At 37.9% G+C, this 70,827-nt stretch overlaps 7 protein-coding genes and 1 long non-coding RNA gene across 10 annotated transcripts in view; 3 read left to right on the plus strand and 5 right to left on the minus strand.

The window, feature by feature from the left end:
• Positions 1 to 31,910: 31,910 nt before the first annotated feature.
• LOC122043434 (pentatricopeptide repeat-containing protein At5g39980, chloroplastic-like) lies at positions 31,911 to 34,197 on the minus strand. The gene has a single exon (XM_042604034.1). The coding sequence runs from the start codon at positions 34,185 to 34,187 to the stop codon at positions 32,190 to 32,192; it is 1,998 nt and encodes a 665-aa protein (XP_042459968.1). The 5' UTR covers positions 34,188 to 34,197; the 3' UTR covers positions 31,911 to 32,189.
• A 332-nt stretch (positions 34,198 to 34,529) lies between these two features.
• On the minus strand, positions 34,530 to 34,898 carry LOC122044303 (auxin-responsive protein SAUR78-like). The gene has a single exon (XM_042604810.1). It carries the CDS (start codon positions 34,896 to 34,898, stop codon positions 34,530 to 34,532), a length of 369 nt encoding a protein of 122 aa, XP_042460744.1.
• Positions 34,899 to 36,067: 1,169 nt separating this feature from the next.
• LOC122043435 (thiamine transporter 2-like) lies at positions 36,068 to 44,643 on the plus strand. The gene is made up of 10 exons (XM_042604035.1): positions 36,068 to 36,399; positions 36,516 to 36,621; positions 37,266 to 37,339; positions 38,743 to 38,829; positions 40,340 to 40,394; positions 41,194 to 41,255; positions 41,399 to 41,491; positions 42,481 to 42,542; positions 43,517 to 43,931; positions 44,244 to 44,643. Exons 1-10 carry the CDS (start codon positions 36,235 to 36,237, stop codon positions 44,412 to 44,414), a joined length of 1,290 nt encoding a protein of 429 aa, XP_042459969.1. The 5' UTR covers positions 36,068 to 36,234; the 3' UTR covers positions 44,415 to 44,643.
• Positions 44,563 to 48,177, minus strand: LOC122043436 (probable ribose-5-phosphate isomerase 4, chloroplastic). Of its 2 annotated transcripts, none has more exons than XM_042604036.1 (10): positions 47,948 to 48,177; positions 47,701 to 47,828; positions 46,540 to 46,609; positions 46,246 to 46,350; positions 46,055 to 46,150; positions 45,915 to 45,971; positions 45,454 to 45,607; positions 45,178 to 45,244; positions 44,877 to 44,962; positions 44,563 to 44,782 (listed from the first exon to the last, which is right to left on the minus strand). In XM_042604036.1, exons 1-9 carry the CDS (start codon positions 48,095 to 48,097, stop codon positions 44,881 to 44,883), a joined length of 909 nt encoding a protein of 302 aa, XP_042459970.1. In that variant the 5' UTR covers positions 48,098 to 48,177; the 3' UTR covers positions 44,563 to 44,782; positions 44,877 to 44,880. The 2 variants fall into 2 exon arrangements, with proteins under 2 accessions (XP_042459970.1, XP_042459971.1); XM_042604037.1 differs by having other exon boundaries at positions 45,454 to 45,571; positions 47,948 to 48,176.
• Positions 48,178 to 48,746: 569 nt separating this feature from the next.
• Positions 48,747 to 51,594, minus strand: LOC122043437. The gene is made up of 2 exons (XR_006129502.1): positions 51,485 to 51,594; positions 48,747 to 49,038 (listed from the first exon to the last, which is right to left on the minus strand). It is a non-coding gene; the product is annotated as an uncharacterized LOC122043437 (long non-coding RNA).
• Positions 51,595 to 52,517: 923 nt separating this feature from the next.
• Positions 52,518 to 55,655, minus strand: LOC122043438 (zinc transport protein ZntB-like). Of its 2 annotated transcripts, none has more exons than XM_042604039.1 (5): positions 55,496 to 55,655; positions 54,593 to 55,353; positions 53,730 to 53,809; positions 53,294 to 53,558; positions 52,518 to 53,213 (listed from the first exon to the last, which is right to left on the minus strand). In XM_042604039.1, exons 2-5 carry the CDS (start codon positions 55,335 to 55,337, stop codon positions 52,948 to 52,950), a joined length of 1,356 nt encoding a protein of 451 aa, XP_042459973.1. In that variant the 5' UTR covers positions 55,338 to 55,353; positions 55,496 to 55,655; the 3' UTR covers positions 52,518 to 52,947. The 2 variants fall into 2 exon arrangements, with proteins under 2 accessions (XP_042459973.1, XP_042459972.1); XM_042604038.1 differs by having other exon boundaries at positions 54,593 to 55,376; positions 55,496 to 55,654.
• A 2,869-nt stretch (positions 55,656 to 58,524) lies between these two features.
• On the plus strand, positions 58,525 to 60,618 carry LOC122043440 (reticulon-like protein B8). The gene is made up of 6 exons (XM_042604040.1): positions 58,525 to 58,732; positions 59,383 to 59,568; positions 59,666 to 59,846; positions 59,930 to 60,071; positions 60,143 to 60,212; positions 60,293 to 60,618. The coding sequence occupies exons 2-6, from the start codon at positions 59,391 to 59,393 to the stop codon at positions 60,460 to 60,462; spliced, it is 741 nt and encodes a 246-aa protein (XP_042459974.1). The 5' UTR covers positions 58,525 to 58,732; positions 59,383 to 59,390; the 3' UTR covers positions 60,463 to 60,618.
• Positions 60,619 to 66,474: 5,856 nt separating this feature from the next.
• LOC122044304 (187-kDa microtubule-associated protein AIR9-like) overlaps positions 66,475 to 70,827 on the plus strand; it is a 12,382-nt gene continuing 8,029 nt past the window's right edge. Inside the window, exons 1-3 of the mRNA XM_042604811.1 lie at positions 66,475 to 66,508; positions 66,701 to 66,879; positions 68,451 to 68,559. Coding sequence (XP_042460745.1) covers positions 66,475 to 66,508; positions 66,701 to 66,879; positions 68,451 to 68,559 — 322 coding nt within the window. The remainder of the gene's footprint in view (positions 66,509 to 66,700; positions 66,880 to 68,450; positions 68,560 to 70,827) is intronic.

Raw genomic sequence — 70,827 nt, forward strand, 5'->3', positions numbered from 1 at the left:
AGCCTGGTAACTCTTCAGGGAAGACTGCTGGGTAGTCACATACGACTCGGACTTCTGTTAACTGTCGGTCATTGCCCTGACTGGTACTGACTACGTGTGCTAAAAATCCTGTACATCCTGAATCCATTAATCTCTGTGCCTTCATAACTGAGAGAAACTTCTTGGCCTTTCTCTTGGGTTCTCCGATGAACTCAAACTGTGCTTCTGCTTCAGGTTGGAATACGACTTTCTGTTTATGGCACTCTATAGAGGCACCGTATCTGATCAGAAAGTCCATTCCAAAGATGACATCATAATCAGTCATATCTAGCACTATCAGATCACAAAAGAGTTCTCTGTCTGCTATAATGACTGGCACTGCTCTGAGCCAGTGCGTGGATGCCATAATTTCTCCTGAAGATAATGTCGTCAGAAACTGACTACGGAGTACCTCTAGAGGTATTGCTAACTTCTCGGCAAATGTCCTGGATATATAAGAATGGGTTGCCCCAGTATCGAACAAGACAGTTGTACTTTGCTGTAATATACTAATCTGACCTGAAACAACTGTCGAGGCATTCGCTACGTCCTCTCTGGTGAGTGAGTAGATCCTTGCATTGGTCGTAGCTGGAGGGGCTTCTAATCTGCCATGGCTGATGTGTGGACCATTTAGAACGGCCTGCATCTGATGTAGCTGTGCTAGCTCATACTGTATCGGCTGTGGTTGAGGAAGACTTGTCTTGTTCGAGCATTGCTTAGCCATATGCCCTTCCTGTCTACATTCAAAGCATCCTCGTGTGCCCTTGCGACAAACTCCTGGGTGAAATTTCCCACAAGTAGCACATTTGGGATAACTAGGTTGTTTGCTAGCTGGTCCTCCTTTCGGGTAGCTCCCTGGTTTGCGCTTGTTGCTGGAGTTCCCTTTCTAGTTAGAGCTGTGGCCCTGTTGTTTCTGAGTACCTGAACCTCCTTATCCTTTGGACTCTGAGAGGACTTGCTTCTGCTGCTTGATATTGGTCTGGTAGTGCTCGGTGGTTAGAGCACTGCTGACTAGTTCTTCGGTGGTTTGCGGCCTATGAACGCCGCCGGCCACGTTCATTGCTATTTCCGGCCTCAGCATCTTGAGCATCAACCGGACTCGTTCTTTTTCTGTGCTGACTAGTTCAGGGCATAGACGAGCCAATCTATTGAATTTCTTCACGGCTTCCTCAACTGATAGGTTGCCCTGACGAAACTCCGTGAACTCGTTGTAGTGGCGGTTTGTGACCCGCATGTGAAAGAACTCCTCGAAGAATTCTTTCTCGAAGTCAGCTCATGTCATCTGGTTTACTGGGCGCTTCGCTCTAATTCTCTCCCACCACATACGTGCATCTCCTGTCAAGCAGAAGGAGGCGCACTTCACCTTTTCATGCTCTGGCCAGTCCAGAAGCTCTATCGTGCTCTCCAGTGTTTTGAACCAGGCTTGAGCATCCCATGGTTCACTGGTGCCTGAGAAGTTCTCGGGCTTGACTCTTTGCCACTGGATCAGATAGGCTCCTCTCTTTGCCTCTACTGCTGGGGCTGCTGGTGCTGTAGACTGGACTGGTGGAACCTCTATAACCACTGGGGTTGCTACGTTGGGTTCCGGGGTGACAGTGGGAGTATCCTGCTGATTAGCCTTTAAGGTGGCTGTCTCCTGTTGCTGTTCAGCTAGCTGCTGCTGTAACTGAGCCACTAATGTTGTAAGGTCTGGAGGAGGCACTGAACTGCCTGCCTCATGCTGGGGCTCAGTAGCTGGTGTCCTTCTAGCTGGGCGTCCTCTTGCCATTTCTAAAGGAACAAGGGACATACATAACTGAAGCATCATGTTTACATAGCTAATACTATCATGTTAAGTACTATCACAGATAAGCATACTTTAGTTATCTACAAATAGGAAAGCAATAACATAACAAAGTGAGAGGTATTCTTACTTGGAAACTGCAGGTTCAATGCTGATGTGTGTGTAGGAAGTATGGAAACTGCTCTGATACCACTTTGTAACGACCCGCCTTCTACTAACTAAACTGTAAGGCCGGACCGTCACATTATGTTGTGCTAAACTATTCCATGACCATCATTAAACTAGGCGCGGAAGCTGTACTAATCAAAATTTTGCTAAACTATTATCATTTCTTTATTCCATATGTGCTAAGGGATGTAATCTAAAGTATACTTAGCATATACTACATCCCCTATGGTCAAGGAACTGAATTAAACATTTCTCAACTGCTATCAGACCTCCCAATCGATTCACAAATCGATTGGAATGGTCGAATCGATCCAGTGATCGATCCAGCATGCTACTGTATGCGGAACTTGGGTTGGATCGATCCAGTGATCGATTCAGCACGCTACTGTGCTCGGGCAATATTCTGGATCGATCGGCTGATCGATCCAGACTGGCCAATCCATCCAGTGATCGATCCCAGGGCTTTCTGTTCGCGACGGAAGGCATCCGGATCGGTCGGCTGATCAATCCAGGAGCTTACTATTCACGGTACGAACTTCTCAATCGATCGGCCGATCGATTGAGAAGCCTCCAATCGATCGGCCGATCGATTGAGGTTTCTGATTTCGTACCAGAAGTCTGATTTCAGCACTGTTTCGTGCCTCAATCACACATACAAGTTCTAAAACAACTGGAAACATACTAATAACACATAACTAGGATTATAAGCATAAGTTCTAACAATCTAAGCAAGTTTTCTATAATTCCATGCATCTAGATAACTAAATAAGCAAAGAATAACATGATATAAAACTAAAGTCTTAATTTGCTAGTTTCTCCAAGATCTTTATTCCAGGTTCCATCCACACACATCTTCATCATTGCATTGACCTACAGCCTCCGCTAATCCATCTTTCCTTTACCTTTATCTGCAGTATAAGGAAAGAAGTATCTGTAAGCTTTACGCTTAGTAAGAAACCATCTACCTCACAAAACATGCATTCGATGCAATATGCTTTGGAAAACATGCTATTTGAAATACATACTGAATATGCTAAGCATGGCATGGCATACAACACATAGAAAATAAAAGCTAGTCATGGCATACTATCATCTAAACATGCGTAACAAAAGCTGAGCATAGAGCTATCATATATAATCATAGGAAAGAACTGAGCTGAAGCATGAACTGAGCTAAACTAAACTAAGCTAGTACTGAAGTTAAGTTGTATACACAACTGATTTGTGAGTTTTGAAAACTAATTATCATAATAGGTAAAAATACATAATCATGCTGCTAATGGGTCCGACAACTGTACGTGCTATGTGTTGGTTGCTACTCGGAAAACCTAGAGGTTCCACTGTACAAAAATTTTGTACAAAGGTCTGAACCTTTTCCTAGCTATCATGTGTTCTTTTAAATTAAATTTTGGATCGCCTGCGGAACTTAACACGTTTGATCCAAAACTTAATCTATTTGTTCTTTTAGGTTTTGACTTGGATCTCCTGCGGAACTTAACACGTTCGACCCAAGTCTCCTTAAGTTATTAATTCCATTAAATATTAATTTCCATAAAAGGTTCCCAGTACTGACGTGGCGAGGCACATGGCCTTCTTGGATATGGGAGCAACCACCACCGACTAGACAAAACCTTTAATAGAAAGCTAATATTTAATTTCCTAAAATAACTTTAGGTTAACCAAAGAGAACAATCAAATCACAAGGAAAAGAAAGAAAACAAAAGAACACAACTTCGAAAAACATATTCGAAATACTAGAACGTAAGCCTCTTGTATTTGGTATTATTTCCAAAAATAACTAGTATGATGCGGAAAGAAAAATACTAGTTATACCTTCTAGAAAGATCTCTTGATCTTCACCGTATTCCTCTTCTAACCTCGGACGTTGTGTGGGCAACGATCTTCCGAGATGAGAACCACCAAGCACCTTCTTCTTCCTTCTAGGTTTCGCCACCAAAATTCTCCAAGAGAAGTAGAGGTCCGCCATCACCACCAAGCTCCAAGGGATGCAAGAAACAAAACGTCCTTTCTCTCTTTCTTCTTCTAGCTAGAACCGGCCACCATCAAGAGCTCCAAGAGGGATTGCCACCGGCCACAAGAAGAAGAGAAGAGAAAGAAGCTAGGGCCGGCCACCAAGGAGGAAAAGAGAGGAAGAATAAAATAGAGTTGATCACCCATGAAGGCACCTCTACCCCCTCTTTTATAATCCTTGGTCTTGGCAAATAAGGAAATTTAATTAAAAACTTCCTTAATTCTTTTGCCATTAAAAAGGAAATTTTATTTAATTAAAAATAAATTTTCTTTTCTATTTGTAATGGCCGACCACCATAATCCCTTTAATCAAGGAAATTTTAATTCACACAAGAATTAAAACTTCCTTATTTGCTTTCGAAAATTTATAAAAATTTCTCAAATAATTTTTCCCTTCATGGTGGTTAATAAAAAGGAAATTTAATAAATTAAAATCTTTCTTTTAAACATGTGGATAAAAAGAAAGTTATCTCTAAAAAATTAAAATCTCTCTTAATCTACAAATAAGGAAAGATATCAAATCTTTTCTTAATCTTTTGTAGAAACTAATAAAAGAGAATATTTAATTTTTAAACTTCTCTTTTAAATTATTATCATGGTTAAAAAGGAAAGTTTTTCTTAAAAATAAAATCTCCTTTCAATCTACAAATAAGGAAAGATTTCAAATCTTTTCTTAATCTTTTGTAGAAAGCTTTAAAAGGAAAGATTTAATTTTTAAACTCTCTTTTAAAACTATGATATCCACATAAGAAATAATTTTAATAAAAAATCATTTTTAATATGATGTGGCCAGCCACCTAAGCTTGGGCTCCAAGCTATTGGCCGGCCACCTTAAGGCCAACCTTTAGGCTTGGCCGGCCCTAAGCTTGAGCTTCAAGCTTAGCTTGGCCGGCCCTATTGGTTGGGTAAGAAGGTGGGTATGTGGTGGGTATAAATCTCTATATACAAGAGGCTACGATAGGGACCGAGAGGAGGAATTGGTTTTGGTCTCCCGATAAAATTAAGCATCCCGTGCTCGCCCCGAACACACAACTTAATTTTATCAATAATAATTCATTCCACTAGAGAACTATTATTGAACTACCGCACCAATCCCAAATTACATTTTGGGCTCCTTCTTATCATGAGTGTGTTAGTCTCCCTGTGTTTAAGATATCGAATGTCCACTAATTAAGTGAGTTACTGACAACTCATTTAATTAATATCTTAGTCCAAGAGCAGTACCACTCAACCTTATCATCATGTCGGACTAGGTCCACCTGCAGGTTTAACATGACAATCCTTATGAGCTCCTCTTGAGGACATTATCAACCTAGTATCTCTAGGACACTTTCTTCTATAATCAACAACACACACTATAAGTGATACCATTTCCCAACTTATCGGGCTTATTGATTCATCGAACTAAATCTCACCCATTGATAAATTAAAGAAATAAATATCAAATATATGTGCTTGTTATTATATTAGGATTAAGAGCACACACTTCCATAATAACCGAGGTCTTTGTTTCTTTATAAAATCAGTATAAAAGAAACGACCTCAAATGGTCCTACTCAATACACTCTAAGTGTACTAGTGTAATTATACAGTCAAAATAAACTGATACCTAATTACACTACGACCTTCTAATGGTTTGTTCCTTTCCATTTTGGTCGTGAGCTACTGTTTATAATTTATAAGGTACTGATAACATGATCCTCTGTGTGTGACACCACACACCATGTTATCTACAATATAAATTAATTGAACAACTACATTTATCATAAATGTAGACATTTGACCAATGTGATTCTTATTACTAAATAAATGTTTATACCAAAAGCTAGGCATTTAGTATACACCCTAACAATCTCCCACTTATACTAAAAGACTAAGCTGCCATATCTGCTGCCATACATCTGATTCTCATCCCTTCAACATGCCCATCAAAAGCTCTTGCCTTAAGGACCTTAGTGAAAGGATCTATAGGTCATCACCTGATGCAATCTAGGCGGCAACAACTTCTCCTCGTTTATACGATTCCTCGTATTGGGTGGTACTTGCGCTCTATTGTGTTTACTTGCCTTATAGACTTATGGTTTCTTCGAGTTTGCTACTGCACCAACATTATTACAATAAATTGTAATAATTTTTGGATAAACCAGAAATCATATCTAAATCTATCTTGAGGTTATTGAGTCATTCAGCTTTTATGGCTACCTCAGAGGCTTGCAATATACTAAGCTTCTATGGTGGAGTTCAGAAAAACACCTATGCTTATCACTCTTCCATAGTTATGACTTTACCTCCTAAAGTAAACACAAAACCCCGAGGTTGACTTATTATTGTCCCTATCCGATTGGAAGTCAAAATCCATGCAACCCACAAGGACTAAATTAACTGCCTTGTAAGCTAGCATATAATCTCTAGTGCCTCTAAGGTACTACAATATATGCTTTACTACAATCCATTGTCCTTGTCCAGGGTTACTTTGATATCTGCTAACTATGCCCTTGGCAAAACAGATTCTCGTGCATAGCATACATTAGGCTTCCAACAGCCGTAGCATAAAGAACTGCCTTTATTTCCTTTATCTCCTTTGATGTCTACAGAGACATATCTTTAGATAAAGTTACTCCATCCTGAAAAGGTAAGAAACCCTTCTTGGAGTTTTGTATGCTTAAAACGAGCAAGGATTTTTCCGATGTATGAAGCTTGGGATAAGTAAAATATTATTTTCTTGCGATCCCTTATTACTTTGATCTCAAGAATATATACATTCTCCCAAGTCCTTTATATCGAATTGTTTGGACAACCATACCCTTACTTCTGACAACATTTTGATATTGTTTCTAACTACCAAAAATGTTATCTAAGTATAGTACAAGAAATACCACCACGTTTCCATCACATCTTTTGTATACACAAGACTTATCCGGTTACTAAATCCATAGATCTGGATTACTTTGATAAACCGGATGTTTCAAGACCTTGAAGCTTTGCCTCAGTCCATAGACTGATTGAGCTTGCACACAAGATGCTCTTAGCCCTTTGCAATGAACCCTTCTGGTTGCTTTATATGGATGTTTTCTTCAAGACTTCCATTAAGGAATGCTATCTTGACATCCACTTAACAAATAGATAAAAGAATCCGGATAGACTTAAGCATGGCTACCAGTGAAAAAGTTTCCTTTTTCATCTAGCCTTGCTTTGAAAGTTTCTACCTTCCTGTCTATCCCTCTTTTCCTAATATAGACTTTTTTACACCCAAAGGCTTTTATACCATTTGGTGGTTCTATAAGCTTCCAGATTTTATTAGAATACATATATTCTAATTCTGTTATTCATTACTCTTTGCCAAGATATTGCATCTTTATCTTGGAGTGTTTCGTCATATGTCCGGAGATCAGGTTCATGTCCTCCAGGGATCGAGTCCAAAAACTCTCCCAAAACATGAATCTTTTTAGGTTGCCTAACAACCCTCCCACTACGACAAGACACTTTCTGCAATTGTGTATCATTTGTGATACGTGTTGCAGTTTCCTTGTGGTATCTCATCTTGTACAGTTGGTACTAGATTAGACATGCCTTTTATTATTTCCTTAAGAACAAATTTTCTTATGGGCACATGGTTTATTACATAGTCCTTTTCTAGAAATCGGTCATTGATGCTAACAATGACCTTCTGATTTTTAAGACTATAAACCTACTTTCATTTCACTAGGATAACCCACAAACAAGTGAATTCCTGTCCAACTTATCATTGTCTCTCTTCTGCATATGTGCTGGACTACCCGAATCCGAATATGCTTCGAAATAGGCTTACGCCTATTCAGCAATTCTATATGAGTAGAGAGTTCTGACTTTAGAAGGTATTATATTCACTCCCGTTTCCAGAGTATATCCTTAAAATGATTTTGATAATATTCTTAATAACTCATCAATCTACTTATTTCCATAAGAGTCCTATACCTTCCTTTTCCTACACCATTCTGTTGGGGTGTACCAAGGTGCAGTTAGTTGGGATTGAATCCCTACTTCTGATAAATGACTCCTAAATTCTCCCAAGAGGTACTTGCCACTACGATCTTACCGTAGTGTCTTGATATTTTTACTTTGTCGTTTCTCCACATCAGCTTCGTACTCTTTGAACTAATCAAAGCACTTAGACTTGCGGCACATTAAGTAAATATATCCGTATCTCAAATAGTTGTCTATAAAATAGATGAAATATTTGAAACAACCTCTTGCCTGGATGCTCATAGGATCACACAAATCAGAATGAACCAATTCCAACATATCTTTGACTCCATACCCCTTGGACTTAAAAGCTTCTTGGTTATTTTCCTTCCAAGTAAGACTCGCAGGTTGGAAAGATTTCCACTACTAATGAACCCAAAAGTTCATCAGCTACCAATGAATCCTACTTAAGTTAATATAACCTAGCCTTAGATGTCAAAGATATAATTGGTTCCTTTTCGAAGGTTGCTTTCTCTAAAGTTAGAAGATGTGTTATTAATTTCCATTTGTTGCATCATGGGAGTTATTGGATTATAAATTGTCAACCAACATACCAGAATAGATAACTTGCCTATTTTTCTTGATAACAACTTTGTTATCAAAATAGACACAATATCTATTCTATAATAGTTTAGAAACCTGAAATCAGGTTCTTTCTAAACTTAGTATGTAAAGACAATTCCTAATAATCCAAATTTTATTCCTATTAGAGAATAAACCTCTCCCATCGCAACACTGCTACTTTTGCAGAAGTGCCCATGTGGACGGTGTTTTTATTTTCATTTAGTTGTCGGGTTTCCTGGAACCCTGTAATGAATTAAGTGGCTCCCATATCTACACACCAGTACGGTAGATAACTCCACTAAACATGTATCAACTAATGAATAAAATACACCTATATTGTTCTTAGTTCTAAGAGGACACCTTAATGTCCAAATTCTATTTCCAATCAATTATAATTGGGACCACTAAGTCTATCCTAAAGTATATCAGCTAGGGATTGACCATCTTCCTAAGAATCACAAAATATTTGGTTAAGACCAACTCCTTAAAAATCCCCATGAATTTTGTATGCCACGTTAGTGTGGACGTATACAAATTCAAAGAGGAAATTTTATCATTTAATTTTATTATCTCGCCAACCTTACTTTATGACGAATAAAATTAATAGTTGGTCTATCTTTAATCAAATATTTGGTCAAGACTCTAAATTTAAAATAATATTGATTCCTCTAACAATACTATTTAAATTTACCAACACCTCAAAACACCGTGAATTTTGCATGCCACGTTAGTGTGGACGTATACAAAATCAACATTTGTAAGAGGAGGGTTTTACCCATTAACTATCTTGTCAACGTAACTTTATGACAAATAAAATTATCTCAAACACCGTTAATTTTGTATGCCACGTTAGTGTGGACGTATACAAAATCAATCATTTGTAAGAGGAGTTTTAACCCTTTAATTTTATTATCTTGTCAACCTAGTTTTATGACAAATTAATAGTTGGTTTCATTTGGTCACACAAATAATAGCAGTGACTCCGATGGGGAGGATACTATTAGATGTGTCTAAGTGTATACCATTACTTGACACTAAGTCCATTAATAAGATTATGCCCCTTCCGTTGGGGAAGATCACACGCTCTTAATTAACTTCCTATAGTCATCCAAAAATGGAAGTCTGTTCTAGTGATCCACAAACAAGCTCATCCGTTATGGAGGAAGGCACTCAGAGCCAACGCGCAAGCTTGTTTGCATCACTTACAAACCAGTAATGGAGACCATGGGATTTACTTAAAATCCTCTCCCACTTAGTTATTTATTAATGAGGAATTTTAACTATGCTAGCCTACTAAACTTGTAAACTAACATGCACACACAACACAATATAAAAGCAATAAATAGAAAATCTAATTTTCAACTATTATGGCTTTTATCTCTAGTTGTCCTCCGTGTGTTGTCATCCCAAGCTGCTGCCATATTTGGCCACCGCCACCGGGTCTAGTCGCATCCATCTTGCTCCTTGTTCCACTGCGCTCGGTCCTTAGAAGGTTCCACGCTTTGCAAGATTCGATCCATGACATAAATAGAATTTTACAATTTTGATCCTATATTCCATAAAAGGAATGTACATGTATCTAGATCAAAATAAAATCCTAATAAAACTAAATACAGCCTCCTGCCGTATTTTATAATACAATCATGCACACACATATAAATGCCCTTGACATGTCCAAGGGTCCAATCACACATAAAACTATAAGTCATAATAGTTGGATCCTGCATCCACAAAGTTAGCACATCCTACTATTATCCCGCCTAAATTATGTATGACATGTGCATAATTAAACTAATACCAAATACATGAGGCAAAACCCTAGCTCGATACCAATTGTTGGTTGCTACTCTGGAAAACCTAGAGGTTCCACTGCATAAAAATTTTGTAAAAGGTCCGAACCTTTTCCTAGCTATCATGTGTTCTTTTAAATTAAATTTTGGATCGCTCATGGAACTTAACACGCTTGATCCAAAACTTAATCTATTTGTTCTTTAGGTTTTGACTTGGATCTCCTGCGGAACTTAACACGTTCGACCCAAGTCTCCTTAAGTTATTAATTCCATTAAATATTAATTTCCATAAAAGGTTCCCAGTATTGACGTGGCGAGGCACATGGCCTTCTTGGATATGGGAGCAACCACCACCGACTAGACAAAACCTTTAATAGAAAGCTAATATTTAATTTCCTAAAATAACTTTAGGTTAACCAAAGAGAACAATCAAATCACAAGGAAAAGAAAGAAAACAAAAGAACACAACTTCGAAAAACATATTCGAAATACTAGAACGTAAGCCTCTTGTATTTGGTATTATTTCCAAAAATAACTAGTATGATGCGGAAAGAAAAAATACTAGTTATACCTTCTAGAAAGATCTCTTGATCTTCTACCGTATTCCTCTTCTAACCTCGGACGTTGTGTGGGCAACGATCTTCCGAGATGAGAACCACCAAGCACCTTCTTCTTCCTTCTAGGTTTCGGCCACCAAAATTCTCCAAGAGAAGTAGAGGTCCGGCCATCACCACCAAGCTCCAAGGGATGCAAGAAACAAAACGTCCTTTCTCTCTTTCTTCTTCTAGCTAGAACCGGCCACCATCAAGAGCTCCAAGAGGGATTGCCACCGGCCACAAGAAGAAGAGAAGAGAAAGAAGCTAGGGCCGGCCACCAAGGAGGAAAAGAGAGGAAGAATAAAATAGAGTTAATCATCCATGAAGGCACCTCTACCCCCTCTTTTATAATCCTTGGTCTTGGCAAATAAGGAAATTTAATTAAAAACTTCCTTAATTCTTTTGCCATTAAAAAGGAAATTTTATTTAATTAAAAATAAATTTTCTTTTCTATTTGTAATGGCCGGCCACCTTAATCCCTTTAATCAAGGAAATTTTAATTCACACAAGAATTAAAACTTCCTTATTTGCTTTCGGAAATTTATAAAAATTTCTCAAATAATTTTTCCCTTCATGGTGGTTAATAAAAAGGAAATTTAATAAATTAAAATCTTTCTTTTAAACATGTGGATAAAAAGAAAGTTATCTCTAAAAAATTAAAATCTCTCTTAATCTACAAATAAGGAAAGATATCAAATCTTTTCTTAATCTTTTGTAGAAACTAATAAAAGAGAATATTTAATTTTTAAACTTCTCTTTTAAATTATTATCATGGTTAAAAAGGAAAGTTTTTCTTAAAAATAAAATCTCCTTTCAATCTACAAATAAGGAAAGATTTCAAATCTTTTCTTAATCTTTTGTAGAAAGCTTTAAAAGGAAAGATTTAATTTTTAAACTCTCTTTTAAAACTATGATATCCACATAAGAAATAATTTTAATAAAAAATTCTTTTTAATATGATGTGGCCGGCCACCTAAGCTTGGGCTCCAAGCTATTGGCCGGCCACCTTAAGGCCAACCTTTAGGCTTGGCCGGCCCTAAGCTTGAGCTTCAAGCTTAGCTTGGCCGGCCCCTATTGGTTGGGTAAGAAGGTGGGTATGTGGTGGGTATAAATCTCTATATACAAGAGGCTACGATAGGGACCGAGAGGAGGAATTGGTTTTGGTCTCCCGATAAAATTAAGCATCCCGTGCTCGCCCCGAACACACAACTTAATTTTATCAATAATAATTCATTCCACTAGAGAACTATTATTGAACTACCGCACCAATCCCAAATTACATTTTGGGCTCCTTCTTATCATGAGTGTGTTAGTCTCCCTGTGTTTAAGATATCGAATGTCCACTAATTAAGTGAGTTACTGACAACTCATTTAATTAATATCTTAGTCCAAGAGCAGTACCACTCAACCTTATCATCATGTCGGACTAGGTCCACCTGCAGGGTTTAACATGACAATCCTTATGAGCTCCTCTTGAGGACATTATCAACCTAGTATCTCTAGGACACAGTTTCCTTCTATAATCAACAACACACACTATAAGTGATACCATTTCCCAACTTATCGGGCTTATTGATTCATCGAACTAAATCTCACCCATTGATAAATTAAAGAAAAAATATCAAATATATGTGCTTGTTATTATATTAGGATTAAGAGCACACACTTCCATAATAACCGAGGTCTTTGTTTCTTTATAAAATCAGTATAAAAGAAACGACCTCAAATGGTCCTACTCAATACACTCTAAGTGTACTAGTGTAATTATACAGTCAAAATAAACTGATACCTAATTACACTACGACCTTCTAATGGTTTGTTCCTTTCCATTTTGGTCGTGAGCTACTGTTTATAATTTATAAGGTACTGATAACATGATCCTCTGTGTGTGACACCACACACCATGTTATCTACAATATAAATTAATTGAACAACTACATTTATCATAAATGTAGACATTTGACCAATGTGATTCTTATTACTAAATAAATGTTTATACCAAAAGCTAGGCATTTAGTATACACCCTAACACTATGCACGCATCCCTAACTAGACTCGGGTTTGCAAGTCCCGAATTTAGTAGGGTTACTAGGTTATCTGAACCTAGGGACGACTGTGGGAGCCCAACCCAATGGATATCTAATCCAGTACAGTGCCACTGAGAAAGTAAAATACTGAACATAAACTAATAAATTCTTGTCTTGCTTTTACTAGGTTGTCTAAACCCAGAACTAGGTTATCTAAACCTAGAGGCGACTGTGGGAGCCCACCCATTGGACATCTAGTCCTGTACAAAGCTGTAGCAAGACTATATGAGCTGTGAAATGCTTCTATTGCATTTAACTAAGATATTAAAATGCCTAGGTTGCATTTTTCTGTGCTAAACAATTTAATCGAACAATTGGTATGCGCTAATTCGCATCCTTTGTGTCGATAGTCTACATATTACTAAACTAATACACGGAATTCACACGAAAGCTACTTATACTGCAGGTGAGGGGCTTCTTACCTCCTGTTCGGATTTTCTTACGATTCTAATCGCTAGATTTCCGGTGGAGACGATCTTCTCGACGATTCCCTCGCGTCTACGTGTTCCTCTCGCGAAGGGAAGTGTCCTCGTGTCGGAGTCGTCGTCGGAAGGTGCCCTTGGGGACGGAACCCTAGCCTTGCTTGTGGTTGGCGCCGAGAGAAGGAGGAGGGAAAGTGGGCGGCGGGATTAGGGTGAGGAGGAGAGAAGTTGCGTTAAAAAAAAACCCCACTTAATAATTCCCTATTTATATTAAGTGGTAATTTCGGCCCAACTTACATATAAATATTATTGGTTCCCTTTCCTTTCAGCACGGCCCTGCTGGGTTCACTTGGTTACTAAAGCTATCTATAAGTCATAGGGTTCGCTAGGTCTCGGGTTCAATTCCCGAGTAGGCTGTTTTCGTTTTCTATTTATTTTTGCTACTTCCGCTAATCTAAAATTCTGTAAAAATATCCTAAAATTCTAGAAAAATACTAGGATATTTCTAATAATTATTTTGAGAATTTTCGGGCGTTACAATAAGTAACTAAAATAATAAAGCTAAATAGAAGGACAGAGAAGACCGGGAGTTAACCTGGTTACAACCAAGAAAGTTATTAATCCAGGGCGATGAACAACGCACTAGAAAAATCTCCTTCTCTGAAGGCGGAGAAGACTTTTACACTCTAACAGTTCAGAACTATTGCTAGGAATTGATTACATAGTTTATGGAATAATTGATTTAAAATTCCTAGCTCCAGAGGCCTTTATATAGTCTCTGGAAATTCTATCTCGGATGTCCGAGGCGCCTCCAATAGAGGTCTAAGGCACCTCCATCGAGTGAGTGGATAAAACTTTATCCGAAAACTCAACGTTCACTTCTGTCAGGTTCGAGGTGCCTCCAACAGGCATTGAGGGCGCCTTCAAGCTGGAGGCGCCTCCAATGCCTGATGGAGGCGCCTCCAAGCTGGCTGGCAACTTTTCTAGCTTGCTTGCTTCTTTGCTTCATTTTTCGAAGTCCCGTTCTTTTGGGTGATTCTGGCTAACCGAAATAGGGTTCACCCGAACCCAATTTCCGGCCTTCACCTCGAGCAATTTTCCTCCCCGGCTTAATGTTCCTCGAACGTCGCGCACGTTCTTCTCGCCCACCGGTGTACTCTTCCGCAGCTCTCTCGTCCTTCAAACGCACCGAGCCCGTAGGCTCCCTTCCTGTGTCGTCCTTCTCGCTAGCTGCGTCTTCCGCTCGACTTCCTGTGCTCCTAAGATCCTACACACTCAGACACAGGGGTCAAACACAAAGCATGACCTAATTAACTTGGTTGATCACAACAAAACAACCACGGGGTTCAACAGACATTACTTGAAGACAATTCACATCTTATTCTTTACTTCTTCGTTTACATCATTCCATCCATCTAATGTGTATGGCACAAATTCTTTTATCATGCAACCTAGGAAAAAAGCGTAATTCACTCAATTATCTCCAAGTGGTTGTCTGAACGCATTACGCTCCAATTCTTTAGGCTTTTGTTGATCATTTACCAAATTCAATTTTTATGAACTGCGTCCATTTTTCTTATCAATTTTATCGTCATCAATTCCCTCTTTACTGTACAAATCTTGTGATGAATTAAGTGGACTATTAGAAGCTATATTTTCCTGCAACATTGCATAAAGAGATCGAAATGTATAAATGTATTTTATTAAAATAAACCAAGATTTAAAATAGAATACAATATCACATGAATTTCATCTAAAACTATTTTGCTATGTTTTTTGCCCATTTTCTCATCTTTTGAATGATATATAATTAATGACCTGCTCATTTACAATATGACATGATCATCGCTAAAAACAAACAACTATAAAATCTACACCATAAAATTTAAGTTATGGATCTATCACATCAATTCTCTCACACTCGTTCCTTGCATATGGTTTATTCTCAGTAATGTTAATCTCAAGTCTAGACACATCAAGAAGTGTTGATGATGTATAGGCATCCTCTTCAATCAAATTCATGTCATGAATACCGTGAAGCGGCGCTTTTAGCAACATACCGATTTGATTCATCATTGTCCTTAAAATAGAATATTTGTTTTACTTATGATACTAAAATGAAAGGATTGCTTTCAAAAGTTCTTAGTCCTTTGGTGTAAATTCACCAGTGTAAAATCATCTTCCATTTTAAAATGATAGCATGGATTCAGGCTCTCTATTCTATAAACTATTGCTAAATAGAATACAATCTTGAGCATCAAGTCATTATATTTTCTCCTATTGAAATACAAGTAACTTTAATTGTACTTGTAGCTATCACATCCAATACAATCATGATATTTGTTAAATTCTTTCCACACAATGATTCCTCTAAGGGAGTGAAACTACACTGTCATCAAGATAAAAATTATAGGGTAATGAAGCTATAGTCCAAGAACTAATTCCAGGCTGAAATGAGTACAGATACAAGCAACAAGGTAATATTGCTTCGTAGTTGCCATGTGGTGCCATCTTTAATGAGAGATTTTTTTTAAGAAATTAAATCAAGCACAAGCATCAGCTAAGAAAATCGACTATAAATCAATGAAGAATTGCTTGCAATTGGTTGTACATTCAGAAACTAAAGGGACAGATGAAAATCACATTTAGGTATGTAAACATTGAATAGATAGTCGTGCAGATTAGATTCAATAGAAAAGAGCATTCTTCATTTCTACTCAGCATTGCTAGGTTAGAAGTTTTGTTCATCATACTAACAGCAACTGGAAATTTCCTAAATATTATGACAAATTTCTGTTATGAGACTGGCCACAGTTCATTGTTTTGCTTACTAAAACGAAAAAACCAATACCAGTAGTTTGAAACAGCAAAGTTGAAATCTAAACAAAGACCAATTTGACAAGATCTGAAGGAAAAAGGCAAAGACTTCAATCGCATTGACAATCCACAAAAGTTTATAGAGCAGAAAAAAATGCACAAGACAATGCTAACCTAATTTTGTCGATGCTCTCTGTCTCGTGCAATGTTTCTTTTACCGGATGACAACTTCGCAAAGGAAGCTAAAACCCATGATTCAATCAAACAAAATCCTTGTAAGCCAACCAAAGCAACACAAGCTGTAAAATGAAGGAATCATTCTTGGAAACCAAAGGTTTTTGGTTCATCAGGAGACACAAGCTCGGGCAATCCTTTGTGTCCAAGTGACACCTACCTATTTGTCCCAAGACCTATCTTTGCTTTCCAAAAGGTTCATACACTGAGAATAGATTCTGGAAAATGATAAGGGTAGATTATCTTCATCATGAAGCTATACTTGTTAACTATACGAAGTTTAACCCTCCATTGAGACCTCCACAGGGCAATGTCACCTAATAAAAATATAATTAATTATCTTTTAAAAATTAGATTAATGAATGTTTTCTTAGATCTCTCTTTAGCCCTTAAAACTTCAACTCTAATAGATTTGGCTCTTCTAAGTTCTATCTATTGATTCTCATATCATCTTAACCTATTTTCCCTCAATTTATCGTTTACTAGAGAGCGTAAGAAAGTGAGGTAAGAAAGTCACTTTCTTCTAAATTTAAAAAATAAAGGTTGAGGAAGAAAGCTGACTGTTGTTACTTTCTCATTTGATCTCTAAGTAAACAGTAATCAAAATTTCTTCGATCTATCTTCCCTCAAGTCTTCCCTAACTTTTGTATCCTCCCTACCTTCTTCCAAGTAAACAGGGGGTAATGAATAGCAGACAATCTAGAAATTGAAACATATCAACAGTGTGGAAAGAACATGGCATTCAACGACAAGGTATTCAATGAATCAGTCCAAGGTATTCAATGACAACATAATACAAGAAAACAAAAGCAAATAAAAGAATATTCAACTTGAGAAAGATAAGGATTGTGAGAGCGCCAAAAAAAAGATTCAGACGAAGATGTTCAATTCGGTGGAGAGCTTCGCAGGAGAAGGCTTCGGCAGAGAGAGGATGGGTAGAGATGTTTGACAAAGATGGAGTTTATGGTTTCGGTAGAGGGAGTTCACATGAGGAGGTCGCGAGTTTAGGGTTTCTACATGAGAGGTTCGCGTGAGGTTTACTGCGTGAGGAGTTTAGTTCGCGGGAGGTTTTCTGGAGTGAGGATCTTTGGCAGAAAATTAATTGAAGGAGGGTTTCCGTATGAAAAGTTTTGGTGAAAAATAATTAGAGAGGTGAGATATTTCAGTGGAAAGCATATTGTACCCTGTTAAAATTTTATAATATTTATAAGTAGTGTGCACTCATTTACATATCTTATTATTTTATTAAAAATCTTCTCCCTTTACTAACTAATTTTGATGAAGCTAAAATGCATTTATGTTAATGTTCTTTTTTCTATTTACATTAAAAATAATCCCAAGGTTTATTAGTAACTCCACAAGTGAAACAATCAGTGATCTAGAATTCGAGACTCAGCTACAGCGTATTATTATGAATTTTTCTCATCATTAATTTTCTCTGGTTGTTTTATATAAAAAAAATATAGTTCTCTTTAGTCTCATATCTTAGAATTGACAACACTATGATCAAAGAACTATAAATATTTTAGGCCGACGATATTAAAAAATATATTTTTCTTAGTTTTTTTATTTAGACAAGTATAATATTAAATTAAAATAATTTTTTGCGTAGGGAAACCCGTTACAGTAGTCACTATTGCATGGGTCTAACGAATCTTACCCAAATAATTAATTCTTCGTTTATAAAGGTGACACTAGAAAATTCAAACAATTCAAATTTTTAAAGACCCAAATAATTTATATATAATTATATTACACTCGCAACGCGTGTGCACGATCACACTAGTGTATAATAAGTATTAGTAGCGCTCTCCACACATCGTGTAATATACCAAAAATATAGCTAAGGATTTGAAATAACTAAAGGTTGATATAATTAAATTATTTTAAGAGAAATAAATATATTTTAGTGGATATTAAATAAGGATTTGAAATAACTAAAGGTTGATATAATTAAATTATTTTAAGAGAAATAAATATATTTTAGTGGATATTATATCAAGAAATAAGTTTATATGAATGTATAGAATTTACTGATATTTTTTTCTAAATTTTTAATGAGATGTTTTTGATTTTACGGGATAAATGGATAGGATTTAAAACCTGTTGAGAATACTCTATAAAGGAGGAGTTGACTGGAACTAAACCCTAAGTTGAAAAATCAAACCCTAAATTTATTTATTCCTTCATCTCCGCCATTTCTTCCCCACGCGTTCCCTGCCGCGTCTGCTCACGACGCTGCACGCCGACCGCCGGAAGCTGCCCCTCCTTCCTCTTCGTGCACACACAGGTTCCCCGGTGGGCATCGTCTCATCGGCTGGCCACGAACCCCACCGTCGATGTCGTGTTTCCACGCTACCGCCCCTACTGTCCGGTCACTCCTCCACGTCTCTCCTTCACCAGGCGCACAACGACACTGTATTGTAGCGAGGATGGCTGGCGTCGGCCAACTGCTGGCGATGCACCCCCGTCGACATGAGGAAGCCAACAGTCGCCGCCTGCTCGCGTCTGCGATGCACGCCGCGGGTACCACTGCCATGCTGGGCATCAACCCTCTTCCTTCAACATCATCTCCGGCGGTAGTCATCCAACCCATAGCAGTTTTTGTGTGCCCGATCCCCCAGCGCAGCTATCTGCCCATGCGGGTAGCAGCGATGCATCGCCCTGGTGGCTGGTCATCACGCTAACAATTACCACCACTAGCGACGTCGGAAATCCCTGTTAGCCTCTGTGAGTAGATGTTCTATTGACCTCGCGTGCTCAGGTCGAAGTTGCCCGCAACTCCGGCCAAGAACAGCCGCCGCCTACTGGATTTCTCAGCATTTCTCACCAGCCACTGCTTTAAACTTTACTACCGCCTTCGCTGCCAACCTCTCCATCGCTACCAACCTCTCCGTCGCTGGACGGGCCACAGTCCTCATTGTCGGCTGGGATCAGTAGTTAGGATCTGTAGGTAACACGTAATTTGAGTTTTAGAATTCATTAATTTGCTACAATAGTTTAATTAATTTGGATATTAATTAAGTTGATTTTGTAATTCATTGATAGATTAATAGATTGATCAATATTGATTAAGTTAAGTTGATTACCGAATCATTTGATAAGGTATATATTAATGTGAATCAAATGATAGGTGGATTGATGGATTAACATATGATGTGATTATAGATAAATTAGTTTTACTAATCATTGGATTAATTGAATTATTAATTAATCACTGAGTTGATTAATTAATCAACTGATAAATAAATTAAATAGTTGATTCATTAATCAATAGGGTTTGATTATTGATTAATAGACCCTTAGGTTCCATGTATCCTATATTTGTAGGATTTGAGCTCGATGCGATCTCACAGACTTGAAGACGATTTAGACACGCTACATCGAGGTGGGTAGATCCTACTTATCTTCTTGATAGCTTGATTATAGTGCATGTTTATTTACTGCCATGTTGGATGAGGTTATAGTTACTTGCTTACCTTAGGTCTGTCCTATATCATTCCTGAGTTTGATACATTATTATTTGTCCTTATATGTAACCTATTGTTGATAGTTATCCAGTTATGTTTGATATTCATGATTGTGCTTTTAGATATGCATAATATTATCATACTATAGTGTAGGACATTGGATATTCTGCTAAACCCCTTGATAGATAATTTAAGTTGTATTTACGGTTAGGATGATCATACCGTAGTATAGGATATCAAACATCTTGCTAAACCTTATTTGATATTTCATGCTATAGTCCAGGATTATTGAGTATCCTAATAGACCCTCGTTATTATGTAGGCCTATGGCTTATGTTCATAAATCAGTATTATAGTATGGTTATGTACTTAGTCGTGTGTCTATAGGTCACTGATATCATATGTAGTATAGTCGTATACTAGTACGAGAGCATATATGTTAGTGAGATTATACTAACATATACTTGATGAAAAGCACTCCCCAACAAAGGGGTAGTGTATTCCACTAGGCTTTTCCCTTTGAATCAACCCCTAAGATTACTTGATCTTGACCCCGTTGTTTATTATACGTGGGGTGATACCATGGAATTAGTTATGATATTAACACTAGATGACTAGTAAATTTGAGTACTTGATTGTCTATTTTCTGCCCACATATTAGTAGGATATACCGTAATGTAGGATACTGAGTATCCTAGTAGACACTTACTTGATATATAGGCTCATGCATATACATCAGTAAGATAATACCACAGGATAGTATTTTGAGTATCCTACTAGACCCTTATATAGTTAGTATATCCTGTCGACTATTGTCTCCTATTCGTGGTTGAGAAAGTCGTTAGCAACCATTAGTATATCCTGCTGGCTGTTGTTTCCCATTAGTGGTTGAGAAAGTCGTCAGCGACCGTTAATATATCCTGTCGATTGTTGTTTCCCATTCGTGGTTGAGAGAGTCGTCAGTGATCATGATATATATATGACTGCCCACGAGGCCATTCATGGTAGTGAGTTCGCGTGCAGTCCTTAGCTAGATAGCTACGTATATACCCTATCTTCCCACGAGATCATTCGTGGTAGCGAGTTCGCTTACAGACAGTGACTACTTGTTTACCCTTGATTGCCCACGGAACGATCCGTGGTAGAACATTCTCCTACAGTCAATACTCATTATATACTTGCTATATGTTAGTCATGTATTTGTTCGTGCAGGTTGGAGCGTACCGTATGTACTCCCGATTTATTGGACACACCTGGTTGGACGGGTTACTAGATGAGTATATAGTTACTTATGCTCTAGTAGTGGTTGATCATATTGACTCTCTTACTATTATAGTAAGGACTTCATCTGAGACTGCATCCTTTGATCTCTTGATAGTAATTATTCATGTACTATGTTCTTCTACCCACTGAGTATTTTATACTCACTGCCTGTTGTTTTCTTTGATCCTCCAGATTAGCAGATAGAGGATGTGTGTCGCTCAGAGGTCCTGGCTGCCAGTCCCACTCGAGTTGGATTTATGTTAAGTTGCTTCGTTTTATTGTTTCTGTTGCTTATAGTAATAGTTCTTTCTATTCTAGATTTTTGGGTATTTCACATGTGCATGCATACATACATGCATTGTCATTTGTGACTTGGTGTTATTTTTTTATATTGGTATTTATGTTGGCTTGAATTGATTTGATATCGATTATTTCATGAATTGTCACTAGGGATACTATCCGATTTGGCGGACAAGTATACCCTTGGGCCGTGATACACCGTTAATATTAAGTTTTAGCAACACACTCTGCACGTCATAGAAAAGTTTATTGATAGCGTACTTTTTCTACACGTCGTCATTTGTATAAACATTATACTATCTGTAGGGCACATAATTGGGTACGCCGTAAAAACTATTATTAACGGCTCGCTTTAACAGTGCGTCGTTGATGATGTATTGCAGAAAGTCATATTTGTTGTAGTGTAAAGTCGATTCAATTGGTATTTTTAGACTTTGTTTAAGAACCAATGTATTTTTGGATTTAGAAAATACATTTATTATACTATCTTTTCGACGAAATTTAATTTTAATTTCTTGTATAAATAAATTAGGTTATTCTTATTTATTTAGAAATAGAATTTTCAGTATTTTCTTTAATTCAGTGTTGGTTGGTAATAGTTCTTTGGTTGATAAACTTTATAAATTGAACACCTTAACTTCTACAGTTGATAACTTAATAATGCATAGTATAGGTACAAATATAAACTGACCAACGGGAATTCTTCCATGTTGTGGCATAGCATTAGGACATATATCCAAATAATGCCTAGAAAATTTAATGTTGTAAGTATCTTGGGTGAGTTTTGATGTAAACAACCAGGTTAAGTTGTTCCTGCAGTTTTGATACCTGTGTCTAAGTGTGTAAGAGCTTAGGAACATAAAAAGTCAAACAGAAGATACAGTAAGCAAAAAGGATGACACGGGAAGGGCGCCAATGGGATTAGTGTATCTGAGGGACGAGAAGCTACGGAAGAGTACACCGGTGGACAAGAATGACGTGTGTGACATTTAAGGGATGAGAAATCGGAGAGGAAACCTGCTCGAGGAGAAAGTTAGGGTTGGATTTGGGTGAGCTCAACTCCGGGCAACCAAATGATCACCCAAGAGAGCACAAGGAAGAGTTAACCTTTGAAGGTTAACTAGATGGACTGGAGGCGCCTCCAAGCGGCTTGGAGGTGCCCTCGCACCATTTGTTGGAGGCACCCTCGTGCCTTCTGTTGGAGGCACCCTAAATGAAGCTAGAGGTACCCTCGCGCTTCCTATTGAAGGCACCCTGGATAAAGCTGGAGGCGCTCTCATGCCTCTTGATGGAGGCGCTCTCATGCCTCTTGATGGAGGCACCCTCAAGAATACTGAAGGCACCCTCAAACGCAGAAAGTCGTTGGTTATCTGTTGGCTGACTGTTGAAGAGTGGATAAAGTTTAATCCACTTGGAGGTGCCCTGGAGTACTTTGGAGGCACCTCCAAGCAATGGTAATTGATCCCTGGAAGCTATATAATGTCCCCTAGAATTAGGAATTATTGAACAACTACTGTATTCAATTCTTAGTTAATTTCTTAGTTATCAAAGACTACAAGAGGTTTCTTCGCCTTCAACGAAGGAGATTTTTAGAGCTTTTCACTTGCCTTGGATTAACAACTATCTAGGTTGTAACCAAGTAAATTCTTTTGCTTCTTTTCTTTTATGTTGTTATTTATTTTCTTTATTTGTGCTTAAGTAATTGTGCATCCTTGGTAAAGCAAAAGTAAGAGATATTTTTCTAACTCTTTTTTCAGGGCAATTCATCCCCCTCTTGTCGGTTTAACGTGGACCAACAATTGGTATTAGTGCTCAACCACATCAAAAAGACTAACCACCAATTGAAGCAATGAGAAAATGGTCAGATCTGTTGGATCGTAGATGTTCGATAGAGGGGGGTGAATATCGAAAAACGTTCGAACAGGAGTAAACGCAGCGGAAAAGTAAAACAATGCTAACACAATTCACTTTACTTGGTTCGGAGCCTGTGTTGACTCCTACTCCAAGGCCCGCGGTCGTTGACCGCTTTCGGTGGGCAATCATTATCAATTCAAATATTACAAAGTTTAAGTACAAGAATTGATAGAGAAAGAAAATACCGACAATAGAATGAAAACAAAATCAGCACTGAGTCGGAAAGCTTTTCGCGGCGTCGCGAGAGCACAGAGGAGTAGATCTTGGATGCTGAGTTGTTGTAGAAGCTCCACCCCTGCCCCTTCTTTTATATGAGGTTCGGGGCGCCCCGGATCCCTTCCGAGCGCCCTGGTGCGACATGGCAGGTCCAACCAGCAAGCTCCACGTGGCGACGACGTTTTCAGGATAGAATTGCCTCCCGGGCGCCCGGATCCCTTCCGAGTGCTCGGACCTCCGGGCGCCCGGATCCCTTCCGAGTGCTCGGACCTCCGGGCGCCCGGATCCCCTCCAGGTGCTCGGACCACTTTTCTCCAGAGATCATCTTTCCTGTAAGACAAGGTTAGTCCGAGACAAATAGATAATGTGTATCCTGCAAAACAAAGTGTTAGCACAGTTTATAAGTTCAATATAAAAAGTATGACTTATATTCCGTCTTTCCGAGACCGGAATCTAGTCACGATCTCGACTTAGATATCCGAAATGGATCTAAGCCGGATCGACGCCTAATGTTCCCTTCCCGGAAACGCGTCCTCACAATCACTCCCTTCCAGTGACTTACTTTTACTCACCTGACAGACATCCGGTCAACCCTTCGACCCGTCTGGACTTCTCGCCAAGTGTCCGGTCAGCCCATCGACCTGCTTGGACTTCTCGCCAGCTATTCGATCAGCTCGTCGACCTAGATGGACTTCTCACCAAGCATCCGGTCAGCCCGTCAACCCGCTTGGAGTTCGTGCCAGACATCTGGTCAGCCCGTCGACCTGTTTGGACTTCTCTTGCACACTCGGTCAGAGTGTTAGATCACGACAAACCTAACTTAACCTGATTTATCATTCATCAAAACCTGAGTTAAACCGTTAGTGCTAACTGCACCAACAATCTCCCCCTTTTTGATGGAATGACAACCTGGTTAAGTTAGTGAAAAATATGCGAGTAAAAAAAACTAGCATGATTTTTAAGGTTTAAGTTAGTTTTTAATTTTGACATTTTGTTTCTCTAACTTAACCACCAATCCCTCCCCCTTTGGCATTCATCAAATAAGGATATAAGTCAAACACTCAAAAATACAGAATACAGACAAAGTAAGGAATGATGTCAAGTTAACTTGGGGAGTTTAAACTTTTAAAGACTTGTTTAAAGCATTAGCTTTAGCTTTTAGAAAATAGCTAAGTTTTGAAAGAATAGCTAATTGTAGCAGGATAACTTAGTGATGAGTTAGTATATTTTGAGTAATTTTTAAAGATCATTTTTGCAAAATTAATTTAATTTTCAAAAATAACTTTGCAAACTCAAAGAGAATTTTCTAATCAGAAATTTGAAAAGCTAATTTTCCAGTATAAGTGTATAAGTTTCAAATTTTAGGATCAAGTTTTAAATTTTCAAAATACGTTTCAATTTTGAAGTATTTTTCAAACATAAGTTTTCAAAATCAAAAGTTTAAGGCTAAGTTTTCAAAACTAGATTAATCAAGAAAATTTCCAAACATAAGTTTTAATTTTGAAACACTTTTCAAACCTGAAAAATCAAAGATTTCAAAGCTGAGTTTTAAAAGATATTTACTTTTCAAAACTGATTAAAACTAAGTTTTCAATAGATTCAAAATCTTAGTTTATAAAATCTAAGTGAAGAATTTAGTTTTATAAAAGCTAGTTTAAAAAAAAGTTTTTTAAAAATTTGAAACATAAGTTTTCAAGATTAAGGATTTCAAAGCTAAGTTTGAAAAAAATCTTCTTTTCAATACTGATTAAGTTTGTAAAAACTTCAAATTGAGAACCAAAATTTTAGAAAAGATATTATGTTTAAGGTGGAGAAAATAATTTTGGTGTTAAGTGTTGATTTAATCCTCCCCCTAAACCTAACATCTAAAATAACTGTCTAACCAATTAGGTACTTACTGACTATCAGAAGATAACAACTTTCACTTGGTTAGTCAAGTTAAGTTCATTGTAATCAGTTAGCGGATGACTAAACTGAATAACTTAACTTGATCACTGTATGTTTGGTATTTAACGCCCAGACTTATTTTGATACACTGACATAAGTATTTTAATGTAACAACCCAAATTTCCTCATTACGAGTCCTAATAATACTTATAAATATTTAGAAATACTTTAGAAATATTCTAGAGATTTTTAGAAATTTTTAGAGTATTTTTATATAATTTTCGGAGTTCGTTTGGTATTTTACCAAAAAAACAAAGTGAGGCAAAAAGAGGTCGGACTGAGGTTTGAACCAGGGACCTCTAGTTAAGCAAAGCCCTAAGTAGTTTCGGATGACCAAGAACCCAATAGGGTCGTGCTGATCAAATAGAGGGCGAAGATAAATTTACGTGGTAATAGATAACAGAAATACCCTCGCGGTTTGTTTGGTATTTCGGACGGGCTAGGCAGATGAATGAGGTAACTCACTGGGACTTCGAAGCGTAGACGGAGATCCTCGCGGTCCGAGGTATCAAAATCGGATTGTACAGAAGTATACCATGGAGAAAAGGATTCTTGGGCCATCGATGCAGACGACAATAGTTGAGGGAACAAGGAAGGACTCAGACTGACGCGTAATAGGTCAAGCAGACGAGGAAGACGATGGCGTCGCAATAATACTCGCTGGAGGAATCGCCGATGGGGAGCTTGAAGACGATGACACAAGAATATGTGTTCTCTGCATCGATTAGGGATTTTAAATTACTCCTCGGTACATCGGGAGTATCATCCCAGCGCGTGGCCACACGATCCAAACGGTCTAATGAGCAGGACCGTCGGATGAGAATGGCACGAGCCACCGACTTGTATGAAGCAACGCGCAGCAGTTGTCATTTCAGTAATTTTCAAGTGCAGACCACGTGGCACACTCACATACGAAGACATTTATGGGGATTAAACAAAGCAAATCATTCCTCTGATTTGTTCGCACGCGTATCAGCAACTCGTTACCTAGCATTGATTTTGCTTCCCCTGTATATCCCTATTTTTCTTTTAAAATAATAAATTATTTGAATTCTTGGTATGTTTTTTCAATTTCATTTAATTTTATTTTTAAAGATTAATTTTATTTATTATTTATTTGCTATTATTTTTTTATTTTTTTTATTTTTATATAAATATAATTTGAACCCTCAAAAATTATCATCCTAATTCAACATTTCATTTTTTTTTTATATTCCATTTTTTTATTAGTTTTGCTTACTATAATAAATTTTATTTATTTTTTTTTTATAATTTTTTTTTTTTACAAATGTCAAAAATCTTACATTTATTTTAAATTACCTCTCCTCATACATTTCTTTTAAATTATCTCTGCTTAAATCCTTGACAACTTTTGACGTATATAAAAACTTCTCTTTGTTTAAATTACCTCTAACCTTCCCCTCTCTTTAAATTATCTCATCCAATGCTTGACACATACCAAAATCCTCATTTCCTTAAAATTACCCTCCTCCAACCCTTGATACACGACACATGTCAGAACCTCTCACTTTCTTTAAATTATACTTTTTCCAACCCTCGACACATGTTAAAATACCTCTCTCTCTTTAAATTACCCACATCCAACCCTTGACACATGTCAGAACCTCCTCTCCTTTTAAATTATCCTCCTCCAACCTTTGACACATGACACATGTCAAAATCACTCACTCTCTTCAAATTACTCACCCTCCAACCCTTTACACCTGTCAAAATACCTCCCCTCCCTTTAAATTACCCCTCTTTAACTCTTAACATATGTGAGAATATCCCCTCCCTTTAAATTATCCACCCTCCAACCCTTGATGTTGGTGCGGGAAGCATCCGACGATCGAACTCAAGTTTTGATAATGACAAAGGGATTCAAAGTTAAGTTTATTTGTTATTTAATGTGTATGGTTGAGTGTTTCAGGAAAGTCCAAACTGTAGTTAGGCAAGTGGAAAACCTAGGGGGTGGTAACCCTAGGTCATAGGGGGTGGTAACCCTATGCGGAAAGTCTTGACGGGTCGGAGCTTCGGACAAAAATCCTAGGGGGCGGTAACCCTAGGTTAAAATCCTGGTGTCGCGAACCGGGTAGAAGTCTGGACGGGTCGTGGACCGAACATCCAACATGAAGACCGGAAGCATCGGGCGCTGAGCAAAAGTCCAGTCGGTCTGGAGGACCGAGCTGGCAAAAGGTAAACTCTCCTGAGTGGAGTAGGTGAGGACGCGTTCCCCGGAAGAGGGAACAGTAGGCGTCGGGCCGACCTAGGGTTTCCAGTTGGAAATCCGAAGTCAGACCAGGACAGCCCGGTGACTGTCAAATATTTATTTATCATATTTATTATGTGCTAACTTTGTACTGCAGGGTATTTTTGGGAACTAACGTATCTTGCAGGGACCAAAGTGCATTTTACACCTTGGATGGAGGCGCCTCAGGTACAAGGCTGAAGTTGGCTGCGAAGTGGAGCTGTAGGCGTGTAAAATACCGAAAATAGGCGAATATTTAATAGGGAATTTTCCGGAATTTTTGGAAATTTTTCGAAAATTTTTCGGAGCTCGTATGGACGAGTTAACGGAGATAAAATTTGGGTTCCGGGAAAGCCTGTTTAGGTTACCCTATTTAAGTGAGGAAATGTTTATATTTCCTTTTCTTTTTATATTTCTTTTTCTTTTATTTATTTTTTTCACCGTTTCTTCTACCTTAGCCCTGTGTCCTAGCCGTCCGACATCTCCTGGTACAGCCGAGTCTTCACCGGATCTACCCTAGATCTGTCGAAGACTTCCCGGGTTGTGCCTAGCTCTACCCATTGTAGCCACCATCAACCACTTCATCTTTGGGTAAGATTTGATTTGAGTCTATGGCTTGGAGGTCTTGGCTGAAGAATTAGGAATCTGTTGAGGTGAGTTTGGGAAGATGAATTTGATGATTTCGATGGTTTGAGCTATTGGTATTACTTTTGTTATGTAAGCATAGGGTTAATTATATTAAATCCTGTGTAGACCTTATATGGTGACTTCCTTTGCAGACATTGTTGGAGAGAGCACTAACCGCTGTGATCTTCCTTTTGTTTGATCCATAGGTAAGGCTTAATGAATATAATCAAATATGTTGGTTGATTTTAATTGATGGTGTAATTACGGTTAATGAAACTAACCCTAGATAGTCGATGGATTAGGAATTTATTTAGCTATTTGTTTATTCTTGGCTAAATTGTAGGATTTATCACAGGACCTTGACGCGAGACGAGTTTCTCGACGTCCGGATTTGGACTGATTGGACCTTTCTTATTGGAGGCGGGTACTTCTGACTTTATGTCGTTTGATATACATAGTAATGATTTTAACAAATTACAATAATTATGTTTCTCATTTGTTTCGGTTAGTCACTACCCAATATTTATTACATGCTTGGTTGATTGCTTGTTTTGCATCTCATGTGTTCCTTACCTGTTTATACATGCTTATAGGTGTAGTGATATACCATGCTTCACCATGTTCAGGACCTAGGTTTTATATCTTCAGTGTACCTTTGATTTGATTCGTTGACCTATGGTGCACTTATATATATATATATATATATATATAGATTAACTCAGGATATTTTGTGGTTAGTGTCATGCATCATTTGCATGATTGCATGCTGTGCGATAGTCCGCTCCATTATTGTTGAGCACATCGCCAGTTACATGGATCTGCACACACCACCACTCATGGGTTAGTGGTCGATTCAGGCAGAGTGTGTTGCAGCAGGGACTTTGTTTGGCTCCGTTGGTCCGCTCATGGGTAGTGTGACACAACGTGGTAGCCAGCAGGGATTCCTCCCCGTCATCGTGTACCGGGAGTTGAGAGCATTGCACTCCCCCATTTATGATTTGGGGTAGGAGGATAGGTGTACTCCGACAGCATCCCGTCCACTCGGTCACTCATCAGGAGCAGTGACGACAGAGTGCACGGTTGTCACAACCCTACCCACTCGACCTCACTATTGTGTGTGAGATGATTGACTGGAGTCAGGGGTGACCAGGATGCATCATTGGCATCATATGCATGATGCATTTATTGCTTATGTTTATGTTTGCTGCATTTATATGCTGCATATTGTTTGGATACCTATGTTTGACATGCATATAAGATTTCTATACCACTCGGACTGTTTGTCCTTATATCAGGTCCTGGTTAGTACAGTTTCTCTCCTGTTTACTTCAGTTGCATTTTTATCTTTCTTATATCAGGAGACTGTACGCATGATTAATGCTAGGTGTTATTTTCCTACTTTGTATATCAGTTGTACCTGCTGAGTGTTGGACTCACCCCGCCTCCATTGTTATTATTTTTCAGGTTGATGCTGTCAGGAGAGAGTTCCAGTTGCTGGTCCCTTGCAGACCACGAGGACTTGTTGACTTTTTTGTTTTTAGTTTTTCTTCTTATTTAACTATGTTTAGACTTGGTTTGTTTGATACTTGGATATTGTATGGATTCTTATGATTGATGAATTTTTGTATGTTTTGGATTTGTTCTACTACATGCCTGCCTGGACGGCAGAAGAGGTGAGTTTGTCAGATTTGTGTTTTATGGGTGTAGTGGAGTAGGGTTGTTTTCGAGTCATGATATTACTGTTTTGTTTACTTATTATTAAATTGCGTGGTTGTGTCAGCCAGAGGCTGAAATTTATATAAACTGCGTGGATGTTTGTGTGGTTGTATTTTATTATTATTTGTGTGGTTGTATTGTTTATTATTGATAAATGCATGGCTGAAACAAACCTTATCATATGCGAGTCACTTAGAGTTGGTTAGATCGGTACTCCATAGAGTTGAATGCTATTGATTCTCCACACTTCCCATACCCAAGGGAGTGAATGAGAAGATTCATGCTATATGACATATGTTTGTTTGGTCCTCTAAGCATCTCCCGATATCATGGGTCACGATATATTTTTCCAAACAAGATGGAGACTATGGATTTCGGGACCTCCTTACATAGAATAATGCTCTTCTGAGTAAGACATTATGGAATATTCAATCCAAAACGGATTCGCTATGGGAACATTACATCAAGGGAGTTAACCTTTGATAATGAAAGTTTAAAGTATTGGACTCGCCTTTGATCAAGCGGTTGGTGAACATTTGAGATCAAATAGTTCAAAGGCTACACGAGCAAGGGGCGGCGAATATGGCACTACTAGCGTGTTTTGCTAGGAAAAAAGTGGGGCTGTCAATGCTTATGAGTTTTTTAAACCAAGAGGGTCTGTGCCAGCTTGGACATCGGCGGTTTGGAAGTCAGAACTCATGTCAAAGCACAAGTTTTTTGTATGGTTACTTTCACATGGGAAGCTACGAACGGTGGATTTGTTACCATATGAGCCAAATGAGACTTGTACTCTATGCCAACGGTAAGATGAATCAATTGTGCACATCTTATCACTCAAGTTCTATGGGACAAGATAAAGAGATAGATGGACATCATATATAAGGTCCGAAAAATTGAAGAGTTATTCCAGAATTTCAGCCAGCACTACAAAAGCGAAAGCCGCATCACAAAAGCAAGGCACTTTGTTGTTTCGAGTATAATTTGTGTTATGGGAAACTTGTAATAGATATCATTTTAAGGATCTTGTTCCCGATGTTAATAGAATGTTGTGCAAGCTACAAATACATGTGTATCTAACTTATAGTGATTGTAGTCCATGATTGTAGACTCTTACGGGTACTCTCTTGAAACATTTATAAACTATTTATCTTTCCTTAAAAACGAAGAATTAATTAATAAAGTGGTTAATGGTGGAGTTATCAATTAATCTACTCACTGATGCGTGTGAAATAATCCTCAAAGATAGCAGCTACTTGGTCTTCCAGTGACTCCAGGTCTCACCCTGCCACTGCTGGGCTTCGGGAGTTGCAAGGTTCCCTCACACTTGGCCTCTTCGATCTTACTTTTGATGTCGTTTCGTTTAGCTTTCAGCTTTTCCCTTCCTTTCTTCAACTTCTCGATGTCTGTTTTGGGCCGCCTGCTGGATTTTGACCGCCCGCTGAAGCACTTGTTGATGTCTATGTTGAAATTTAAGTTGGTGCAAGCCATGGCTAGCTGCAGGCGGAGGCTTCGGTGGCGATGGAGAATTGAAAAGGCTGAAGTGGTGACGCCAACAAGAGAACCATTTCGTGTTTTTGTAGACCGAAGAGCCAGAGACAAATAAGAACTAAGACAAAGGAGAGGAAGAGGTCGATCATGGTTGGTTTAGTCACTCACGTGTTGACTATTTCAGCTGGTTCAATTAGATATGCCAAAAGAAATCAATTGAAAACTTTAACTGCTAAAACACTTTTGTGCGTTTTTATTCTTCAAACTAGCTAAATGAACGCGTCGAAGGTATATCTACGAAACATCATTCACGCTGGGGCAAATTTAAGGGTGTAGGTTTGTAATAGATTGTGCATGAATGATGTTCCCTGGTGTTTGCCCTCATGATTTTCCTCCAAACCCTCAGCGAATGAAGATTATGTCAAACCTATCCAACACTCTCATAATCTTCAAGCACCAAAGCGAATCATGTTTCTATTTAATGAATGCTAAAGATCCAAATTTCTTATCTCTGTGATGATTCGAGATGCCTCAGAAAGCTTGTTAGCTCTCTCGTACGCACTCGCTGCCACCAGATGCAACTCTTTCTTATCGATATTCGGGTCATCCTTCAGCCTTTCGAGCAACGCTTCCAAACCTGCAAAATCTCTCCGGGCGCCCAGGAGGCTCATCATCTGGAAGTGCACCCTGTCTGAGAAAACACAACCTTCTTCCTTCATCTCCTGGTAAACGGCGTCAGCCCTGTCGAACTCCTGCAACTTCCCGTAAGCATTTAGAACTGTTGCAATCATCTCTGAGTCGGGAAAGTAACCCACTGATCTCATCTTCTCGAAGACCTCTATTACGTTTGTGTGCTTCCTGTTCCTGGAGAATAAGTCGATCATGCACTGGAAAACAGAGATATCCTTGATCTCCCCGGCGTCGGTTGCTTGCCTGAATAGCCAAGCAGCCTCCTCCACACGGCCGGCGTTGGCGAGTATCTTGACGGCCGTCTCCTTGGAGATGTTCTCCGGGTGTTTGAGGTCATGGAGCAAACGCCTTGCGTGCCCGACGAGGCCAGCCCTTTCGTATACCACGATTATTGTTTGATACAATACGGGATCGATTTCGACTCCTGAGCTCCTCAGCTTCTGGAAGAGCTTTGCAGCCCGATCGAGCTTGCCGGCCTTGCCCCAGATGGAGATGATGGTGGAGTATGTGATGGCATTGGGCTCGATTCCCTTCTTTTGCATTTCTTGGACCAAGTTGCCAGCTTTCTCGTGCTCTAGAGTTTTGCCGTAGATCTTGATCATGGTGTTGTAGGTCACCACGTTCTGCTCGATGTCCTTGCGCTGCATGAGGCGGAAGAGGTGGATTGCCTCGCCGAAGAGCTCTGCGTCGCCGTAGACGCGAAGCATGGTGTTGTAGGTGACGATACCGGGTTCGACCCCAATCCGCCGCATGCTCCAGAAAAGGCGATCCGCCTCCTTTGCCATGTCGAGCTGCCCGTACGCGTCGAGCATGATGTTGCAGGCGGTGAGGTCAGGGGCCACGTGGCGGGTCCGCATCTCGGAGAAGAGGGAGAGCGCCTGGAGGAAGCGGCGGCGGCGGACGAGGGCGGCGAGAACGGTGGAGAAAGAGATGGCGTCGGGCGCAACGCCGGCGGCGGACATGTCGACGAGGAGGAGGACGCGAGCCTCGCGGAGAAGGCCAGCGAGAGTGAGGCCGTGGAGGGCGGCGTTGAAGGCCCTGATATCGGGGTTGAGCCCGGCTGCGCGGAGGCGGGTGAAGAGCGCCAGGGCCTTCGCATGATCGCCGAGGCGTAGGGCTAACGTCATCAGCGTGGTGAAAAGGGGCAGGTCTGGGACAACGGAGTCGGCGTCCATGAGAGGGAGGAGGGAGAGGGCGGCGTCGAGCTTGCCGGCGCGAGCTAGGGCCGCGAGGATAGTGGAATAGGTCACGGGATCAGGCGAGGGGCGGCGGAGGCGGCGCATCTCGTGGAGGAGGCCGAGGGCGAGCGGAAACTGCTCGGCGCGGGCGACGTTGCGGAGGACGACGTTGAAGGCGAAGACGGAGGGCGGGTAGTCAGCGGCTTCGAGCATCCAGTCAAGGAGGGCGAGGGAGCGGCGGTGGTCGGGCTCGCGGGAGAGGAGGGAGACCATGAAGCGGGGAGAGAGGCGGTGTTCTCCGGATCGGTCCCCGAGGTAAGGGGACATGACGGCGTGGAGCTCCTCCGGCGAGGTGGTCTGGCTGAGTTGGAGGAGGAGGGAAGCCATGTCGACGGTTCGGTCGATGTAGTCGGAGCGGCTGCGGCGACGGCGGCGGGGATGGAGATCGGGGTTGCGCCATACGTCTCGAGCGGTGGTGGCAGTGGAGAGGGCGGAGGCGGAAGAGACACGAGAGTAGTAGGGAGGAGGAGGAGAAAGGCGAGGTGTTGTGGAGGGCGTACGAGGATAGCGCAGAGGATGAGGATGGTGGTGAGGAAACAGAGCAGGGCAAGCCGCCATTTCCGGTCCGCGAGGTCCGGGCCATCCATCGTTTATCGAATCGATCCGGTTTGCCCAGTCCGGTAATTTTTCAATTTAGCCCCTCAATTTAGCAACACGGCTGTTCTTTTACAACAGGAATGGGGTTTCTGAGATTAAGCTTTAATTTTTTTTTTATTTTATAACAAAAATGGAAAACAAATTAACAACCAAATCCAAATAATTAAACTAAAAGAGGTTTAAACAGAATCATTAAGTGAACAATTATAGGCAACAACTCCACCAAAACATAATTAATCGTGAACAAAAAAAACTCAATCATAAACATTTATATATAAAACAAATTTCATGAAAAACAAAAAATCAACAAGTGTAGAGCTCAGCTAACTCTTCCAACGTATCCCCCTCCACATCTGCCGCTGCATTCTCCAACATCCACAGCAAGTGGTCGAACAGCACCACCTCGCACCTCACTTGCACCTCATCAACACTTGATCGATCAATCAATGTGCTCAGCAATGGGTGATCCAAGTGCCTCTTCTCCACCGAGTACCTTCTTCGCGACTGGCCTACGAAGATTGTGATTGTCGTTGCCGCTTCATCGTTGTCCTCCCACGGCTCGAGATCTTGATCTTCTTCCCTCATGGATTTCGATCGGAGGCTGCTGTAGGAGGAGGTCCTCTTTAGCTTTGAGATGGAGAGGCTCTTGCATTTTCTTAGAATGGTGTTCATATTGGATTGTGACTTGAGGAGGAAACAAGGGTGGCTTAATATGCACACTAATAGCTAATAGTTAGGTGTTACATCACTTTTCGTTCTTCTAATTAATCGAACGAAGCATGGGGCCTAAAACACCTAACTTAGAAGAATGCCCCGAAGAATTATTAGTTCTCGATGTCAAAGGATGAATAAAATTTGAATGTAAGTTTAATTTCTAAATTTGGATTAAAGTAGATTAAGCTAGAGGGATGCTGTTTATTATGGGGATGATTGACGTTAGGTTGTGAAATATTGTATCTATAACAATCATTAAGGGAGTGGTTACTTTGCTTAGCTTTCAAGTTAATTTTTGTGCTAGCTACTAAAAGTGGTTGGAGAAGATATTTGGAGGAAAGTGTTTTAGTTAAATACACAAGTTTAGATAACTAAACTTGATATGAGATTGATGCCAACGACAAGGGAAATCATGGTGATCATTGTTTTCTATGTACATAATTCATAAAGATCTTTTGTTAGTAGGTAGAATTTAGCAAACAGTTCGTATTATTCTTAATTTTATAACTCTATATTTTATTTATGATAAATTCAGTTAGTCTTATTGACTAGTTCTGAGATAATCGGTCAGATTTCATGGAATTTTTTCATCGGTCATCAGAATAAATTAGAAAGTGCTTACGGCGGATGGCCAAGAAATCCAACATCCTTTGGTTCCCCATCTCATTTAGAGAAAAAATTCTTACAAATTCGTTATAACTAGAGATCGAACTGTGGGTACTTAGATAATAATCTGGATGCTTTGTCACTGCACCATAGCCTTAGGTCACCCTATTAACTAGCCTTGCGTGATTGGTCCAATCCTACGAAATTTTTTCACTGACCATCAGGATAAATCAGAAAACGCTCGCGATAGACGACCAAGAAGCGCAACATCCTTTGATTATCTCGTACCATTTAGAGGAAAAATTTCTACAAATTCATCATAGCTAAAAATCGAACGAGTACTTAGGTAACAAATTAAATATTTTATTGTTGCACCATAGCTCCTAAGCGCTCCATATTAGTTTATCATTCAAATTTGATTACTTTTATTAAATTTAATAAAGGAAAATTTTAAAATATTTGTAAAAGTCAAATAAATATTTTTTTAGGTTAATGAAAATAAAAATTAAAATTTGGGGCTAAAACTAATTAACAAAAAGACGATTCCCATTTGCTCACGGGAGAGACCAAATCATTGATCTCGAATCGAAGCTTGAGAGAGAAGAAAGAGCGAGCTGCGGCCGCCGGCCGTAGATTCCGTCCATAGCCGGAGGAGTACAGCTGACTTCGGTCGTCCTTCCTAGCGAGGATGGATTGGCGAGGGTGGTTGAGCTCCGTCTTTCCCCGTAGCGATTCTATCTCTAGGCCCCTGCTTACCGTGCTGCTCGTGTACTCCTTCTCGTCGCAGTTCCTCCCCATTGAGCCCTACCTCGTTCCCTACCTCACTACCGTCAAGGACTTCACCAACTACCAGGTACTGCCTGCGCTGCCGAATTATAATTGCGGGCCGTCCGGTTGTTTATTGACCTTTCAAATTGCTGAATGTTAAAATTCAACCACTGCCTTACGATTTTCCTAATACATTTCCAGGTCACAAATTTCATATTTCCTGTAAGTGTCTATGCTCAACTTATATTTACACTTATCATGGCGCCAGCAAGCTATTACCTCTCACACAAGGTGATGATAATTATAGGTAAAGTTCTAAATTCTCATCTTTCATTAAATTTCAATATATGTCAGCTATTATGTGAAAAAGGAGTAAAGACACCAACCATGTAATTCTCATGTTTTCTTTACGAGATAAAAGTTATATTGTTAGAAACTAGGAAGTTTTGTTTTAAAACAATTCCTTGGTTGCAGCATTTGATTTACTCTAGGATTTGCTTTTATTTTTTTTTAGCTTGGAGAAAGAGAATTCTCTAAATACATACAACCTTGATGAGAATCTTATATTTCCCATGTGTACTTCTAGGATGTTTGTCTAATACCATGGTGATTTTTCTCCCCTCCCATTTCTGAGTCCTTTTGGGTTCCATTCCTTTTCTTTTTTGGCTTCTTGTTGCATGAATTTAGATGAATTTATTTTTATATTCTGTGCTATCTGCTAGTTCTACTGTGATCAACATGTAACCTAAAGCTGATCTACATAAATATTGTTTAAGAGGCCAACCTAGTTGTGGTTTCAAGTTGTCAAAAATCAATTGCAAAGGCATCCTTATGAACGTGATGGATGACTATTATAACTATAATTCTTTTTGGTACTTTCTTAATGTCCAATAACATGTTCTCTTTCTTATCAATTTAAATTTCTGCTGATCAGAGATGCTAGTATTTTAGGTGCTTTTGGACTATCTCTGACATACTTGATAGCATGGTGTGGACAGTCACTCGTGGCTATGCAAATTATGCAGGCAAGTCCCTAATTAATGACACTAAGTTTCCATTCAAGTTGAACATTATTTACGCTGGTAAAATTTGAAAACCAATAGTATGCTGGTATATCCATGTTTATTTTCCCCTTAGATTGGTTGATGTAAATTTGATCCAAGATTGAGTTGTTATTTGTTGATTCTTCTTCTAGCATCTGTTGTTTTTCTTTTAATGTTTACCATCCTCATGGCAGTCATCCTAGTTGAAATAATAATGGGGAATTTCAGTTTGTTTGTAAAGTTTGCCTCAGTTTTTAGTTTACCCTTAAATTTAGTCTCTTGTGAGTTTCCCAATGAAGTTTACAATCGGTGATCAATTTTACATGACCGTTAGATTTTGAATGGACTACCTAGATCAGCAAACTGTATGCAAAAGAGCCAAGTGGCATTTTCTTGAGAAAGTTGATGGAAATTCCGAAATTGTGATTGGGAAAAACCGACAAGGGAAAGCAAACTTCCAGTATTAACTGACACATTTGCATGCTTAGAGAGAAATCACAAATCAGGATATACTTTGCAGGGAAGTTGAAATTTCCATTCTGCTGCAATGAATTATGATCAACATGATTGATTAATCATAATCACCACTCTGTGAACCATTCAGATGAAATATTTTGGTTTTATTTTGTTTTTTTCCTCATCCTTGTTGAATGGTCACAGCCCTATGCTAATATCTATGAGAGGATGTTGTCATTAGGTTGCTCTTGCTAGCTTTTCACAAATCTCGTTACATTTGCTACAGTGTCCCGGAATCGTAGACTGAGCATAGACATAAAATCTAGAAAGGACTTATTTACATATACATTATCAAAAGTAAACAAACAAACAAATAATTAAAATCAAGAAGGGAAAAGTCATAATGTTTGTATTTCTAGGAACTTGTGTCTAATGAGAAGGTCTCTTTCAAACTTATGCCTTATAATCTAATAATTACTCCAACTCTGCTGATATTAGAATATTGCTTATTACTTACCATTTTGCAAATAAGAATTTTATTGCACTTACAGATTAGGTCTTGTATAAACAAGGGAAAAAGGATGGAAATGATCGATAAGGAATTAGATTCAATTTGATTTATCCTATACTGTATTTCTGCTTTAGCAAAGTGTTGGAAGGCAAGTGCAACATTTATGGCAAGGCACCTTTTGGGCTTTCTATTGCGGTCATGTCTATCCCAGCAGTAACTGTGCATTGAGTGCTATAATAGATAAAACATTAATATATATATCTCATGAACAAGAAATGGAAATGCTATAATTGTTCTTGTCTTGGAGCATTATTTACTATGATAGATTAAGCTTCTTTTGTGTAAATAGATCAAAGAAAAAAAACGGTGGTTTCAACTTTCAAACATATGCTTCAAACATTAATCTTCTTGCTGGTAGGTTATGTATGGATTTGCGACATCATCACGGCTGGTCTTCTCATCATATATTTTTCTTCTTGTCTTGGAAGAAGACTATCAGATCATGGTACATTAGTTAACTATGTGAATTTCCCAGTGTCAACCTTTTTCTAGTTTATAAAGTAGGCAAAAGAATTACTCCCAGAAGTATTGAATGCTCTATTCTTTGCTAGCTTAATATTGGGTTTCTTTAGTCTTGAATTCACTTAACAACTGTTCAAGTATCATCATATGCTCACTCACTTTGATCTTTTGTAGTAATTCTGGTTAACTATATATTGTAAACTCTCTTCCATTGCCAGTGTATTAATCATCTTTAAGCTCTTTATTTTCCTTCAAAGAAGTTTTCTGTTATGAATTTGATTTTGCTCCATTTAGAAGCTATCTCAAACTTTAGTTCTGTGCTGTAATCCAAATGGGTGTTCTGTGGGAAAAGGATCATGGGCTGGTATCACTTGACACTGGATGCATGTGAAGTTTTTGTAGCATTAAACAATATCTTCCTTTTGTCTAAGGTGGTTAAAAAGGATTTTAAAGCATTGCAAAATAATATAGTGGTCATAATAATTGTATGCTTGAGTATTCATAGTTTCATATTCTAGGTGTGCCTTTCCTTTTATGTCAGAATTTTTCCTGTAATTTCCAAGAGCCTATGGGAATTGTTAGAGCTGTTGTTCCTACATAAAATTAGATGCTGGGAATTGTTAGAGCTTTTGTTCCTACATGAAATTAGATGCCTAAATATATGCTTTTTTACTTATATCTTGAGTTCTTTAAATATAGCTAAGGGTTTGTCATCCTATTTATTATTTTGCAAATATTGAATTTTGTGCAAACTTTGGTGTTTGGGAGTGACAATTGCATGCACCCTTATATTCCTGTTAGCATGTTTCCTAATTAACCAAAATCAGAACCTATCACAATGTTTAGCAGATGATGCACATTTTTTATCGGGATAGAGTTATTTTTCTTTATAAAGAGTTATTTTTCTTTATAAACCATATTGATCATAAATTTTAGTCTATGCTCATCTGCATCGGGATAGAGATGTAAAATCCAATTGCCTCTAGACAGGGGGGGCTAGATTACTATATCATGTTTTTTCTTGTATGGTTAATCAGCGACATATACTAATTTTATGTAGCCTATATGACCCAAAAATACCAGAAAATTGACAAGCTAAGCGTGAGAATTTTTTCTGTGGTGAGAAATGAACCTATATCTTCTCTTTGTAGTTATTGCAAATCATGAATTTCCATACTGAATCATAATCTATTAGCAAATATGCATTTTGTTCTCAATCCTTTCAAAAACATTCTCAACAATTGCTTCCCCAAACTAGTAATGGTAACTCTATCATCTATGCTTACACATTCATGGTGCTTAATTCTGCCGTAATTTTCAACTCATCTAATGTTATTTGTGTTGTCCTTTTTGTGCATCATCTTAGACACCCATCTACATGTTTCATGGAATATGTTTGTATTTACTTCCTGTAGCAAAATACTTCTCTATGCAAATCATGCTCCCTTCAGGCGAGCATTAAAACTCACTGATTTATTTTGTTTCATTTGCAGACCAGCCTAACTCAAACAGTTTCACTTTTATCCTTTGTGCTAGCTTCTGAATTGGGTATGCAAGTATTGGCTATACCATGCCTCCTGAAAAATTTGGCTATTTCTTAATTCTTGTCATAGCAATAACAACCACAGCGAGCAAAAACCATTATTTCCTTTTTATTTTCATATTCATAATTTATCATGGTTCATAATTGGTTGGTTTTAACTTTTAATTTTTGTTCTCTTCTTAGTTTTGGTTACATTATTTTTTTCTGTACTTATGTGGAAAATGTAAATTTTGTGTTGGTTTTTATGCATCTTTGTTTTAAGACTTGAAAACTTATATCCATGACATTCTTTTCTTATATTCAGTACACTTGGTATGTCATCCAAGAGAGTCGGGATTGAGTTCCTACCTCAGAACTGAATGATGTTCATAAATTTGGATCATAAGATCGGGGCATCAGATTGTAAGATCATACAATTTAATTAAATTATTTCAGAATTATTCTTAGATATTTATAATTTACCATATCTGACCGTAAAAGACACATTTATCTATTTAAGCTCCTATACTTGGGTTAACCCCATTCCATAAGTACACTGAATTTAATTTAGGTTTGCATAAACTTTTCACCGATGTGAATGGTATATGAGGGTTTAATCAAGCTTGAATAAATTAGAAATCACCTGAGGTATTCCTCTTATCTATAATCTACCAGGCTTTCTACAGTTTGTTCTACCGTTATGCTCAGGAGATCATACCTTCCTAAAGATCAATAATCTAAAAGATTGTTAGTTTATGAACATATGCCTGTCAGTTTTATTAAATTTTGTAAAATATTTTGTTTTTGGCTATTTGCTTATTATAGGTCAGTTGCTTGCTCTTACGGATTCTTCATACGAGATATACTTCATCATTTCACTTGTTGCGGTATGTGGACACAATCACACAGTTGTTGTAACCATTCAAACCTTCTAAGTCGGAATAATCACTTTAATATTTTCAGTTTTTTTTTCATTTTCGTGACATTATGATTTAGTGCTTCCCTGAATAATGTGTCATCGTATTTGCAGCTGATTGTTTCCTGTGCCTCTACTTTCCTTCTGCCTGCAGATAGTTCTTCACGTTCGTTGTCTTATCTGACTAGATTGGGGAATCCCAGCAAGGTGAGGATTCGATAAAGCAACATTGATTTGTACAACATTAAAAAGAATAAAGCTTTTGGAATTGACGGGAAATTTGTAAAAACTTTAATCTCACATCTAGCTTTTGGAAGGAGTTTGAGATATTAAATATAACATCTTCGATAAATTTTGATAGAGACACGATGTGGAAAGTGCATGATAGATCATGAACCATGCACATTGGCGGTGCACCGTCATGCACAACAGGTACCCATGTGGCACACTTTTTACTTTAGATTGTTGGTGCAGTGTCATGCAGAACCGCCATGCACAACAGACACCCATTGAACTTCCTAAATTGCTACGGAGGATGGCCTGTCCATGGAACTGTTGCACACACCAATAGTTTGGATCAATAGAGTGGATTAGATAGTCACTTCAAATTTAAGTAAGAATTGACTCATTCTAACAAGCAACAACCTTTCTCTCTCTTTCAGCAAGATTTTTTTCTCACTGTAGACAAAGTTATTGGCATTGAAAATGCACACTATAGCAGATCAATTCCTATGACTTTGTTCTGGAGTTGGTTGGACGGTGACTTCTTCCTCAATAGTGAAAGTTGCAAAATGGTTATCAATTTCAATGTAGTCCTGATAAAATTTATTGGATACTAATTTTGTTTTGGCAGCACCAATGAAGTTATACTTTCTCTACTTCTAACTAGTCCTTAAATCATGTTTACAATTTTCTGAATTCTGGAGAAAACTTGAATATTGAATGCAATAGCACAAGTATAAAACATTCTATCAGATTGTTTTATTCCAAAGCTACAGACGTTCAGTTAATTTGAACATTACCTAATCCACTTCCAGATATTCATTGATTTAATTTGCATACTTGCTATGAGTTATACTTGAGATTTTCTATGATGGAATAAATAAATCTCATTGCTCAAGTAGAGACTTAGTTGACTCTTTCTATCCGAACATTCTTTCCCTGACATGGATTGTGCCTTTTTAATTTGTCAATAGGGATGGACTGCTACACTGAAGGAAACGTGGGGTGGTAAGAGTTTAAAGATTCTCTCTGTGTGGTTAGTTCTCTTAACTGCAGCATGAAATAATTCTTATTTCTAAGTCTGAAGCAGCTTTATACAGAAATCAGGCTTTTCTGATGTGATTACCTTGACAGTTTCCAGTCCACCAAACAGATTGAGAAAACTCATGCAAATAAGTGTGTTGCCTACTTACTATGATATTTATTGGCAGCCAGAACTCTACACTTTTGGTTTGCACCGGAAAGAGTTAAGAGTGCATTTAAAGTTGAATCAAATTGAATAGGAACAGTATTCCCTCTGTGATTCATCTCTAATATTTGGCTGGACAACTTTAGGTGGATGAGGATGACTTATTCGAGTCTATCCATTCAATAGAGGTGAAATTTTTTATTCCACCTCTGTTATAGTATAATACATTACTAAGTTATTATTTTAAAACTAAAATGAAGATAAATGAAGTTAGTGAACAGGGCGCAAAGAGGACTAATGGAGCAAGTCAAATCGATTGAACCGAGCATGTTCAAGTGGATCAACCAAATGGGTGTGTAAAATTTATACAAACAAACTAGACCTACCTAGAGAGTCACATTGATCCATTGTACGCAGTCTTATCTTGCTTTTTGCAAGAGATTGTTTTCAGGATTCGAATCCGTGATCTTTTGATCACAAAAGAACAACTTTACCGTTGCGCCAAGGCTGCCCTTCATCAGAAGAATCAAATAAACTAAACAAATTGTATATAAAATCTATCATTCAATTAGTTATAGCATTTCATTATTACAACCAATTAAAAGAATGAAATGAATGCATTCTCTTTTTTTTTTAATGTCATGCCACTCCACTCTACTCTATCGTACGGATTGCACTCTTAGATTGTTCTGAATACCAACTTCATTTGCTAAGTTCACTGATCCAACTTGGAACTCAAGAAGTGCGTGTTGAAATATTAAGAAACAGATCACCAATTCTTGACATTTTTTTTTTAATTATACTGTTTCTTCTTTTAACAGGTGGGCACTTGCATTTGCGGGAGTTTCCTTGGTGCAAAACTATGGCACAACTCTCTTCGATGCTATTGATTCCCATTCAAAATTCAATGGACACATTTTAGCAATATCTGAAGCAGGAGGAAGTCTTGGATCTTACTGTGCCATTTATATCGACAAATTTTCCTATCGGTCGCGCCAGTTCATATATGTTCTGGGATCATTGTTCATGGGGATCATTTGTGTGCTCATGGGAGTTTACACAAAGATTTGGGGAGCATATCTCTCTTATGTGGTGATTTGTACTATCTACCGAACGTTTTCTTGCCTTGTGAGCGTGCAGTGTGGACGACTACTATCAAATGGACAGTTCATCCTACTCTTCTCAGTCAATAACTTTGCTGGGCTTCTAATTGAGACATTGCTTCAAGCTGCCGTTGTATGTATAACCTCTTCATGCAATGTTTCATTCTTGGAGAATTTTGGTTTTATAATGATTCTTTTCTGGTTACGAAATGAATCTGATGAGAATTATCATTCCCTCTTCATCCTTATTTATTTTTTGTGTCATCCAAGAAATACTTAATATCATATGTTGAAATTGCTGCTCCATGAATTAAGTTAAAGAATATCTAAGAATAGAAACACCCAAGCATATCATTAACAACTTGATGGATTATACGAGACTAGTAGAGTTATATCAATAGTTTGATTTCCCCCTCATAGTTGACTTGTTATTTGTCAATGGCAGGAAGTTGTGGGTCTATCAATATATTCACAGTTTATAGCCTTCTCTGGCTTCTTCTTTGTGGCAACAGCTATCTTCATTACCTTTTCCTGCATAGACTACAGAGGAGATGAATCAAATAAGTATGTGCTAACAGAAACTGGACCTGAAGGCATCCTTACTGCTGATACTTAATAACTTCATTCTAGAACCCCTAAAAGCTTCAAAGGTACATTTCTGCAAAGAGCTGCTAATTTTTTTCTTGGTTCCATTAAGGACGTATACCCAATTATGTATTTTCACTTATAAATCTTTTGTGGATAACAAAATTCTAAAGGGAAAATTACCATTTCAATTGTAAATGCACAATATTATTATTGCTGTAGTTTTCTACAAAATTACAAGGATTTTTGCTGTAGTATTCCATCATAGTTGCCCTAAGAATAGTAAATCATTTATATACTAAAAAATAGTTGGACCCATAAACAAAGGGAATGATGCCTCTAATATGGTACAGCACTTCAGCGCTTGCTAGAACTCTAGCACACCTCAACCCTATGAACCTGCATTATGTTGGAACTGATTTCAGCTGACTGACATATTGCTGTGCCAGGAACAAAAACATTCTTTTTGGTATCCAGATTCTAGATAACATACATCATCATAAGCTGTCAGTGGTTTGGTTTTTTGACATGTTGTCAACAACTTCTAATCCTTCCTTTGAAGCAATTATCACAGTGCATCTACAATGGTAATCAAAAGAAGGATAATGCACACTTATTTGTTGGTGCTTCAAGAGGCAAATTAGATTCCAAATATTCTTCACAAGATTAGAGTAATTAGCTTTTGCAGAAAGACAATACTTAATTTAGCAGAGAATCTCCGTATTATAGCAGTTATAAGTCTATGCCAAATTCAAAAGAGAGAACATATTCAACAATGGTCAGAGAATACTAACGGAATGCGACATATGATTCCATGGTCCACAACGCCGTCAACTTGATCCAGGCTTTCTGCAACTTGACCTACACATTCTTCAAGAGATACATTAAGAATGCAATAATAAGAAACAAACATCAGCCAAGTTCCAAATCTCTAATGCCATTAATCATTAACAAACAGCTATTGTAACTACATTCTCGTGTTTTATGCTCTATGAAAATTAACATTAGTCCCTGAAGACAACAAAGAAACGGTATTGGTTAGATGGAATTTGTGAAAAGAGGTATCTTACCTAGATCGAGTATAGGAGACGTGAAAATGACATCAAGAACATGGTGTCCTTCTTTAGTAACTAATGGGAAGTCGCCCCCTAGAGGGCCGGCACCTCCAGATAGTGATCTTCTCCACACCTTTGCAACAAACCAAGAATACGAGATCTTGCACAGCTATAGTGTAGATAAACTCACAAAAAACAATCAAACCATTGATATATAGGAAACAAAATGCATTTTTGTGCATTCTTTTTGTCTATGTAGCTATTGAAGTATTCATTCTCCTATGTCTTTCTACATCTTTAGTCCTTTTTGATGAAGTTATCGGCTTTGTTCATAGAATAACTCTGTTTGGCAATCGTGTTCTTATATTAGAGTGGCTAGTTCCACACATCTGGATTCATGGTGATCGATATCGAAATGCTCCCTCAATCAGCGGAAATATTCATTCCCAGACTGATCATAGCATGTAAAAACATACCTCGGCATCTCCAAGAAACAGATCGTCTATTTGTTCAGCAGTTTCCAGCCAATTACCCTGACAACCACAACTAAAATCTTGTTGGCTATCTCATTCACACTGCTAAGATCTATGGCATTTTCAAAATCAACAAAACATACACTAGTAATCAGGACTGGAATAGATCCACCAAGTTCACCAGTATATTGATTGTCAGTCACAATGTAAGCAAGTCCACTAGCTCTCTTTATAATTGACTGCACAAAAGCACACCAAATCCACAACAAATTTCATAACCTGAATTCAATTTTAGTGATTCCTTGTAGATATACAAACGGCTAGGAAGATTTACCTTCTCTTGGATTATGGACTCGCCACCATCCAATTTTCTCCGACCAATCACGGCGGTTAATGTTCTCTTATCAATTAGATCAGCATCGTCAAATGCAAAATCAATCTGAATTAAAACCAGAAGATTATCAACTTCAACTGCTCTAATTCATTGGCACGAAATCTTAATCCTTACAGAAGGGACATGAGATAGAAGTTGCATATTGTACTAGAAAACACTTTAAAACATGAAAAATACTCACTAAAACAAACAGATAAGTATTCAACATATTTGACAATAAGAATGGATGCACACTTGAAGATTTTCTTGGTAATTGTCCAGTGGAATTCCTGCCATTGCTGCTTTACTTGCACTAGACACAGATCTGCAAAAAGAAGACAACAACAAATGTGTAGTGGATAAAACATGCCATTGCTGAAGTATAACTGTAAATAATAGCACAGAAAAACAAAATAGTGGAAGATTCTTAGTCGAGTTAAGTCAGTAATAGCATCTAGATGGCTTGGGTCCTATAGCGGAGGATCTTAACTTTGCATAAGCAATCGGTTTGAATGTACTCGGTGAAACACTTGAACATGTAATTAGCGACGTAGGTAAAATTACTCACTAATCTCAGGTAACACGCATATGATATATTCAATTGTTCCAAGCTTGATCATTGGAAAACAAACACATCCAGTTAATCTGGTTGACAAGGAAAGCTGTTATAGCTCTTGTAGCAATAAGCTGGCTCCAGATGGACTCCCTGGTCATCTAGTGGAGCGTCATTGGACGAGTGTTCACTATGAGACGTATAAAAGGCGAATCAAGATCATATCAAAAAGGACTAAGCAAGGACCTTAACTCAACTCACTCTGACTAAGCTTGGAGCAGTTCAGTTGAGCTCAATCCAACCTAGCTGAACCCTTCCCAACACATCCTGATGTAGCTAATTTCCCCAATTGGTTTTAACCATAACAGACAACTAAATTCAAAGACTAGCAGAGTTATCTATTAGGGTTTTAACTTTTAACCATAAAATTTAGTTTCTTCTTTGACACCAAGCTAGCCCCCGAGCTATGGTGCAGCGGAAGGATGTCAAGTTATCACTCAAATATTCACGATTCGATTCCCAACTACAATGCATTTATAGGGATTTTGTAGTGCATTTGTAGGGATTTTTCCTTCAAATGGGGCACACAATCGAGATGTTAAGCTTCTGGGCCGTCCGCCATGAGGGCTTCTCGGTTGGTAGAAAACTTCCGTGAGACTGGATCGGTCGTCCTAGATTCTATGTTACCTAGTTCAATATATTTTTTTTTTCCCATTGACACCAAACTCCTTTTTTGTTTTGTCTGAGTACCAAGTTCACCTTTGCTGGACTCCTTACTAATGCTTAAAGTATGAAACATTAATTATGGGAGAAGAAGGAAATGAGCCATCAAATGCGTTGGAAGGAGAAGAAGGAAGGCTCACGTTGGGACTCCGACGACGTCCTTGAGGCTTCCGTCTCGTAGTCGGTGGCCAAGATACTGTATGGCCAATCCGGAGGCGCGTCCCGACCCCAATCCCACCACCATCCCGCTCCTCACATACTTATCCACCTTCGCCATCCACCGGATCCAACACGGTTCAGTCGATCGGAAGCAAAACCTAAAAGAGAAGGCAAAGACGGCAGGCAATCTCCCCCCAAAGAGACGACATTTGTGAGAGAGTCACTAACCGTAAGTTTGGCGGCCGCGAGGAGGTCGGGGCTACTGCACGCCACTGGGGGCCTTTGCTTAAAGAAGAAGCCGGCGGTATTCCGGCGGTGGGGAAGCGAGGAGGCTGGGGCGGCGCCGGAGAAGGATGCGGGGGCGATTGCGTGGGCCATTGGCGGTGGCGGAGGGTTCCACGGAGGATTATCTCTTCCTCCGCGCTGCGTCGAATGGCACGCGACTTACTCTTTTTGGGGAAAAAAAAACATATATTTTTTTTTCTAATTTTCTGATTTGTTCTATTTTATTTTTTAAAAAAATAATAGTATTATCCATTGGCATGTCTAAGTCTCACCACTTAAATTATATGCAATCATGATTTACTAAATATAATTTGGGTTAAAGTAAAAGGAATCCTCTTTTTATTAAAATCATCCCAAGTCTAACTAAAACAAATGTCTATCCCACATGAGTACAATTATATTTTCGAAATTATCCTTACTTTTTATTTTGTTGGCAAGAAAGATACATTCTAACGATTCGAATAAAAAAGATAACCTTTTAATTTTTGTCCATATAATTTTTATATACAAATACATTTAAAAGATTTGTAACATTTCCTCTATTTGTATAATCGCTTAGCTTTTGTGAAAAATTTAGTCATCGAACTTTGTTTTCCACAAGGTTTATTTTATTCCACTTTCTACCGGACGACATCAACCAAAATCTTTCTCAATTAATTTCGTATCATCGATTTACTTGACAGGCTTTAAGAACAAACTGATAAACAAAAAAATATTATAGTTAACTCAGATGCAAAAATAGTTGAAGAAATGAACTAGAGCTTCAGAAGAAAGGTTGCTTGATAATTGCAGGAGTTAGAGAATGATAAGATAATTTTAGAGTCTGAAACCAAAACATTGTCATGAAACAGGAAAAGAAACGAGTGGAATAATTATTCTTGCTTTCTCCATCAGTTGGAGATGGATCAAAGACCCAATGACACCAATGAGAATGAAGAGCAAGATAGGTTGTTCTTGTTGTTGAGGATCTACTTGGATCTCTGCCTCATCTTTCTGCGTTTCCTCTTCAGCCTCCTCATCCGCTTCTTCTTCCACTGCACAAAGAAGGCCAAGTTTAAGTGGCAAGTAATCCAAAAGTATGGAAGAAACAGTCGGTTGATTGATGCTCAAGGTGGCATTTTAAGGGGTTAGCTGATTAAGAAGACGAGTAAAACTGATAAAAGAGAAAACAAGAAGAAAATTGGTCTTTTGAAAACCAGACAAGATGGGGGTTATCTCAAAGAAGTAACACTTCATTAAGGTTTCCACAAACTAGAGTTGTCAATGAGATAGTGCTTGAAGCTCCTTCACTGTTTATCCTCTTCTTCCCTCTTTGATTCCTCCTAATGATCAATGATGATCCACACCTCCTTGATACATCATCAGCACCACAGACATATCTTATTCCGGTCAAACAACACTAAAATCTCAGAATGGAACAAGCTTTCAAACCTAAGCTTCAGTTAAATTGGGGATTGGAGACCAATCAGAACGATTGAAACAACAATACATCTCAATTGGACGACCTGAGGAATTGCAACTTTGGGGTTTGATGAATCAAGTACTCAACCCCTACAAAGCTTAAAGAATCATGAAAAACTATGATGTGCATTTCAGAAATAGGACATTAGTACACTCCAATAAAAACTGTTTGGAAGCACCACCTCCAGGAGAGTGCAAGTGATTTCTTAGCATGCAAAAAGAACTTGGTGTTGGCATATTTAAGTATATGCTTATGAAGTTAGAGAACACCAAATACTGATAACATATCAGAAATAGAAGGGTACTGCTACTTCAATAAACTGTCAAAATGAAGCACCATCGAAGTGATTGCTTAGTATTCAGACAACTAAGTATCCATACTTACAGATCTTAGAAAAACATGAAGAAAAAAACATTGCAATTTTGAACTGTCAAAATTAAGCACCATGATTGAGGAGAGTGCAAGTGATTTCTTAGTATGCAAAAGAGGATAAAATACAACAACCAAGTCTTATCCTACTAGGTGGGATCAGCTATATAGATCCTTTTACGTCATTGAATTCTATCTCCTACTGTATCATCATCTATACTTAAATAAATTTTATCTTGCTTTATTGTATCTAACAAAGTCCTTTTTGTTCTTCCTCGTTTGATATGTATATTTGTCATAGTTTCACATCGTCTAATTAAAGCATTTATTGATCGTCTAATATATGCTCGTACCATCTTAAACGTGTTCTCAAAATTTTTCCTCAATAAATGTAACTCCAAATGTCTCACTAATACTCTCATTTCTTATTTTATCCATTCTCATATATCCACACATCCACTTTAATATCCTCATATCTGCAACTTTCATCTTCTACTTATGTGCTTGAATCATAAACTAATATTCAACTTCATATAACATAATAGATCTAACTACAATTTTGTAGAACTTTCTTTTAAGTTTTAGAGATACTTTACGATCACATAAAACACCCGACGCTCTCCTCCATTTCAATCATCCTACTTGTTTTCTATGTAAAACATCTCACTTAATTCCTCCATCATTTTGCAAAAATTATCCTAAATATTAAAACTCTCGATTTCAAACAACTCCTTATCTCCTATCTTAACAATTGTCTCATTACGTCTAATATTGCTAAACTTAAATTTCATATATTCTGATTTTATTCTACTAAGCCTAAAACCTGCAAAGATTATAATTTAGTATTTATTTTTTCACGTATTTCATCTACTAAAACAATATTATCTGCAAACAATATGCACCACGGTACTGTGTCTTAGGGTTTAGGAGGATTAAGTGAATAAGGTAAATGCAATATGTAAGATGATGCAATTCACTTTTTCTCTATTATATAACGCTATTGTTCCCTCCCTCAAAAACACAGAATAAATATTTATGCTTTTAAGTTGACCTTTTTTAAATCATTGCACAATTAGAAACTAACAACAATTAACATACATTTCAATTGATTATACAAGAAAACAAACACAAGAAGAAACTTGAAACAAACAGAAAAATCTATGATACACAAATAGCTTTGAAAATGATTAATCCAATATATATATATATATATATATATATATATATAAACTTGTTCATAGATAACAGAAATATAAAAACTGAGTTAATACTCCAACATTTTGTCAACTTTAAGCCTTAGACGTTATCACTAGCCAAAGATCACATTTTCATATGAAACAAACGAGAGAAAAAAACTTTTTGAACCTAATTCATGTGTAAAAAGGATCCATCCAAAGAATTCTAGTGGAAGGGGCGATGGAGTGTTAAAAATGATCAATCCTAGAAAAATCATGTTAGTAGGTAACAGAAATATGAAAAAAAAAAAAAAGTTCATCTGCGTCAAGTCGTCTCCTACATGGAATCGCTAGCCACAGATGAAAGAAACTAGGAAACAAAAGGCTTTCTTAACCCAATTCACACCATAAACGCAAAGGAATCTATTGAAAAGGGATGAAGGAGAATTAAGCCGTGATGTCAAAAGCTCTCACCTTTGCCCTCATCGTTGCGTCAGCGTCGTCCAACCCCTAACGTATCCCCTCTCGCGGCGATCGGCTGCTTCTGATCCGTCAAGGTCTTACCATTCAATAGTTATTTATATAGCTCACGGATAACCCTAATCAGATAAATTAGTGAATTTGGGTTAATAATGGGCTTCGGCCCAACCATTTTTTGCCGGTCTTGTAAAAATTGGGATCAACTTTTTGTAATCCAGTATCCAAATTACGTATAATATAACCGGGACGTGATCTTTTTCAAACTCGTTATGTATAAGATGACCTGGATGAGATTTGAATTTGTATTTGGTTTAAGTTATGGTATATAATTTTGATTATATGATTATATAATAATATAATTAAAATTACGAAGAATAAAATATAATTAATGTTGTTTGATTCAATATTTAATGTATAATTTAATTTAATATTTTACTGTATTATTTTTTATTACAAAATCAATATTTAATGTATAATTTAATTTAATATTTTACTGTATTACTTTTTATTACAAAATCAATGGAACTATTTTTTTTACTTTATGTGTTATAAAATATTGCATATTTTTATTTTTATTTTTATTTAATTTTTATAATTTAAATAAAATTTTTGTTATTAAAAAATTTTAGGGATACTTTTAGTTAAAAATTTTGTTATTTCTGAAATTAAAAAAAAAAAATCTTACTTTCTCAAAATTTTCGGATTCTATGTTATATATCCCTTTTACTATTATATATCCCTTATATGTTTATTGTCGATTATCTAAACTAAACGATAATCTTAGATAGATAATTAAAATTAATAAATATAATCCCCAACTAAATATACTTTTATTGTCTAGGAAGTTTATCCTACCTCCTACCATCCCACCGTAACTGGAAAAAAAAAATCAACTTATTAAGCCAATATTTCTTGAATAAAACTAAATCAATTAATTCGACAGACTAAAAGTGAGCTGAACCAGTAAATTCGCTGAACCAGTAAATTCAATCGACTAGAAGTGAATGAACCGGTCAGTTCAATCGAGTAAATAAAATAGACAAATTTCTCTATAAAAAATGGTTACATCATATTCAAAAAAACAAAGAACACTCTCATTACAACAAATGAATGGGATTGATCTCACTGTTTCCACACAAAAAGATGACAAATAAAAGTGTTTTTCTCTACTCTAGATACATAACAAATTCAATACTGAAAATCTCTGGAATTAGATTTCCTGCTTTCATTTGTCAGTACTAAGAATGTGCTAGAAAGTAGAACTGAAATGGTTTAGGAATGTCATGGATGTACCGTGCCCAGATCCAATAGCCTTCTAATGATATCGTTGTTCTATCCAGTGAAACTGAGAAAAAAGGACTTGAAAGACTAGGGGCAGTCGGCATGGATCGTATTCAGAAACTTGAATCTCGTGGTGATGTAACCTTCTTCCTTGAAACTCCTAGACATATGAACTTTCATATGGGCATATAACCTCTGTCTTGTAGCCCGCTGCGTGAAAATGTCCGACTCAAGAACGACTTCCTATTTATCGACCAACTCCTCCTCATGGCATGCCGCCTTTGCCAAGAAGTTATCCTCGCGTAAAGCAAAGGAAAAGAAACGACGATTAGAATCAGAAGCACAATCGAGCCACAGAGGATCAAGACATTCCGAAATCCATCTTCCAGCCCGGGATATTTCTGGGCTGTCCATGGCACACCACCAACGTTCATTCCGAATACTGTTAAATGAACCAAAGGCATCGCATTAGCATTGCCATATGACAATTAAAAGATCTTCAGTAGGAGAAAGAGGACTTACTTCCTGTCACTATAGATAAAGGAAGAAAGATCATAGAAAGGAAGGAAAGATAATATAGCTTCCGATTTATTTGTTCAGACTGCCAGCTATCGAGACCAGCTTGAATTGCAGTGACCCGATTTACTATAAATCCCAAATTCTCTTTTAACCTCCTTAGACGTCCTATTAGTTCTTCAAGCGCGACAATATCTTCATTTGCAAACCAACTTTTGGTTGAACATTTTTCCTTCACACGCGGGAATACTTGTTCACCATGTGATACGACCTGGATTATAACAAGATCCAGAAAGAACACTTAACCAAAGCAGTACAAGAGATTAATTTCATGTAAACATGAAACATCTGTGTCATCCAATTGGTTAGCTAAGTAGGTAGAGAAAAATCTTGACAATATCAAATAGAAACTTAGGATACATCAAGATAATAACAAACATACTTGTAGTAGGCGCTGTATGTTCAAATGCATTTTGGGAAATCTTCGATCATCCAACATTTGCTTCTTCAATGCAGAGCCACCTGCACTAAAAGTGATTATTCAGAAGTCTCTAGGAAATATATCTGGCATATAGCAAAGATATACAAAATTGTTAAACTATGTGGTGTAAGCATCCAAACACCATGAACAAATATTGGTTAAATTGAATATTTGAACCCAAGAATCAGAAACAATTAACTCATCGCTTATAGGTTCAAAGCCACTACTAAATAGTCCAACAATGACATTACATGGGAAATTAACCAGGTGAATGCAATCAGTTTGTTGTGTTTGTACTCATACATGATATAGCACTTTTGGTGGATAAAATAAAGCATTTGATAAGGGAAAAACAACACCCTCATTATCTCTATATCCTCTTAGATCTCAATTCCATCTCATAACACTATTATGTTGATAATTGCATTACTTTCCTAGCTTTTTGAACTTCTTAAATTTTGTTTCAAAATTACTAGGATTCTACTCAACCAATCGAAACAGTATTTGACTAATATGGTTAGAGTTCCATGCATATATATATAAGAAACGGGCCATTTCCTCTGTAGTAGCTCTGAATTTTATCATATACAATATGGTGACATGGTCAAAGTCTTGGTATATCTAGATTTATTCTATTTGTGTCTCTGCAATTCAAGCTTAGAGTTTATTCTATTTGTGTTCCCATCAATTAGCAAAAAAATTTGAGGAAACTTTGTAAAGCTAAGCTTTCGATCCCTCGTTTTGACCTTCAGCATCAATGATAACATTGTCCTACAAGTATATCGATGATGATCTTCTAAAAATTAAAAAGAAGAAGCAATTACCCTTGTCTAGTTCTAGCTCCACTGAATCCAATTCCATCTCAAGCTTCGTCACGATATCTTGGACATGGTCGACATGAGTGTCGATAATGTGCACAACAAGGTTAGAAACTCTGTGAGGAACCGGATTATCTGCCTCTTCTGAGTGGTTCATTGTCAACAAAAATTCAAGAACATGCTCCCGAATGACAATGCCACTGCGTCCATCCTCTTTTCTTGCTAAACCTGGGCCTTCCACACTCGGGATCTCCGACAGAAGCGACTGCCCTGTGGGCGAAAAGCCCAATCTTGGAACCCGTCCGAGGCTCACCGTTATGACAGAGTTCTCAGTGACCCTGACAGCCAGCCTCATTGTGAAACTACTCGCCGCTGGACCGGGAGAATTCACTCGGAAGACGAGAGCACCGTCAACGTATCCGCAGAAGGGACCGTTGCTGATTAGGGTTAAAATGTCTTGGAGCTTCAATGGGGGGCATAGAACATCGATGAGATACTGTGCAGAGACAGCCAACTTCTGGTTCCCCTTTGGGAGCTCCAACTGATACCAACAGAACTCTCGCCCATGGCCTTCCTTCAAATCCCATTCCTTGTTGAAGTAGCTGCCCAATCCATCGAAAAGATAGGCTTTTTGCCGCACCGCGCCGGGGAAATGGGGGAAGTGCCGAGGCTCGCTCACGAGTGGCTCCAAGGAGGGTTCCGCCTCCACATCTTCCCCCTCCGCCATCGCGTCGTCAGCAACGAGCTCCATCGCAGTAACACCGGCGCTAAAGAGCCATAAAGATCCAATCTTTAAGCAGAAAAGCAACCAAGAAAACCAGATTGAGGGAATGCGGAAACTATCGCAATCAAAACGAAATCTCGGAATAATAAACAAGAAAAGATTAAACTTTTTAGATGAGCATCCACCTCGTTTTAGGCGAAAAACACGCCAATCAGGTTGGTCGAGGAACTCGCTTGTCGAAGGCGACAGGGGCCTTGGACATTGATGCCGAGGAGATCGAGGAAGACGCGGAGAGAGAAATGGCGAGATAAAGGTTCGAAAGGTCGTCGTAATCGGCACCTTCTGCGATGCTTCCTGCCTTCCTCCAACGTTACGCCGACTAAATTAGGAATAATTATAATAAATGGATTCTATTTATAAATATTTTTAAAAAATATATTCTTTTACAATAATTTAAAAATACTTTTAATATTCAATATCTTATTTTTTAAAATGAAATTACAAAGATAATTTTTAGTCATATTGAAGTTAGTTTAGCAAAAGAATTTTTCTTTTAATAAATATTATTATTTTACTATTTCATCACCAATATTTTCCTTTACTATCTTAATATCGTTTTTATTATTCATATTAAAAATAATTTTAAAATTTATTAAAAATTTTTACAGACACATTAATCAATGATCTAAAGTTTAAGTGTAATTATTATTGAAAATATTTCTTATTAATCAATTATAAATTTAGAGTTCTATATAGTCTTATATTTTAGAATTGGTAATACTAAAAAAACTTTTACTGACGATATTATAAAATATATTTTTCTCAATTTTTTGATTAAGATTAAATATAATATTAAATTAATTTTATATAAGGAAGAATTAGTTACAGGAACTTACTATTAGAATTTTTTAGTATCATTTTAACATTATACTATTACATGATAGTCCATATTGATTAATATCAAATTAATCAAATTTATTTAAAAAAATAATAATAATTTATATAAAATTAATATTAAATTGACTGGATTAATTGAATATTCCTTAGAAACAAAATCATGTGGAAAACAAGCGAATAAATATATTTATCATTTCTTTTTATAATGGGAAATACATTAGTTTTGTTACTCCGCTCTCCTCTCTCTTTTCTAAACTAAGTCTACCTCCATTTTTTATATTAAAATATTAATATTTACAGACATGCTTATCAAGATGACCTGTATTAACTAGATTTTACATATTATATTCTCATGTATGATTGAACTTATTTAATTCCTCAATCATGCAGTTTAGGCCTTCTGTAGATTAATTTGTTTAAAAGAAAAATTAAAGTGAAATAGATGATTTTTTTAAGTTGGAATAATTATGGAATAGTTGTTACAAATTTTAATAATTACTAATAATTACTATTATAGTTAAACTCTAAATTTTAAATTTTAAATTATTATTTTCTCATATCTCTTTCTGCATTACATCGTCTGATACAATGATCCCAGTTCACACAACACCATCGCTAGTATAAAGAAAAAAATCGGCAATTAATCAAATATAGAGAAAAATAAGGAGCAACCATTTTAAAAAAAATCATATGCCATTGGACATTTCCAATCTTATCTTTTTTTTAATACGGGTTGAAAAAGGAAAATAATTATTAAAAATCTTAAAGCAATTATAAATAATAATATTTATAGACAAATAAGTAGAGGAGCATTCGGTTAATTCAATATATAAATTAATTAAAACTGATTTAATATTATCTAACTGAAACAAATTAAAATGTTACTAAAATCGAATTAATCGAATTAAATTAAAAATAAATCATATCGATTAATACCGAATTAATCAAATTTATTTTAAAATAATAATAATAATTTATATAAAATTAATATCAAATTAAATGAATTAATCGAATATTCATCTTTTCACAATACAATAAATATATATATATATATATATATATATATATTATTTCTTTTATAATGAGAAATACATCACTTTTGTTCCTCGCCTCTGCTCTCTCTTTTCTCTCCCCAAGTAAACTAAGTCTACCTCCATCTTTTATATTAAAATAATAATATTTACATACATGCTTATCAAGATGACATGTATTAATTAGCTTTTACATATTGTCTTGTCATAGATGATTGAACTTATTTAATTCCTCAATCATGTCCATTTTAATTTAGACCTTTTGTAGATTAATTTGTTTAAAAGAAAAATTAAAATGAAATGAATGATTTTTTAAGTTGGAATAATTATCAAATAGTTGTTACAAATTGTAATAGTTACTAATAATTACTATTATAGCTAAACTCTAAATTTAAATTTTAAAATTTGAAATTTTAAACTTTGAATATTATTATATCAAAATGTTCTTTTCAAATTATATAAATTTTATAAGAATTATTTTAAAACCATTAAAAAATCTATTAAATATCAAGTATTTAAAATAGAAAATAATATTATAGTAACTACTTAATACTTTCTTGTAATAACTACTAATGGCATGGCAAATAATATTTATAAACCCATGAACCCAAAGATTGTGTAAAAATGGAAAATAATTTGTGGAACCAAGAATTTGTGGACATGGGTCGCACGTATAGTCGATGTGGGTCACTTAAGTTTTTTTCATTGATATTTATTATTAATAAATTAATTAATATGTATATTATAAATATATATTTAAATAAAGATACTATATAGAAAAGATAGATAATGAAAAGATGGGACCCAATAGAAAGTTATTTTTGGGTTTATGATTATAGAAATAGGTTTATAAAAATTATAGATTTTTTATTTTTATGTGACAATGATATAATATTATAGTTCCCATAATAAGATTGGATTTATAAGTTCAGTGTTAAGATCACCCTCCTAACGTTGCGGAAATAAAGGATATTAGAAATTAAAAATATTTGATAGAATATTTTTTTCATTTATGTTTTTGAAAAAAAAAAGTGTCACGAGACTTTTACCCTAGTTTTTTCATGATCCAGAAAAAGCCACAAAGAAAGGGGATACTTAAAATCTCTGCCATGAGCACAAAATTCTGAGTTTGACCAGGGCTTTCAACTGCGTGCCGGCAAAAACACCTGCCGAGCTTCACAGACAATTAACTGGAATGCGGTTTCAGAACCTGCCATATTTACAGCATTAAATGCATTAAAGAAAATGAAAAATATCAGGAATAAGGACAATTAGCAACCACATATTTCCCAATACTGATTTATTGAATCAGTGGGCACCAAGAACAAAGCATCACAATTCCACCGACCACTGCTCCGGTTTGTGGTTTCATCTGCCTGTGTTTATTGGTAAGCAGCTGATACCTTCTCTTCCAACCTGCCCTGCAACCTCACCTTTATCACTCAATCTCTCCAAATTTACCTTCTCCTCCTGCTGCTGCTCCTCCTGCTGCTGGTGAGCTTGCTTTTCTCTTCTCTTTTTTCCCCCTTTTTTTTGAGCTTTTTACTCCTGTGGTGGATTCAGATAATACTTCAGGTCACTTATGTTTTCTTTGGTTGGAAGTTCTTCTTCATATTTTTGTTGTTGTTTTGAGGGTAAAAATTTGTATGAAACTGCTTCAGGGAGTTGAAAGATTTGTGTATATGTCTAGAAACGGTTTCTGACAGTGTTGGTTTCTTGTGTGATGCCAAGAACAAGAGCTCGTCTGTCTGATCATGTTCTTGGATCAGACCAAAGGATTAAAATAGGAATGTGGAATAGATCTGCTTTAATGTGGATTAGTTTAAAGTTAGTAGGTTGTAGCCTTGAATAAACTATTTTGTTACTTTATTTTATCATTTAAATCACATCTCAACGGAGCTAAAAACTGTATTCTTGAATGAAAACTGCATGTTAGCCAAATGTTAGCAACACGGTCGGTTTCGTTGTGGAACCCTAATCCTTCACGTGTTGGTCGGTGGGTGGAACAATAAGGTTTAAACCCTATTGACACCCGTTTTCAGATTATATTGAGTTAAAACTTGTTTTGAAACGTTTCTCTATTGATTTATCTTGTTGCTTAAAAGACTCAATTGAGAACCTCGTCAACAACATTGTTGGGACAGGAAACAAAATGTCTAAAAACATGGAGAATGTTGCTGAAAACCTTATCCACAACATCGTTGAAACAGTTACCGACACAATCCAACATCAAACCTCGAAACCTGAAGAGCAGAACAGGACTTCTGCCAGAGTGAAAAAGCTGTTCGGTCGCCAGAAAACTATCCATAGGATCTTTGGTGGTGGACAATGTATGCCACATTGTATCCATAATCCCTTTGCTAATTTCGGGGATGTAAATCCTTTCTGAGAAAAAAGTGAACTAAATATTAGTTTTTGAATTTGTAGCTGCTGATTTGCTGCTATGGAGGAACAAGAAGATCTCGTCTAGTGTCTTGACCTGTGCCACAGCCATTTGGGTTCTCTTCGAATGGCTGAACTACCATTTCTTGACGTTCTTAGCATTCGCGCTCTTTGTCATAATGCTCGTTCAGTTCGGTTGGTCTAATATTTCCGTCGTGTTGAACAGGTATTAAATCTAGCTCACTGCAATCTTCTGATCAAAACATGCTTGTTCAAGTTTATCGATAGCTGAAATTTCACTTCTTGCAGATCGACGACTCAAGTTCCTAGAGTTGCTATTCCTCAAGATGTATTTGTTAATGTTGCTACTTCACTCGGTGCCCAAATCAATCAATTTCTGAACTACATTCAAGATGTTGCTTGCGAAAGAAACTTGAGACAATTCCTAGTGGTATGTTCTTTATCGATCTTCATTACGCTTCAGACTGTAGAATGAACCAAACGATATGGATTCCATTTCAGGTTGCAGCAAGTTTGTGGGCGGCTGCTATCATAGGAACTTGGTGCAATTTCCTAACTGTTATTTACGTTGGTGAGATTTTTTTTCGATTTCAGTGAGGATTATACGACTATAGACTCGTTACCGAATTTCGTCAAATCTGCTATGTGCAGGATTTGTTTGTGCTCACACACTGCCAGTTGTGTATGAGAAATATGAAGACGAAATCGACGAGTTCTTGTATAAGCTCCTTGGACAAGTCCAGGACCGATACAGCAAAGTGGATGTGAGTGTGCTGAGCAAACTTTCCAGGGGAAATCTCAAATCAAAGAAGGGTGATTAGATCGGATAGTCTGTGATCGGTATGATGTAATGTTGTCGAATAAAATCAAAAACCTCTGACCGAATGAATTTGAACGGCATTGGAAATGCATTTGTGAAGCCATATGAACAATTCAAATTGCTATGTTAACAAATCCATCTCTCCATTTTGGCTTCACATTGTCAACTAGTATTTGTGTTTGTGTGTGTTCGATTCTAAGTGAATGATGATGTATCATTAGCAATCATGTTTCTCTCAACTATTTCAGATTTGCTAAGTAAGAACACACCTTTTTGTCCATGTTACTCTGACTCGAGTACGAGTATTCAACACAAGTGCAATAAAAATGTAGAGCTCAAGAGTCGATATACAATGGGATATAGCACAGATGGATGAAAAGTCTAGAAAACACAAACAAACTGGCAATGTGAAAGGGTAGGGATGTGGCAGAGATAGGTATCCTACACGGGGCATCACTGGATCGGTCAAGAGTAAGTTGAATTGTAAATTAAAGAGAAGAAGAACGGTCAATACACCTGAAGCAAGTCAAATGGAGTACTGAGTTGCTGACGTGGTAGGCCAAGACACGCCCCCAATGCCTCGAGGCAAACTTAATAGAGTTCTAGCCCCTTCAAATCGGCCACACTCTGCTCCTTCAGCTCTGCTCCGCTGAACTCCTTAAACTTGATCACACCCGACTATAAGTATTCAAGGTTAATTTTGATGTTGATTAATCAAGTTGAGTTAGACCTTGTGTATTTTGATGTCTTGTATCTAAGTGTGCGGAAACTTAGAAACACAAGAATTCGAATGAAAGATGCAACGAACGAGAAGGATGACATGGGAAGAGAGATGACGAGCTCGGTGCATCCGAGGATGAGAAATTGAGGAAGAGTACACCGGAAGAACGAGAATGACGTGCATGGTGCATTCAAGGGATGAAATATCGGGAGGAAATTTGCTCGAGAAGAAAGACGGAATTGAGTTTGGGTAAGCTCAATTATAGATATCCAAATCCAAGGCATCACCCAAGTGACTGAAATAAAGAATGGTCAAGTTGACCAATCGAAGCTTGGATTCAATCCAGGCGCCTAGATTCCATGCACCTGGATCCATTCCAGGACCATAAATGGACTGCCATGTCATTGCGACTGTTGCCAGCAGATGAGAGCAGGTTGAAGACCAGGCACTCGGATCGATTCCAAGTGTTCGGAATCGCGCTGAGTCAACGGAGGCATTGGCAGAGTCATTGCCGACGCGGATAGAGTTTCGTTAACTCCAGGCACCCATATATGATGCCACGTTAATAAACGGCCAGTTTCGACTAATGAGCTATAAATAGAGCCTTTCAGCTTGAAATGAAAAATCACACTTGTTTTTAAGTTTTGTATTTCTTTTTGAGCTTTCAACAACTATAAAGGACTTCTCCGCCTCTAGAGTTTACTAGTGCACAAATATTACCTTGGATTAGTTACCTCCTCGGTTGAAAAATAAGTAAATATCAAGTCCCTTTTTATTTAATGTTATTTATAACTAACTTCTAGTGTGTCATTGCTAAGTAGAAAACAAGAGAATTGGAATTTCTTATTTGTAGGTTATTCATCTCCCTCTAGCCGTCCCACTGATCCTAACAAGTAGTATCAGAGTTCAACCATCTTAGAAGGACTAACTGCAGACTAAAGTAACAAGAAGAATGACCGAACCAAGTATTCACCGACCAAAGTTTAAGGGAGAGTCTGCGCTTTGAAAGTGATGAATAGAGGTATTTTTCAAAACCAATTTTGATATTTTATTAACAATTAAATATAGTTTTGAAACACCAAAGGATAAAACGGAGAAGAAAAGGAAGAACACCTTTGGAACAAGAAGCAGAGTGACGAATTTATTGCAAAAGGTAAGGCCAAGTTCCACCTTTTGAGCGTACTACCACCTAAGGAACTCGACAGGATCAACACGTACAATTTTTGCAAAGCTCTCCAAGGTAAGGTTCAAGAACTCTACGAAAAATCAAAAGAAGTAGAATCTGACTCTACAATGGATATCGATTCATCTTCAGAAGAGTTCGATATCGAGGAGATTGTCGGATTAGCACTGAAACCAGCCACCAAATAGAAGACGATGAAAGTTCTTCAGAAGAGATCATCAATGAAGAGGAAGTCTCAGATGACAAATCCGACAAGATAAATGAGATACGACTCTTACCTTCTGATAAATTATATGAAGCGTTAAAAATCTTGTCTATAACACTATGTAAAATAAGGACCAAAAATATAAATTCGAAGAAAGAATATGCATGCTTCTTACTATAATTTGATAAAATCAAAGATGAAAATGCAAAACTAAGAATAAATAAAAACATTAAAACCTCACAACTATTCTATATGTTCAAATTCATAAGTTCCATAAATGAACTTAAATGTTACAGAGGGCTTAATTGCTATATTAGAAACCATAGGAATTAAATTATAACAGTATAAAAAAAAGTAATATAGGTAAAATACTTGATAAATTCAGTGGGTAAGAATTTATTTTGGATTCCAAAATCTATTTTGACCTATTAATTTTTTAATTGCTAGAGATTTAATTACTAGAAATTAATTTACTTGAATTATTAACATCATTGAAAAATTATTTTTCGTAAACTTTTTATTGGATCTTTTTTTTGTTTAATTTTTTCTGTGATAAACAAACAAGTTAGCTGTTAGCAGGATTTTTTTTAAAAAAAAAAATTGACTATTACATAATTTTTATGAATTTTTTTATCGAAAAATGATTTTTTAAAAAAAAAATTAGAAGATTACATTTTAAAAAACTTGATTTTCTACACAAAATCATTATATTTTAAATGTTCATGAAAATTAACAAGTAATTTTAACGTTGAAATATATTTTTAAAGATTTAATTTCAAAATTAACTATTCATGAAAAGATTTTTTTTTACTATAAAAAATTTAGTTTTCTCATGAAATTTTGTTTTTGTTGTCAGGTTGATTATGTTTAACATTGACCAAAATTTTTAGAATTTTTCAAAAGTTAAAAATAAATTTCAAATTATTTTTTAAAAAAATCTGAATTTTAATTCTAAAGCCTTATTTTGTTTCAAATTAATTACAGTAAAAGTACATAGACTTACATCACATATGTACATCCCCTATAATTTTTTTTCAAAATTTTCTTTGTTATTTTTTTTTCATATTTTCAATATCATCAAAGTGGGAGAAATTAATACCAAAATTATGGGGGTTAAGTTAAGAGGGAGAGATTGCAAACTTTTTGTTTGTACTTTATTGCAAAATCTATGTGATGATTGTATAATTGTTTTTCATATACAATTTCTTATTTGTTTATTTAACTTTAACTCGGGTTGATGCATATAAAAAAGAAATAGATTGTAAGTGCCCCAGACTAGTTTTAATGTTGATCAACAGAGTTAAGTTAGGTCATATGTGTTTTCATGTCTTGTGTCTAAGTATATAGGAACTTCGGAACACAAGAAGTCGAGCAAAAAACACAGCAAATGAAAATGATGACACCGGAAGAGAGTTGATGGGCTCAGTACATCCGAAGGACGAGGAGCTACAAAAGAGTATACTAATGGAGTGAGAAGGACGTGTAGAGTGCATCTGAGGGACGAGAAGCCGACAGGAAATCTGCTCGAAGAGAAAGACAAAGTTGAGTTTGGGTGAGCTCAATTTCAGATGTATGAAGCATCACCCAAGCAACCCAAATGAAGAATGGTCAATTTCTGAGATGATCATTCTAGGCACCTGACTCTAAATGGGTTGCCACGTCTCCGCGACTACTGCCCGCGGATAAGAGCAAGTTGAAGACCAAGCGCACGGATCGATTCTAGGCGCGTAAAATCGTGCTGAGTCAATAGAGTTGTTGGCAGAGCTGTTGCCGACGCGGATTGAGTTTTGGCAACTCTAGGCGCCCGGATTGCTTTCAAGTGCCCATATGATGTCACGTCAGCGAACGGTCAATTTCAACTAGTGAACTATAAATATAGCGCTTAAGCTCGAAATAAAAAAACACACTTCTTCTTAACTTTTGTATTTCCTTTTGAGCTTTCAACTGCAGTGAGGAGCTTCTTCACCTCCAATCTTTATCGAAGAAGTTTGTTACTGATCCTGTCCGAACCAAGAGTCAGCGGACGCTGGGCACGTGGCGCTCTCTGCTGGATCTTCGAGTGCTCCGGCGAACCTGCAACAAACCGGGCCGGGAGGGGTTCCCGGCGACGGTCCTCCGACGCTCAAGTCAGGTAGGCTATGGAGAAAGTGGCTGCCAAATCTATATCATGCGTACCTTTGGCGAAGTAATAGCCTCTTTATATAGGACGGAGAAAGAATTGATGCACGCCCATCGAGATGTGTACGTGTCAGCAACCCATACCACGGTATGCACTTGTCAGAGAGCTTACCTGATCCCATACTGCTACAGTGAGAGAATGTTCTTTGATGGGACGGCAGGACCCCCGTTGTCAGGCTAGTCGTATGGCATAGCCATACGACTTGACGGCTTGTCAGAAAATGTTCCCATCTTTTACCCACCACCTGTCTGGGGAGCCCGGCCCACCGGGCGGGCGGTGAAAGTCCGGACGCGGTGAAAGTCGTCCGGACGGCCCTGATTCTTTGCGCCGTCCGGGGGGTGTTTCCTTCCGCTCGGTCATTGTGCACTGCTTCATTTGAGCGTCGGAACCCTGGTCTCTACCAGGGTGTCTTTTTACTATCAGATTTCCCTTTTTTCCGAGTCCGGTCGGCTCGCCCCTTTCGGGTGAGCCACTGGACCCTTTGACCTCCCCTCAGCGTTGACTCCTTGTGGGGTTCCGGCTTTTTACCGCCGGATCACTTGCCTTCCTCTCGAGTCTAGTCGAAGGAGGCAAAGTCCGACTGACTGGACTGCCGATCTGCCGAACAATGATTATTGCATTAGGCCGCTCGGCGCGACATACGGCTGCTCATCCATGCGGCGATATCTGTCCGTTCGGCGATACTTTGTCCATGCCTTGTATTTTCTTGGAATCGACGTCCGTTGTTCTCCCACACCTCCCATCACGTGCTCTGCGCACGGTAAGGGGAGTTCATTAAATGCGGCTAGTAACCGGCTGACACGTGGCGATCGTGCATTTGTCAGAGTATGGCGGTTGCGTCACTTCCGATGGGACAGCCGCCGTTTGAAACGGACGATCAGATGACAACCTCGATATCGACGACCTGGATCGGACGGTGGAGATCGCTTCCGGGCGGCGATATAAAGCCCTTGACTCCGTTTCCGCCGCCTTTCATCTTCTTCATTTCCAGATTCCTGTCGCTCCTCCTTTCGCCGGCGACCTTGTGCTCAGACTTCCCGACGATCACACGGCAACTTCCGATCATCTCCCTCGCTTGTAAGATCCTTTTTCTCGCTCGAGACGCGTTCTTCTTTCTGTTAATCATCCTCGTCAGTCGGTTTTCTTCCTTTGCTTGAACCATCCTCTTCTATCCCGCATTCTGGCCTTTCGATCATGACCAGTACCTCGCAGTCAACCGGCGGTGCTTCGGGTCTTTGGTACTCGAACATGGAAAGTCGGTTCGACGAGGAAGACGCCATGCGCCTTATTCGAGCATATGACCTACCGACCGACCACGAAATAGTGTTAGCCACGCCTTCCGATCGGCCTAACGATCCTCCGTCCGGCACTGTTGTCTTCTTCCGTGATCAATTCCTGGCCGGCCTACGTTTTCCTCCTCACAAGTTTTTCTTAGAAGTTTGCAACTATTTCCGCATTCCGCTCGGCCAAGTAGTTCCCAATTCTATTAGATTGCTGAGCGGAGTGATAGTTTTGTTCAAACTGAACGGCATTCCCTTAAACCCGAAAATCTTCCACTACTTCTACTATCCCAAGCAAGCCGAGTGGGGTACCTTTGTTTTCCAATCTAGGATAGGCTTCGTCCTTTTCGATAATATGCCGAGCTCCAACAAACACTGGAAGGAGCATTTTTTCTATATTCGTTTTCCCGAGCGGCCTACTTTCCGCACTAAGTGGCAGACAGCTATGCCTGCGCAACCGGAACTCGGCAAGTTTAGAGGTGACGCAGACTATCTCCATGCAGCCGAACGGCTAGTAGGTCAGCGCTATCACATTGACAAGATGCTTCTCCCAGGAGTAATGCATATATTCGGCTTGTCTTCTGCACCAGCCGATCTGCCTTGTAGCATGAGTAAGCTTCCCTATCTCCCCCTTTATTTTGTTCTAACTGATTTATTCTCTGCTTCTGCAGCTGAGGTCATGTGGAGAGCCAGAGCTACCGAGAAGCTCAAACTGAAAGCCGCTCAGATTGAGGCGGTCGCGAGCAAGGCCGCGAGCGGGGCTCGGCTCGGTGACCCGCGGCGGGGACGCCAACGAAGCCGAGGGCCCGCCCTCACAGTGAGGCCACGGCAATCTGAACATGGAAGTGAAGTGAGTGAGGCCCGCTGGCCGATGATGCGCTTCTTACTCGGAAAGCCGCGACGGAATCGTTTTGCCTACACTTGATGAGCCACAACCGGCGGGGTGTGGGTGCGCCCGGTCTGTCAGGACAGTTCCGCCGAGAATCCCCTCAGATTCTGGGCCATTACGGAAGTTCCGCCCGTCCGGCCTCGAGGACTCGAGACGTCTCAGCGTTTAGGCGAGCTACCCTCCTCTTCGCTGGTGGGCCATCTCGGAGGCGGCCGAGCGGAATCTACTTAAATCCTGCGCCTCCCTTGGAGGCGACATGGGCTGCCGATCGCCGGTATTTCCGAGCAGATGATCACCCACGGGTCCTCGCACAAGCTTGGATAGATGCTCGAGTCGATAGCCAAATTGACTCGGCGACAAGAACCTTCAATCAACTACGGGTATGGCCCCTTCCTTCTTTCTCTCCTATTTGAAGTTTTTAACCCGCCGTGTTTGCAGCAGAATCGGTGGAGCAGATCGCCATTAGCGATCGATTGGCGAGGAGGAGGAATCAAGAAACAAAAACACCGGGACGCCGGCTGCCGCTGGAGAAGGCCAAAATCACTAGGTCGAGCGGAACGAGTCACCGGTCCGCGAGCAAGGTCGCTCGGCTTGAAACAATGATTAAACAACGAGACAAGGAGATCCAGACATGGCGACCACTGAAGCAACAGCCATCAATGATATGGACCACATGAAGGTGGAGATCCGGGTCGGAGCAACGATTAAGGACCCGGATGCTCTGTGACCCACTTGAAAAGAGAGCAGCTCATTTGGTTGCAAAATCTATTCATGACATGTGCTTGGTGTCTTGAAAAATTGGAATACATATATGCCTTTTTAACCTATGATGAATAGGTACCTTACTATCTAATCATTCCATCAATTTGATTAGGCGCAATAAGTGCATGCCCCTCTTGTAAACGCTTCTGATGGTAAATGGTGGCATGATCGACATAGTAATCCGTGCAAGCATTTTACTTTTTTCCTTTTTGCATTTGGTTGTTTATTGTTCTTCAATTGTGATCACATAGTAGATAGCTAAAACTTCATCTTTTGGCACTTGTGGAAATTGAAACTAATGGTACTATATATGTATATTTGTCAAAATATGTTAAGTTGACTAATTTGAACTGAGTGAATTGGGTATATAAATTGCTCGTAGTCTAGTTGACTTATTTGTAAAACGGCACAAACCAAGATTTTCAGTTGATCATAAAGACAGGTCTTCCTTCATTCACGACTGTTGCTGAGAGATTTAGATGTGTTAGAAAAGGCTCGACTGAAGGGTATGTAATAGCTTGACCATAAGGGCAGATTATAAGTACAACCGTTAGGGGTGTGTCAAAAATTCATTTGTTGTGGCCAAGATGTATAAATAAGGTTATAGCATTTTGTTCTGAGTTCATGCTACAAATTGAAAGCATGCAATGAACTTGTTTGAGAATAGTGGGAAAAAAAATCTAATATATTTAGCAGCAATATAGTTTTTTTTTACTTCGAGTGTGTTCTCGATGTACCTTAGTGGAGTACTCCGGGAATAGACAATCTGATCTTTGAATATTGATCCTAAAAAGTTGCTTGGCAGCTATACTCCTGTTCGGTCTGATGCACTTGTGGGAGAGCTCAAGCTATCAGAACCCTCTGATATTATTCTTCCAGGTATGTTATGTCATGTCTATGGTGCAAATACAGTTTCCAACTATTTAGTGAATTCATATGCTCAGCTGACTTCCCAATCAATTCTCATTATTCAAGTCATGTATCCCAACTATTTAGTGTCCCTGCATGGATCCTTTTCTCTCAATTAAACTCTACTAGTGATTCACATCATTTACAAGTGACCATCTAGCCTGAGAAATACAGTTCAGAACCATGCTCATGGTACACTTTTTTACTACTTGGCTAGTACTAACACAATGCTGAATCTTTTTCTTTTTTAGGCTCAGAATTTGGGATGTTATCAATAATTTCCTGCACTTTCCAAGAAATGAATTTTGAAAATGGAGTTGGTGTAGCATAAAATGAATTTCCGTTTTTGTGATATCATGGTTATAACTGTAAAATTGTGAAATAAACATAATCTTTTCGCATATAAATTTTTCTATTTTATTGGCTTCAAAGTTGTATTAAGTTTTCAATTTGCTGAAAATTGGTAATGTTGCTAGCAGCCTTCCTTTTGCCCAAGGAGCTTAAGTTGCTCAATAACCATTCTATTTGCTGATTCATGGTTTGACATCTCATCATGGTCAAGCCAAACTAAAATGAAACTCTGAACCAAATTGCTGGAGTGTGCAAACCAAAATTTATGGGCTTTGCATGAACAATCATATTGTGGATGGTTAATGACCTTCAATTAGTCTATGCTTGTTTATAGGTTGATCTAATAGTTGTAAAAGCTAAACCTGTTAGGGAAGCACCCAATATATGGTATGGTATAAGTTAACCACGTTGTTTACTTAACTATTGTTGTAATAAAGAGATTTTTAAATCATTCCTATTTCAGGAGAAATACATCGTTTATATAACCACACAACCCTAAGCAGCATAACCACACAACCCTAAGCAACATCAACTTATTTACAAAAGATAAAAAGACTTATCTACCGTTGTTTCTCACAACACTCCCCCTCAAGTTGAACATATATATCAAACATGTTTAACTTGCTAAGAGAAGAGTCGAACACAGCTTGGGGTATAGCTTTTGTAAACATATCAGCAAGTTGGTCCTCAGACTTAACATAAGACAGACATAGCTCTCCAGAATCAAGTCTCTCCTGAATAAAGTGACGATCAATCTCAATGTGTTTAGTCTGGTTTACTGGATTATTTGCAATATTGATTGCTGCCTTGTTGTCGCAATACAGCTTGAGAGGTAATTCAACCTTTAATCCTATGTCTGTCAACAGAAAACTCAACCACAACATCTCTGCAAGACCATGTGCCATGGCTCGATATTCTGCTTCAGCACTGGACCGTGCACAAACATTTTGTTTCTTACTCCTCCAAGTTACCAAGTTTCCTCCCAAAAAAGTGCAATAGCCAGAAGCGGACCTTCTATCATCTCGAGAACCAGCCCAGTCTGCATCAGAATAGCATTCCACCTTCAGATCACCACCTCCTTTAAACAGCAAGCCTTTTCCAGGACATGATTTCAAGTACCTTAAAATCCTGTCAATGGCCTTCATGTGGATAGTCTTAGGAGCATGCATGTACTGACTTACCACACTAACAGCATAGGTGATGTCAGGCCTAGTCATAGATAAATAGAGTAATTTTCCAACCAGCCTTTGATACGTTCCCTTTTCCAGACTTGTAAGATCTTCCCCACTAGAAGTAGTAAGATCATGATTTACTTCTATAGGAGTAGACGCTGGCCGAGAACCCAACTTCCCTGTCTCCTTGAGTAAATCCAACACATATTTTCTCTGACACACATAGATCCCTTTTTTTGATCAAGCAACTTCAATGCCCAGGAAGTACTTCAATGACCCAAGATCTTTAATTTCAAATTTTGATGTTAACTTGGACTTAAGAGTCTGGATTTCTACCTCATCATCACCTGTAACTATCATATCATCAACATAAACCAAAAGAATGGTAGTGCTGTCCCCTTTCCTTTTTATAAAGAGTGTATGATCAGCATTCCCTTGTTTAAAGCCAAACAAAATCATGACTTTGCAAAACCTATCAAACCATGCTCTGGGAGATTGTTTAAGCCCATACAAAGCTTTTCTTAGCTTGCAAACCTTTCCTTTTGTTTCAATTCCAGGAGGTGGCAACATGTATACTTCTTCACAAAGGTCACCATTCAAGAAGGCGTTTTTGACATCTAACTGAAATAGAGGCCAATCATATTGAGCAGCAAGAGAAAGAATTACCCTGACAGAGTTCAGCTTTGCAACTGATGCGAAAGTTTCCAAGTAATCT

Source organism: Zingiber officinale, chromosome 2A (assembly GCF_018446385.1).
Source record: "Zingiber officinale cultivar Zhangliang chromosome 2A, Zo_v1.1, whole genome shotgun sequence".
Classification (NCBI taxonomy): Eukaryota; Viridiplantae; Streptophyta; class Magnoliopsida; order Zingiberales; family Zingiberaceae; genus Zingiber; species Zingiber officinale.

What these genes read in the sequence shown, in the direction of transcription:
- LOC122043440 (XM_042604040.1), top strand. Translation starts at nt 59,391, where the DNA reads ATGTCTAAAAACATGGAGAATGTTGCTGAAAACCTTATCCACAACATC. An exon ending in GATCTTTGGTGGTGGACAAT is followed by an intron (nt 59,569 to 59,665) that starts GTATGCCACATT and finishes TTGAATTTGTAG; the next exon opens with CTGCTGATTTGCTGCTATGG. An exon ending in ACTTGAGACAATTCCTAGTG is followed by an intron (nt 60,072 to 60,142) that starts GTATGTTCTTTA and finishes ATTCCATTTCAG; the next exon opens with GTTGCAGCAAGTTTGTGGGC.
- LOC122043434 (XM_042604034.1), bottom strand. Translation starts at nt 34,187, where the DNA reads ATGGCGGCTTGCCCTGCTCTGTTTCCTCACCACCATCCTCATCCTCTG.
- LOC122043436 (XM_042604036.1), bottom strand. Translation starts at nt 48,097, where the DNA reads ATGGCCCACGCAATCGCCCCCGCATCCTTCTCCGGCGCCGCCCCAGCC. An exon ending in TCGCGGCCGCCAAACTTACG is followed by an intron (nt 47,829 to 47,947) that starts GTTAGTGACTCT and finishes TGGATGGCGAAG; the next exon opens with GTGGATAAGTATGTGAGGAG. An exon ending in AGTCCATAATCCAAGAGAAG is followed by an intron (nt 46,151 to 46,245) that starts GTAAATCTTCCT and finishes GCTTTTGTGCAG; the next exon opens with TCAATTATAAAGAGAGCTAG.
- LOC122043438 (XM_042604039.1), bottom strand. Translation starts at nt 55,337, where the DNA reads ATGGAGCTCGTTGCTGACGACGCGATGGCGGAGGGGGAAGATGTGGAG. An exon ending in ACATACAGCGCCTACTACAA is followed by an intron (nt 53,559 to 53,729) that starts GTATGTTTGTTA and finishes GTTATAATCCAG; the next exon opens with GTCGTATCACATGGTGAACA. An exon ending in TTTATCTATAGTGACAGGAA is followed by an intron (nt 53,214 to 53,293) that starts GTAAGTCCTCTT and finishes TTCATTTAACAG; the next exon opens with TATTCGGAATGAACGTTGGT.
- LOC122044303 (XM_042604810.1), bottom strand. Translation starts at nt 34,898, where the DNA reads ATGAACACCATTCTAAGAAAATGCAAGAGCCTCTCCATCTCAAAGCTA.
- LOC122043435 (XM_042604035.1), top strand. Translation starts at nt 36,235, where the DNA reads ATGGATTGGCGAGGGTGGTTGAGCTCCGTCTTTCCCCGTAGCGATTCT. An exon ending in TCATCATTTCACTTGTTGCG is followed by an intron (nt 41,256 to 41,398) that starts GTATGTGGACAC and finishes TCGTATTTGCAG; the next exon opens with CTGATTGTTTCCTGTGCCTC. An exon ending in CATTGCTTCAAGCTGCCGTT is followed by an intron (nt 43,932 to 44,243) that starts GTATGTATAACC and finishes TGTCAATGGCAG; the next exon opens with GAAGTTGTGGGTCTATCAAT.